General features: G+C 35.2%; 2 protein-coding genes and 1 non-coding gene across 5 annotated transcripts; all 3 read right to left on the reverse strand.

Moving 5' to 3' along the window:
- Positions 1 to 1719: 1719 nt before the first annotated feature.
- On the reverse strand, positions 1720 to 33758 carry KAT14 (lysine acetyltransferase 14). Of its 3 annotated transcripts, none has more exons than XM_074287781.1 (10): positions 33495 to 33758; positions 32053 to 32171; positions 27831 to 27952; positions 21589 to 21770; positions 20331 to 20747; positions 14204 to 14775; positions 12015 to 12151; positions 10227 to 10312; positions 6717 to 6907; positions 1720 to 2781 (listed from the first exon to the last, which is right to left on the reverse strand). In XM_074287781.1, exons 1-10 carry the CDS (start codon positions 33751 to 33753, stop codon positions 2608 to 2610), a joined length of 2259 nt encoding a protein of 752 aa, XP_074143882.1. In that variant the 5' UTR covers positions 33754 to 33758; the 3' UTR covers positions 1720 to 2607. The 3 variants fall into 3 exon arrangements, with proteins under 3 accessions (XP_074143882.1, XP_074143881.1, XP_074143883.1); XM_074287780.1 differs by lacking the exon at positions 10227 to 10312 and adding an exon at positions 11004 to 11179; XM_074287782.1 differs by lacking the exons at positions 1720 to 2781; positions 6717 to 6907 and adding an exon at positions 11004 to 11179.
- LOC141559266 (small nucleolar RNA SNORD17) lies at positions 30651 to 30893 on the reverse strand. Its single transcript, XR_012487328.1, has one exon. It is a non-coding gene; the product is annotated as a small nucleolar RNA SNORD17 (small nucleolar RNA).
- Positions 33759 to 34050: 292 nt separating the features above from the next.
- On the reverse strand, positions 34051 to 36025 carry PET117 (PET117 cytochrome c oxidase chaperone). Its single transcript, XM_074287783.1, has 2 exons — positions 35891 to 36025; positions 34051 to 34200 (listed from the first exon to the last, which is right to left on the reverse strand). The coding sequence occupies exons 1-2, from the start codon at positions 35984 to 35986 to the stop codon at positions 34051 to 34053; spliced, it is 246 nt and encodes an 81-aa protein (XP_074143884.1). The 5' UTR covers positions 35987 to 36025.
- Positions 36026 to 56628: the final 20603 nt, after the last annotated feature.

Raw genomic sequence — 56628 nt, forward strand, 5'->3', positions numbered from 1 at the left:
TCTCTTATCATTCAATCACCAAACATTTATTAAACTAATAATATTGCTGGGCACTTAGTTCTCTAAAACATAAAAAAAAAGCCCTTTAATTTTTTAATTTTTTTCAGACTTAAAAATTTTGTAAACAGAAAAGGTTCAGAAGTTGTAATTCAATATTTATTGAATGCCTAAATGCAAGGCACTGTTATAAAAATTTTTAACTGTCTCTCCTTGCTGAGAGCTTTTTTTTTAAACTTTTAACTTACAGGTAAACACATGCATCCATATATAACATATACATACATATACACAAAAACATAACCTCTATAAACCACCACACAACAGCTATAAAAATGGAGATTCAATTAAGGCAATGATTACTATCTTTTAGATACTCCTCTACACAAGAGAAGAAAGTTTCATCTATTCTTTGTATCAAACATGGGTATGATACATCATACATCGCAGATTTTCACATTTGGAAACCATGAAACCCTCAGTTATAATCAAATAGATCGAATTCCAATCTGTTAATTTAAAAGTTCTAGAAGTTGAAGGAATTAAAATAGAAATATTTTAAAGGAAGTGTTGTCCTTTTAAAAAAATCTGAACCTTTCTCCTTATAACCACTACAATTTTTTTCCAAACAAATTAAAATGCTGCCAGAACCTTAAAGTCCCATCGTAGCCCAGCCAGACTGTTACTATGTCATTTCATGGTCCAAACAGATTTGCATTTCCCTTCTAGGACAAAATATTTGAAGCTAAATTTCAGTTTGGCCTCCTCTCCTCACTGTGGTTTATCTAGGTAAGATTCAGCAGTAGTCACTAATATGAATGTTTAGTTGTGGGTCCTCCAGCATGAGCACTTTTTACTGAAATTTTAATGGCTTATAAAAGCCATTTTTATAAAAAAGATAGTGGATGAATTTGTATATTGAGTAGCAGAGTATAGTGGGAAGGGTACTACTACATTTAAGAGTGAGAAAACTGGATTCAAGCCCTTCTTCCTATCTGTTATTTTAAACAAATCATTTGAACTCTGGGTTTCAAGTTTTTTTGTCTATAAAATGGGAATATATGAGAATATGAAGAATGTGGTCAAGAACAATCAACTGGAAAGAAAACCAACTCTCTACTTATAATTCCTAGAAAATATACCAACTTAACTTTTGCATAAAACTATACATTTTGGGTAATAATTACAATAGCACTTTCAAGGTTTGCAAAGGACCTAACATATCATCTCGATTCTCAGGGTTCCAAACCCCTGCTGGCACTGAACCTGAACTTCAGTTACTGCGGGCTCTTCCCATTGCTAAATCTCTCCACTTTGTGAAGGGTGTCCAGGCTGGCTTGCCTTCATTTCCCTTCCAGACTTAGTCCTGTTTTCTCTGGACTTCAAAACCAAAGCCCACCCCTGCTTCCCTATTTCCTACTGCGGCTCCCAGAAACTCCTCAAGGCCAGGGGCTATCCTTCTTTGCTTATATCCCTTGTGTCTGGACAGTATGTTACCTGATATATAGTAAGCATTTAAAGTCTCCCAAAAAGCTAGTTTTCTTTTTTCCTTCTCTCTTATAGATAGATAAAAGTTTACAAAAGAGACTTATACAGCATCCCTCAGAAGATGTCCAGTTCTGAATCTGAACTCAAGCATTCCTGACTCCTTAAAACACCAGAGCTCTATAAAATGTATCACCAGATAGTCGAAGGAGTGAAAACAACCAAAGTTGGGGGAAATTTATCAGAATTCCACATGTACCCTTTATTCAAACATCATAATTTATTTTCTTAGACATTATTAGAAATACAGGACAATTTTTGGAGACAACTCCTTTATATTTTTACCTAATTTAAATTTTTAAACGCACTAAATTCTAGGTCAATAACTAGTCAAAATATTTTCCTTTTCATCCTAAGGCAAGCTGAGGAAAGGCCTAGAGAAGCCATGACATGATGACTAGTTGAAGGAACTGAGATTAGCATGGGTATAGGGTGTGTGTGTGTGTGTGTGTGTGTGTGTGTGTGTGTGTGTGTGTGTGTGTGTGTGTGTGTGTAAGAGAGATGATTGATGATTGTGTCTTCCACTTATTTAAAGGGGAAGATGAGGAAGAAAAATTAGATTCATTCAGCTTGAGCCCAGAGGTTACAACCAGTATTATAGATATTACAAATATACATTATGAGGACTTTAGTTCAACATGAATAACATATATGTATATATATATAAAGTTACAAGAGTCCAAAAATTTTTCCCATGGAGAATGTCCCATGAAACACTTACAAAAAACCTTGTATATCATGTAAAGCAGAGACAGTGCTCTCTGCAATGTCCAGTTTTGTATACCCATGTATTCCAAGGTGTTGGTCTAAAAGCTGCTCCAAAAAGCAGCTCAGAAAATTCAATTATTCTACCTCTCTCTACTCCATTCCCTTCAGCATCCCAGTTAGGGCCTCCGTCAAGATCATGATAAGCAGCACACCAAGCACCTCAACATGTGCTAATATTCAGACCAGGAACATCAATAACCAATGATTTTCTAGCTTAGTCATAAAAGGACCAAAGCAGAAAGTCTTGTAGTATTTCCATAGTTTCATACTTCATATTCCATCTGTATTCCATCTAACTCATCGACGCAACCTCAGAAAAAATGCATGTTTACATTCTTTACTCTCCAAGGGATAATATTTGTCATAAAAGTCCAAGACATATTCTTCAGTCTTGAATCCAAATTTTTGGTACAGTAGCATAGCGGAGTTGCTTGCCGAGACGTGAAGGGTTACATCCTTGCCCATGCAGGTCTGCCAAAAGACAGGGGGAAAAACAACACAAAAATGAAAAAGCCTCTAGGGAAAATGAGTAGGTTAAGAAACTCTTTTAAGTGTAGGTATTTAAATAGCTGTGAAACGTGAGAAACCAGAGACCTGAAACTGAGACATTACAACACATAGCAACAGCTGGAAGCAGAATGGAATGTTGCTGCTTATGCAAACACAGGACTCAGGTACCCTGCAGGTTTTGGGCCGAGTTGATTTATTTCCCCTGAAAGGAGAGACCAAGAGTGATAGTCAACTTTACAATCTAATTTACAATTCAATTATATTTAATTATTTCAGGAGACCCAACATCAAATACTTGTGAATAGCTTGGGAAAAAAAAAAAAAAGAAGAAGAAAATGAGGAGGTCTATTTTTATAGCTGAGTATTCTTTTGCCAAAAAAAAAAAAAAAAAAAAAAAAAAAAAAAAAAAAAATTTTTTTTTTAACCTGATAAAATGGGTTATTTAGACTCACCAGCAAGGGGCTGATAAGCAGCATCCATGGAGAGAACATATATAGAGTTTAGTTGGTAAATAAAAGAGTGAAGTATAAAAAAGCTGGATCAGAGTTCAAACCAGCCTTTCTCTAAGCCTCATTTTCCCCAAGAGTAAAATGAGACTGCCCCATTAGTATATGATTTTTAGCAGTTGTTTGGAAGACAAAGACAATGTTCTGTTCATCTTTCTGTGCCAGCTACTGTTACTGTTCAGTCCTTCTGTGTTCTTCAGAAAGCAGTGTTAAAATCCTACAATGACTAGATTATGAAATGCTAAAGTCCTGGAAATTTTAATTTAATTTCAAAAACTTTTAATAATTAGACACACCTAGTAGTACTATGGGATGAGCACTAGGTCTGGAGTCAGGAAGACCTGAGGTAAAATCTAGCCTCAAATCCTGACAAGCTCTTGGTAACCATGACAAGTGACTTCACCTGTCTGCCTCAGTTTCCTGGAAAATGAAATGGGGATGATAATAAATAATAGTATCTACTTGCCAGAGTTGTTGTGAGTACCAAATGAGATATTTGCACAACATAGTGCTTGGCACATGGCAGACACTTAACAAAATGTTTCCCTCTATGTAATAGTCTTCTCTAAAATGCATTATTTTCTTGTTGGGGTTTTCTTAGGGGTCTCTGGAGGCAGCCTTCCTTTCAGTTCAGTAATCACCAAGTGCAGCCAGGAGTTAAGTCCGAATCCTGTATTGTCTCCTTCACTTGGGGCTTAGCTAGTTTTTCTGGAGACCTTCTGGATCTTGTTTGCAGTGGATCAGCAAAGGAGGACAGCCTGCCACCATTTCTCTGGTCTTCCCATGTTCCGATTCTGGCTGAGCTTGTCCAAGATTATATCCTCTCTCATCATAGATGTGAGTCTTGTGGAACTACTAAGTACATGTACTGAACTAAAGAACTGTTAAGCACCCTGCTAAATTAGATAACTATTGTCTCTATCAATTCCACTGACTTAGCACCTTGTTTCAAGTTCTGGCCCATAACACTTCTAATCTTATAATTATTACATCCACGTGAAAAATTAAGACAAATTACAGATTAGTTTAAGACTCCCTTCTTTATGAGCAGTGTATACTCAAAAAACATAACCAGCAGACCAAACATACTTCTAGAGACCTGAATGATAATGCCCAAGGCTTTTTATTTAACTACTTTTTATATTTATTATTTATATTTAATTACTCTCTTAAATTGATACTTAATCCATCAACCTCCAGATTTTTCTAGTTAATGAACTACATTTTGTTTCAACAAACATATCATCACTGAACATTCTATAACCCAAATGAGATCTATACCAGAGATAAACCTAGAGAAGAAAATCTGTTTGATAAATTATAAATGGGCACTGATAATATAATAAAGAGTGTAACACTTAGTCCCTTTCCTTGAAAAGGCTTAGAACCTGGTGGGGGAAGAAGAGAACATAATATGTAAAAAGATAAATAAAACAAAATCCCAGTTATTTGTAAAGAACTGGTCAAAAGGCTAATTATGTACTAGAAGAAACTTAGCAGACTCCATCTCACCCTAACAAGATAGGGATCAAGCCATTTATAAAATTCTAGTACTAGTGCTGAGATAATTACAAATAAGACAAAAAATACTTGCCTGAACACGTATACCCTCCAGTTGAAAGAAAAGATGTAAATGACACAAGCAACATATTTACCAAGGAGATAAAGGTAATAGGGTATGGGGAAACATTAATAGCTAGGAAGACTTAGGAAAGGCCTCCTATGCAAAATGGGATCTGAGCTCTGTCTTGAAGGAAAGCAGGAACACTAGGGACACAGGGAGGAGCTTCAGTAAGAGGGTCAGAAACAAAAAATTTAGATAATGAATATTAACAATAAGAGGGGAAAAACCACTGTTCATACAGAAAGGCTTTTACTGCCGACATCTAGAAACTCCGGATATAATTATTATTATTTTTTAAATTAATAGTTTTTATTTACCAGATATATGTGTGGGTAATTTTACAACAATGACAACTGCCAAACCTTTTGTTCTAGTTCCCCCCCCCCATGGCAGGTTGACCAATACATGTTAAATATGTTAATGTACAAACAGTATGTATTTTTCTTCATAGTGTTGTGGCTGAAATATATCATTCTAACTATAATGTATTGCAGCCAGGAAGACCTGAATTTAAATGCCCATGACACACATGTTAGCTAGGTAACCAGCAACTCCACTTTAACCTCTCAAAACTCCCAAATAAAATTCTCTTAAGACTGAGTTTCAGAGACTGTGCTGATCTTCAAAAGGCAGGAGGTATCCTCTTCTAAAAATACCCATTACCAAAGAAATCACAAAGGTAGGCTTTATTATCCCTACCCCAATAACGTATAATCTCAATATGCCTTACCCTATTTATTAGTCACCAATTCATACATTCACAAAGCAATGACAGCAACTTTCAGACTAAAAATATGCTTAAATTGTCATTAAATCCTTCTCAGAAATGATGAAAAATCTCCTTCATACCCAATTGCAAATAAAAATTAAGATTTGAGCAAAGGAAATCCAATAGAACTGTAAAGGAATCCGAAATAATGAAGTGTACACACATAATATTAATTTTTCAATTACATGGGACTGTAAAATATTTTCCAGCTCCTCCATTTATCATATCAGTACCATATTGTTAATAACTCCAATAACAATGTCAGAAGGAAACATGAAAAAGGAATAAAAGGTGTATATTTTTCCCATTTTAATTTTATCTATTAAGCTTATTCACAAACTTGTTTCTTTCAAACCCAAGTCAGCAAAAGGGTTTTAAAGACATTCATGAATCTTTTCTAATTATTGATTGATTTTATTTTGAGTTGATTTAAGGGCCCCCGTTATTCTCCTAGAATATGACCAAAAAGGTCTAAAGAATAGATATATCAGTTATGACCCTCCTTTCCCTTACTCCAACATCTACTACCATCTGGCTTTCAATAGGTTCCTAAGAACCCAGAAAAAATATCCTATGGGGAGTCCTACTTCCTTTTCCCAGTTTTTAATATGCAATTCCCAGTTTTGTAGAAAGCTGAACTACTCTCCCCATCCCCACCCACCACGCTGACCTACTTCTTCCTGAAGACATTGCCCATAATATGCTCACACTACTGTGTTCAGTCAATGCTATGTCTTAAGAGTCACTAAATATTGCCATCTCTTGCCACTGCACTCTAAAGACACTTGGATTTCAAAATGCCCTGGCCTCTGTACCCTAAGAACCAAATGAACTTCCCTATATGTGTGCTTTTCTTTAATTAGGATATAAGCTCCTTGGGAGCAGACACTGTTTTGTTTGTTTTTAAAAAATTTATCTCTAGCACTTGGCACAGTTCTTTAACACATAAATAATTGCTTAATGGTGTTCCGTTCCATTATAAATGTGGATAAATTACCTGAATAAGATGATAAATCATAAAAGTCGCAATTCCTGCTCTCCTCCATTCAGGATGAACAAACAGAAATGAAATATAAGCTTCATTATACTTCACATCAGGAACCATGAAGCCAAAGGCAATTATGACTTTCTTATACAGAACAACAACACTGAAATCTGGATACTGAAGGCATTCTGACAAGTCAATACCTAAAAAATAGAAAACAAATAGAACTTAGGACATAGCAACTAACAGTCAATCTTACATCAAGAATTCAAAATATAATAATTTGAAAAATGCTACCTTGGATATGGCAAAAAGAAAGTAACATTCAAAACAAAAATTAACTCTAGAGATTTTTAAAGAATAAAGGATAAAAATATTCTATAGTCAAGTTGAACTAAAAAAAAAAAAAAAAAAAAAAAAAAAAAGCATTAGAGTTAGAAGGGACTTTAGAGATATTCTAAACTGACCACCTCATTTTAGGGATGAGAAAACTGAGGCCCAGAGAGGTGATGTCATTTGCCCACACTAAAAAGTTGCAGAGCTAGAACTAGAATCAAACTCCTGAGTTTCAGCCAGCCATATGCTAAACTTAGCAAAGTTTTGAATTCTATAGAAGTGAGAGTGGTAAACCAATAAAGCTACTATTTATTAATTAGCTCATATTTCAGTTGCTACCTCTGTAAGGATGACTCCCAAATCAATCAATCTATTTATCTATCTACTGCTCTAATATCTTCTGTGGTTTCCTCTTCTGTTTCCAGACACCAGCTATTCTTTTGTACTTAAATATCCTGCTGGCTTCTCAAATTCAGAAAACTGAATTTATTGTATTCACCCATTTCCCTAATTCTCCCCTCCTGAAACTTGTCTATTAAAAGTACTACCAGGTCCCATGTAACTCAAGTTTGAAATCTTAGAATTTTCCTTCAACTTCCACAACTGATTGGCTGACAAATTATAGGTTTTCTGTAACATTTATCTCTTCCATTTCTTTCTCTTCATTCATAATGCTATTGCTCTAGGCCAAGTCTTAACCACTCTTCAGAAAGTCCCCTATTTGGTCACCTCTCTATGTGTCTCCCCCTTTTCCAATATAGTCTAATGAGGGAGATAACATAGAAGCAATTATGTATAAGATATATAGTTCTGTGCATATAGATAGCCATATCTATATATATATATATATGTATACACATGCATACACATATGTCTAAGACATACACTGGGCAAACAGAAGGCAAACTCAAAGAGACTGGCAAAGAACAGGAAAGACTAACAGAAGGAAACCAACGACGCCAAGACCAGGAGAAGGGAGAGAAATGCAGGTCGGGGGGGAAGCCAGTGACAATGCAAGCCTGGGAGATGATGTGTGGTATTCGAGGAACATCCCAAGGGCCAGCATCACTGTGATGGAATACATTGTAATAGTGGGAAGTCAAGAAGGATTACTATTTTAAACGTGACCTTTAAAGGAACAGGAAGCAGCTGGAATTTAGCTAGTGGTATTGGGCGGAGGGGGGAAGGTACAGTTAGAATTGGAATGGCAGGAAGACCAGTTAGAAAGTAAAAATTTATCTCTAGCCCACAGGCCCCACAGGAAGTAATGAGGCTATGTGAATACAAAAGGAGATGTACACAGATGTTGTAAGAGTAGAAAGAACATGACTTAGCCACAAACTGAATATGTGGAATAAGTTCAAGTGAAGGGTTAAGAATTGCACTCAAACTGGAAACTGGGGAGAGCAGTAGCATGGTGGTGTCACTGACAGATACAGAAAAGTTCACGGTGGGAAGATAATGGGGAGAAGAGTATGAAGAGTAATAGTCAATAAACATTTATTAAGCACTACTACTTTCCTGGTACTGTGTGTTAAAAGGTGGGAATAGAAAAATAAGAAAAAGACAGCATCTGCCCTTAATAAGCTCATAATCTAATGGGGGAGAAAACAACAACAACAACCAAAAAAAAAACTGTTCAAATACAAACAGGAAATAATTAATGGGGAAATTAAAGACTAAATTAAGAAGGGTTGGGGAAAGTTTCCTGTAGAAAACAGAATTTTAGTTAGTTATTAAAGAAGTTAAAGGTGACAGTAGGCAGACATAAGGAAAAACATTCCAAAGAAAGGAGACAGCTGGAAAAATGCCTAGAATAAAAAATAGTGTTTTATTTGTGGAACAAGAGAATGGAGAAGTGTAAAGAGCACAAAGCTAGAAAAGGTAGAAAATGCTTTGAATGTCAAAGAGAGCATTTTGAATTTAATTCTAGAGACAATAAAAAGTCACTGGAATTTACAGAGTTAAGGGAATGAGATAATAACATTAAGAAACTGAAATGGTACGATATTTTGGGAAAATCACTTTAGAGAATGAATGGAAGGTGGACTAGAATGGAGAAGGAAGACCAAACAAAAAGCTATCGGGATAATAATTATAATTAGTGAAACGATGAGGGCTTGCACCAGAGTGGTAGCAGTTGTTAGAGGAGAGAAAAGTGGCTTTTTCAAGAAACTTTGCAAAAGTGAATTCTACAGGCCTCATCATCAGATTTGCTATGGGGAGAGAGAAATCAAGGATGGCACCTAGATTGCAAGCCTGACGGCCTGGAAAAAAGATGTCACCTTCAGGAGAAAAGGAGAGACATTAAGAGTTTAAGATGACTACAATCAGGAGAAAGGGGAGGGTTGCATAAATGTATCTGAGAAAAACATTAGGAACTCCACAATCTAACTTTTCTGGCATAATCTTATATCATTCACCTTAATGAACTCTACATTCTAGCTGAACTGAACTTGATATACCACCTCCAACTTCTGTGCATTTGTTCAGTCTGTTCTCCATGCCCTGAAATCATTTCCTTTAACCTCCATGTTTTATAATCCTAAAAGGCAGGATGGTACAACAGCAAGATCAATGGATTTGTCGAGAAAGACCTGACTTCAAATTATGGTTCTGCCACTTTTTATCTTGAGCTATCGAGTGCTTAATATGTGCCAGGTACTGTGTTAAATGCTGGAGAAATACATTCAAAAACTTTGTTCCTACCCTTGAAAACCATACATTTTAATGGGATATACCTCTCCAAGTCTCAATTTCTCATATGTAAAATGGGGATAGCATGCATGTAATACTTATTTTCTAAGTTTGCTATAAGAAAAGCACTTTGCAAATCTACAAGTGTTACATAAATGTGAATTATCATCCTCCTTCAGAATTTAGTTCCAGAGAATCAACACACTACGGATCCCTATTTTTCTTAGCTGAGTTTCTCTTCCTCTCCAAATATTCCTGTAGTACTTTTGTATGTTTTCTTTGCCCCCCCCCCCCCAATCACTCCTAATCAAGCATTAAAATGATCCTTGCTCATGTGTTCTAAGACCCGCTAATGGACAGTCAAATCACTAAGCATCATTTGGGAGGCAAAATGATCACTCAAAAGAATGCTAGGTTTAGAAGCAAAAGAACGCGGTCCACACCCGGCTCTGGACTCACTACCTTTGTGACCTAGGACAAGCCACTTACCCTGTCTGGGCCTCAGTTTCCTCATCTGTAAAGAGAGTTGGACTAGATGACATCTAAAGGTCCCTTCCAGCTCTAAATCTATGGTCCTATGAAGTAGAAAACAAAAAATGTCACAACTGATACAAATGAGCAATCTGCTGGTGCTGACAGTTTGTTATCTGACTGAGTAGACTTTGACCCAGATGAGTAAGAACAAGGATCAGGCAGAGGATAGAATAAGACCTCTGCAGGTTACCTCTAATTCCTCACAGCTGTGAAAACAGGACAAAACATATTCTGAGAGCAGAGACAAAGATCATGGGAACCAAACAAAGCTATCTCACTACTTTAAGTGAGTCTAAGCATGAAGAAGTATAATGCAGGGCTAAGGGTTCATAAAACTGAATTAAGTCTTAGCTCTTCTTTTTTATCTTTCTGAGTAGCAGCTCCTAATCTGAAGAGTTATTTTGGACTTAATGCCTAAGGTCCCTTTCAACTCTGACATTCTATGATTCTCATTAAAAAAAAAAAAAAAACAAAAAAACAATGATGCTAGAGTCATCAAGGTGGCAAGAAGTCAGGAGGACACAAGTTCAAATCTGGTCTCAGACCTTGGGCAAGTCACTTAACCCTAATTGCCTCAGAAAAAAAAACAAAAAAAAAAAAAACAACCAAACAACAACAACAACCAAAAAACAAAAACAATGATGCTACAAAATGTATCTATTAGATATCTAGAAAAATATTTGGTTTTGTGAAAAATAAAGACATGTAAAATGTAGGTCAAAGATACCTTACCAGGCCAGAAAAACTCATGACACATAGAGTTTATCGTTGGGATGTGATTCGGTCGAACATAACAGTAATCAATTGGTGCTTCAGGTTCTGGTTTCCAATTGGAGTCACTCTTATGTAGATAGGCCCGAATCTCAGCCAGAAGCTGAAGTTTAGGAGGTTTTGACTCGTAATCACGCCTCCCAGTATCAAAGGAAGAAAACAAATTAACAACATAAAATTAAAAAAAAAAAAAAAAAAAGCTATTTGATGATCATAAGACACATATCATATTGAAAACTCAAGGTAACCTGCTGTTTTTTGGTAGGACTGAGGTAGCCAAAAGGTTGACATTTAATTGAAAAGCAGCATAATACACTCAAACTGTCTTTTTAAAGAAATTTTGTCCCTTTAACTTAATGTTGATTAAGTCTGAATGATGACTCAAAGTAAAAATCATACAATCACAGAATTTAAATAGGGCACAAATAACATAGGCCCAAGTTTTTTTGTGGACTTTTTGTTCATTACAATGGGAGAATCCTATGGAAGGCTCTCAGAGGACTGGGCTGCCCTACCTTGCTGTATGATACCATTTCTGATCCGTGTGCCAGAGAGAGGACACTAACTAGAACTCGAAGATTCATACCTGGATAAGTGTTATAGTACAAAGTGTGACTGAAACTTGGCTGGGTGTTCAAACTCTCTCTCCCTCAAAAGTATGAAGAATGAAACCAGAGAGTAGATCAGAGGGAACTAACAAAATTAAAAATTGGAAGAGATCAGTAATGAAAGTTAAAGAAGATGACAATAGATGACAAAAGGAAAGAACAGATGAGAAAGAAATGGAGAACATTGGCCTTTTTAGGTAAATGGATAGGTGAAAGCCACCCTCATTTTTACTTAGAAACTTTCCCTCCCACCACACTACCCCTCTAGGTTCCACAATGAAAGCAAATAGACAAGGTGAAAAGGAAGGGAGACAAGGATCATTTTCAATGACAAACATGACATTAAACCTTTGCTGCCACATACCTGATGTAAGGTTTCAATACTCGAGAAGTATAAGGGCTGACAATACTATGATCTACTGCCATATCTTCTGATCCTACCAATCGGGACAAAAATTTAGTTGTCTGGTGGCGATATCCTTTTCTGGATGGCAAGGCTGTCTAAGATAAATAAGAACTGGTTATATTGGATTACAAAAGTATTCATCAACAATTTAAACTAAAATTTTTTTTCTGACCAGAAAACATAATTCCTTTTGTGCTCCCCATATGAAAACTTATGGCTCTTGCAGAATATTAAAAAAATCTATGGAAAAATAACTCCACTGAAAATATTTTAAAATAAAACATTCCAAAATTTAAAGTGGTACCTAAATGGAATTATTCTTTTAAATCCTCAACTACAGAATGGGGTGTGGGTGTGTTTTTACTATATTCTGTGCTTGATTATTTTCAAGCCTGACTCCAATGCCAACTTCCCTAACCAGTAAAATGGAAACTCCTTGAGAGCAGAGATATTTAATAAATACATGTTGATTAATTATGCTCTTTACTTTAAAAAAAAAAAATTGATATAAATTCATGTGTCTCAAATTCCTAATGTAGACTGCAGGTAAAAATTGCTATAAAGAGAGCACATACCAAACAGAAATTAAAAAGTCCTAAGAGATACAACTTTTGTTCTTTTAATAAAGTATTGTAACTAATCTTAACAGATTTCATATATTTTCTAAAGAATACAAATTAGAAACATTCTATTCTGAGTGTTACCACAATGCACTTTGAGTCATGGAGAGTTGACCTGTTATTGGTTTTATAATTAGTAATTTTCTAGGGTTATTTCCTAAAGCATGAGGGTAAAGCTTACCTGTAAGCGCTAAAAATAACTAATTTTACTGCAAATGTTTTCAAATAAAATATTCCAAAATTTTAAAGTGATTTTATTTGATATGCCTGAAAAAAGTTTTTTAAAAAATAAGCTAGGAATTATCATCTATTTCTACAAAGCAGCTATGTTCTTAGGATAGAAAACAGTAACCAGTTTGTGCTTTAATTACTAATTTTATTTTATAAAATTCTGTATCAGGGGTAGCTAGATGGTGCAGTGGAAAGAATATCAGCCCTAGAATCAGGAGGACCCAAGTTCAAATTCAGTCTCAGACACTTAACATTTACTAGCTGTGTAACCCTGGGCAGTCACTTAACCCCAATAGCCTCAAGGATAACAATAAAAATTCAATTATCAAAATTTTGCACCAAAGTCATCCAAATTATACATAATTTTTTCCCCAATTTTTAAAAGACTAATAAAAACCTCCATTACCTCTCCTCTGAAGTCCTAAAGGATTTATTGCTTGTATCATTGGCACTTATTATCTCGCTTCCTTTTCATATCTCCTAATTCCTCAAATACAGTCAAATTTACTCCATTCAAATATACCTCAAATACTGACAAGAATTAAGATTTCTTTTGATTCCCTGAAGCCTAACATATTTACTTAAACATTATAGAAGCTTAATAGTTTGACTGATGTATAGAATGTTCTCCTTATAAAGTAGGAGGCAAGAATAGCAATCCTTAGTAACTATTAGCTGCAATGAAGAATGCTGAGGGTATCTCCAAAATACAGAAGCAAATTTTTAATGCAGAAGAAAAAAGAATTATATGCAGGAAGTGGTGTGGTAGAGTGAATCTCAGAGTACTGATTTTCAGAAAGACCTATGCACAAATCCTGCTTCTGACAATCAGTTGTCACAATATTTAAGCACACACTGTTTGCCAGACACTACGCTGCATTAGGGACATAGTTCCTGATATTGAGTTGCTGAGTGAGTCTTAATGAGTACAACAGTTAAATAAACACAAGCAATTCATTTAGCCTCATTCAACTTTAGAAAATGTTTCTAAATTATAGTTTGTAATCTGTCCTGATGATCTGTGTAAAAAAAATGAAATGTATTATCAATCATAATATTAAAAAGCTTCATTTAACTATTTTCAGGAAATAGTGAGTTAAATGTTCAATTGTCAGAACATATCTGTTGTAGCAAAACAAAATGTAGCAATTAAAATGTTAGAAATTTCTTAAAAAAACAAAAAGTCCAGTCATTTAGAAGAAAATGTATTCTTTTCTACTGCAATCCTTTCAACACACAACCTCTAAATAATCCACAACTGCCCAGTAAAAGTTCTCTGCATCTGGTATCACTCACTTGATAACGGTCAAGGATTCTGAAGTCCTGACAGGTTGTTCTATATGTGGCATGTCCAGCTGGAATTCTTGATGCCACTCCGTCTTTGGCTCCATAGATACCATCAACCAAAAGAAGGGCAGCATTAACAACTTGGTCCAAGTCAAAAAGGGGTAATCCTCTCTCTCTCTTGGCTTGTCTGACAAGCAATTTTCGCTTTAGCCTCCTAGCTTCTGGAGTCACAAGCACAGCACTGGGGCAGGCCTCAAGTCTCCTCAGAAGGAGTTTTTCTTCATAAATGCTAATGGGTGTATATTTGGGACCTTTTGGTTTACTGTCTTTCTCTAGCTGAGGCTTCCTCTTTTCTCTTGTTCTTGTTTGTAAGGATGCACTTGAATCTTCAGTGTCTTCACTATCAGCTTCCATTCGTTCAGTTTTCTCCTCCTCACTCTCTACCTCCTGTTTGATTTGTTCAGGTGCTTTGACTTTCTTTCTTCCTCCCACCAGGATCCCAGAACTTGATGACGCAGTACATGGGGGAACATATTCTATTCCAGGATCTATAACACCATCTCCTTCCATCTCCTCATCATCTAGATAAAGCATATAAAAACAAAGAATTTATCTATTTTTTTTAAAAGCACCAAAGGAAAAAAAACTAAATGAACACTGTCTTGGCAACTGAATTTGGCATATATTAACTGCCAACAATATGAAAGTCCCAATCTTCAAAAGATTTATATTCTACTAGGCAAAATAAACATTGTTCTATAGAAATGAGAAAATAACTATAATGGTTTAATACAAAGAGAACAGACCTTAAACAAATTAAATTAAGACGTATTAAGCAGATTACAATAACAGAAGAGAAAAATGACAGAATTGTAAAAACATGGTAAAGTTCATTCATTGACAGCAGAAATACAAGCTAATAAGAATATTTTAAGAAATTAATTTCACAGTATTAAGTAAAAGCTACAAAAAATTGTCATATCTTTTTGAACAACCAGTTTCATCACTGGGAATAAAACTTAACAAAAACAACAAAAAGGGTTAACTGTTCAAAGATTTTCAGAGAAACATATATATTAGCAAAAAAAAACTAACTAAATCAACGTCCAATGACAGAATGGTTAAGTAATAGGAAAATTAATGGGGGGCAGCTACTAGGTGGTGAAGTTGGTAAGAGCACCAGTTCTCAAGTCAGGAGGACCCAAGTTCAAATTTGAACTCAGACACTTAACATTTCCTAACTATGTGGCCCTGGGCAAGTCACTTAATCCCAATTGCCTCAGCAAAAAAAAAAAAAAAAAAAAAAAAAAAAAAAAAAAAAACAACAACAACAAAGAACATTAATGTAATGGAGTATTTTGAAAAAAAACTGCCCTTCTTTGGGATTTCAGGATTTCAATGGCATAAGAACTCCCAATAGCAAAACTTCTTGCAATGACTTATATGTTGGCGATTCATGAGTAATTTTTAATGGACTTCAAAAACTGTTCAAAGAGAAGCTGAAATTATGTTACCATCTTAGGTAAAGATATTTTAAAATAGGCAAGAATTTATTTAGTGGCCATAATATGTACTTTATTTTGTCTCATGTTGTGTTTCTTGACAGCAACATTATTATAAAAGGAGCAAATTCACTTTGTGAATTTTCATATTCTTTGTCTTTTTGTTCTCTTTCATTTCCATTTCTGTCTTTTCACCCAAATAGAGTTCAAAAGTCAAAATGAATTCTGTCTCTTGTTGGTGCTTTTGTGTAAAAAAAAAAAAAGTCTGGAAGGTAAAGATGATAAAATTTTTAGTTTAAAAAAGGATTTGAATATCGGATATCTTGGACAAGAATGAAATCTAAGATATAAAGAAGATTAATAGAGATGTAAGACAAATTACAAACCATATCAGAGATTGCTTCAAATCACTAAATAGTATAAATTAAACATCTCTGGGATTTACTCCACACTCAGCAAATAGGCAAAAAATGAAAATATATATATATATATATATATAAATTATATTTAATAATATAATAAATGATTATATTTAATAATATAAATTAATGTTTGAAGGTCTACAAAAGACCAGTATGTGAAAATATTGTTGGTAGAACTAAATGTCCAGCCATTTTAGAAAAACAAAGTGGATTAATTCTAAAAAAGTGAGTTAAATGTCTCAATTTCTAAGCATATTAAAAAAAAAATAATAATAAGCAAAACATAGATTACACATACACTGAAATATTCATATTTGTACTTTTAATGGTAGCAAAAAACTCTACATCTATACCAAGTAGATGACCATTAGCTGGCAATTAGACAAATGTGTATGTGATCAAATATTGCCAAAGCATAAGCATAAAGAATTCAGAGAAACATGGGTAGATTTATGAACCAATGCAGAATGAAGTCAGCAGAAACATAATATACACAAATGCTATAATCTAAGTAGAAAAAAACACTCTCTTCCTACCTAGAATGTAATTCTAATAACCTATTTTACTCCTAAAAAATTAACAAAATGAATTCCTCCTAGTGACAATGTGGGTATGAAATATTGCCTTTATTCACAGACAATTGATACATGTTGATTGGTTTTACAGAACTTATTTCCTTTCTTTTTAATCTTTTAAAGTTTTCTTTTCAGCCAAACATATCCCTTTTCGACTGATGGATCTTTCTGGGGTCCTATATTTTAGAAATAAATCTAATCAGGTAAATCCTTGTCCAGCTTTGCCAACCAAGACTATAGTGAGGCACCTCTATCACTACATCACTCCCCATTTTTAGCTTCCCCTTGTAGTATTGAATTCCTCTGTTAGGATATAAGCTCTTTACAGAAACTATCTCGGGTTAGTATATAGTAATCGATGATCAACTATGATTGATTTACTTCATAAAACTATCTAAGACAATTACAAAAAACTCATGATATAAAGAAAAGTATTGAGAAGAGTTTGAATGAAGCTCACTATTTTTACTCTTTTGGAGTTTTTTTCCATGGTTTTTTTTTTTTTCCCCTTTTGTTATGTTCCTTCCTTCCATATGACTAATATGGAAATATATTTTACATGATTGCACATGTATAACTTACAAGAGACAGCTTGCTCTCTTAGAGAGGTTAGTAAAGGAGAAAAACTTGGAACTCAAAAAGCTTTAAAAAAATCTGTTGAAAACTATCTTTGCATGTAGTTTGAAAATCAATTTAACTTTAAAAAAAAATGCAAGCTCCTTATGGACAAGAACTGTCTTAGAACTGTTTTTTGTTTTACTTTTATTTGTATTTCATGTAACACATATTAAGTCCTCAATACTTGTTTGATGCATATCTAGAAAGTGGAAGTCATCAGGGAATCTAGGGGAAAGTATTCAGTGCCAAATATCCCACCCAAAATAGCAGCAAGGCAAAGAACCTGATTCTGTCACAAAACCTGAAAAGAATGAAAGCAGAAAAGATTAATAAATGCAAAATATTATTAAAAATTATTGCAAATCTAGAGATCCCCGAAAGAGAGAGCAACTCCATGACAACTGCAAGCAAAGATTCAAAGCGAAAAAAATGGATCTTCAAGAAAGACTGCATGATTATCAAGTTAAAAAAAGATAAAAAGGAAATAAAAACTCTTTAAGGAAAGAACTGGAAGGAAAATAAGTAATAACTTAGGGGAGAAATTGGTAAATCTTACTCAAGAAACAGAATAAGAATAGACCAAATAGAAAATCAAAGACTCCATGAAATAGCAAGAAATAAATAAAATCAAAACAACGAGGAAAAAAATATTAGATATTTGCACCAACCTAGAATACAAGTCAAGGAAATATCATTTAGGAACTACTGAACTCTCTGAAAACCATGTTTAAAAAACAAAGTCTGGCATTTTATCTCAAAAAATTCTAAGTAAAAACTATCCAGATCTTTTGTAAGCAAAAGGTAAAAATAGAACGAACCTCTCAAGTACCTATCTAAAGGGAACTTTCCAAGTCCTAGGAATACCAGAACCAAAATTCAGAGCTCCCAAGTTAAAAAAAACCAAACAAATTATAAAGATTGAAAACAAACAACAAAAAGTTCCAACTCAACCTGTTTAAACATCAAGGAACTAAAGTTAAGATCACATAACAGTAGAACAATTTCTACTATTGATCTGAGATACAGGAATACAATACTCCAAAGGCAATAGAAATCAACTTACAGTGAAAAATAAATTTCTCTGCAAAATGGAATAGAATTCTACTGGGGAAAATAGACCTTTCAAAGAAGAAGACTCAAGTATTTCAGTAACAATTGCCAACAGTGTCCCTTCAGAACTTGAATGTCTTCAAAGAATATTAAAGGAGTTAAAAAATAGGCTCTGAGAGTAGATCGGTTCTGAGGATTTGAAGAAAGCAAAAGACAATATACTAGCAAGAATATATATTAGTGTATAAAAGAGAAAAAAAGGGTGAGAAATTTGCTATTTCTCATAATTGTGATAAGAGGCAACATATGGGAAGCAGACATTCTTCTGAAATGAGTAAAAGGACACAGCATAAACAAAGAAACAGTTTAGTCAAGAAATATATCAAATTCAACAGGAACAGTGAATCTGGAAGTAATCAGTTAATAAAGGGAAATTATAAGAGAACAAAAAGAAAAACACTAGAATGTAAAGGAGTATTAGACAAACTGGAAATGGCCACACAAATTGAGATTAATAGATGTAAAGGGATATTATACTGGAAGAATTGAGGAAGGATGGGCTATCAACTGCCATGTTAAAATGCTTTAAATCCCTAATGATTAGAGAAATCCAAATAAATCTAACAACTTTTAAGGTATTATTTCATATCCATCAGACTGCCTAAGAAAATTTAAAAGAAAATGACATATGTTATAGGGCTATAAGCCAAAAGATTCACTAATGCACTGTTAGTCAAACTGTGAACTAATAAAACTATTCTGGAAAGCAATCTGGAATTATGCCCCAAAGAATTAAACTGAATATATCCGTTTTGACACTCCAATTCTTCTACTATATTTACAACCCAAAAAAAAGAACACATATACACAAAAATATATATGGCAGTTTTTGTGGTTGCAAATAACTGAAAAATAAGATGTCCATTAATTCGGGATCAGATGAACAAATTATGTTATACGAATGCAATGAAATACTATTGTGCTATAAGAAATGATGAAGGAAATGATTTAAAAAAACACTAGAAAGACTTGTATGAACTGATACAAAATCTTATACAATAACAATGTAAGATAATTAACTTTGTAAAACAGTATTCAGTACCTCTAATCACAAAATGACCAACCACAGTTCCAAAAAAACTCAGGGTGACACAATGTGTTATCTACACCCCAGATAGTGCAGTATATCTTCTTTTGGACATGGCTAACACAGGAATTGCAGTATGTGTATTTGCAATGGGTTTTATTTGTCTTGCCTTCTAAATGGGAGGGAGAGAAAAGAGAATTCGAAAACTGAATTTGATGTCTAAAAACACAAATAACGAAACAGGATTATTTCAGAGCATCCTGGGCAAGACAATTTACAGATAGAAATATTGTAAAGAAAAACAATTTTCAAAAACTTAAAACTAATATTCCAGAAAATCTAAGATGAAGTAGGTTACCCACCCACTTAACACAAGAGGTAATAAAACACAAAGGTCAAGGACAAACATTTTTGAGTATAGACACACTGTGGATTCATTTTGCTTTATTGATCATTTGTTTCAAGGGTTTTCTTTTTTCTTTTTTTTGTCTTCTGACTTAATAAATAAAAAACATTAGTAATAGTGATGTCAAAAAAGGGGCCACTAAAACTTTTTAAAGAATGGATAAAAGAGAAAAGTTCTGAAAGAAGCACAGACAATCAATTTTGAAAGTAATGTGTAGATTTTATTATGACTTTTTTAAAAAGCAAGGCAGCATTGATTGTTTCATATAGAGACCCTTTTTTGGTGTTCGACTGTGTAAATAGAATTGCTCTTATTTTGATATTTAAGTCAGAGTTGAATATCTGAAAACCATTTTTAGAGTTATATTTTGTCCAGTATATGATATTAAATAAATGTTAAAGATAAAACATTCAAGAAAATTCATCAATATGAAGAAGCTCTGTGAGAGGTTGCAGAACCCAATAGGTAATTCTTACCATGAAATAAGGCTTGTGGTGGCATTACATCTGGAATAAGATCGGCTTCTGAAAGCAGGCTAGGAGTTGCCGAATGGGAAGCTGGAGTTCCAGGTGCAGAAAAATCCAGAGAAGGAGAAGGAGATGGGCTTGTCAAAGGGGTTCTATCAGAGGAACTCAAGGATGAAAAGTCAATCACCTCTCCCTTCTCAAGAACCATGTCAGGCCTTCGGCCCCGGCTGATAAATTTTACAGGAGTAGAAGATGTGCTTCTATCTAAGAAACCAGCTGCTTCTTTCTGGGCCCTCCTAATATCTTTAGCTTCTTGAGTTCGTGATCTCTTCTCCTTTAGTTCCATGGCAGATTCCACAGGATTTCGACTCACTCTTTTCCTAAGCCCCTCTACGGTAATGATGGGATCCAAAGCTGGTTTTGAGGCTAAAGAAAAACAATAAATATCTAAACACTCATTTACTATTTATACACTTAAAACTCTTCATTGACAATCAGCAGTTCAGCTAGTTTTCAACTCTAGGCTTTCCAGAATTTCATTATCTTGGAGATAGGTTCAGCTATGATAATCCATACCTCCAGGCCATTCCCCAGAGATTAGAGGGCTGGAGGGCAGAAAAATAAACTCCTCCCAAGACTTCAGACAAAGGCTCAGATACTTTCAACAAAATTCATTTACTACAAGCTGCAGCTCAACTCTATTTGACTTTAATGAATCTCAAGTTCAGGAAAGAAGTACATTCTGGCACACACCCCTCCATTTTTCAGCTTCCTATTGTATGCTGATTTTCCCCTTTTCCAAAGCAAGGTCCTAGAAATCAGAATCTTTCTTTTAAAGATAGGTACCCCCATACAGATAAGCAAATTAGCACAGTTTAGCAAATGTTTATTGACTGACATTCAAACAAGCATTCAACTTTAAACCCTTTAGCTCTGTAAATACCTCTTTATACTAAAATAAGGCTTTCTTTTTTTTTTTTTTAACATTTCTAAAGTAGAAATTTAAAAAGCCAGTTATTTAGAAATCAGATTCTGAACAAGAAATTTCCAAATACTTGAAGCAAATTACGGAAGAGGAACTTTTATTTAATAAGAGAAAGACGCTAAATTATTTTTTTAAACACCACATAAAATTCTGACATACAGAACATACCAACACAGTAGCTTCCATGGACACAAAGTAGCTATTTCAGGTTTTAAAAATGTGTGCTATCTTTACATCTGTTTGAATTTGGCTAGCCTGGCACCTCTTTATTGTTCCAGGTACCTTTTACTTTCAGAGCAGAGGCAGACAGCTTCTCTCCTTCAGGTTTCATTGTTGGGGGCTTATTATGAACAAGTTTCCACCATCCCGGCTCTCCAAATTCCTGAGCACCTGAGCGGAAAAATACTGGGCTCCCCACACTAAGGCAACCTGCTACTGTGCTCCACCAGGTTGAAGTCTTTTTCCTAAAAGGACAAAGCATATTTAAAATCATGAATTATATAGGTTTCTCAAGTGACATTGTTTTTAGGGGGATATAAACCACATTCCCCATATATTTTAGCAAATATAACTTTCTAACAGTAAATAGCACTGCAGAGATGTTCAAGGAAACAAATTTTAATTCATATAAAGGTTTTTAAAAACATGTGCAAAAATGTTTGTAACAGCCCTTTTTGTAGTGGCAAGGAACTGGAACCTGAGTAGATGCCCATCAGTTGAGGAATGGCTGGGTGAGTGAAATCAGATAAAAGATTTCTTTCTCAGTCTGAGATGGAGTGGGTCTTTGACCTAAGTTTCAGGAAGTTGCATGATCCCTATTCTCAGAGGGCCGTAGGGCAGAAAAGATTAGACCTTAAGTCCAAGCTTCAGAAGTTAAGGTCCCCACAACAAGTAAACAGTATTGTTTACTTCTTTTTTACTTATGTTTTTATATATTTTACTTATCCAAGTCTTTTATGATTTCCTGTTTCTGGACTCACCCCTACATCTCATGCAATTGGGAGTACTTGGACCTCTTCTTGCAAGGGTCCAATAAATGCTTCCTATTTTTATCTAAAATTGCCTCTAAGTCAATTTGGGTAACAAAAATTTTTAGAGCCCAATCCTACATGTAGGTATGTTGTAGAATATTCTTGTTCTTTTAAGAAACAATCAGAAGGATGATTTCAGAAGGGTAGAGAGATTTACATGAACTGATTAAGTGAAATGAGTAGAACCAAGAGGTCATTGTATACAGCAACAAGATTATGTGATGATCAACTGTAATAGACTTGGTTCTTTTCAACAATGAGGTGATTCAGGCCAGTTCCAATGGACTTTTTTTGGAGAGAGCACCCAGAAAAATTATGTGGACTGTTTTTGTTGTTTGCTCCCCCCTTTAATTTTTCCCTTTTGAACCGCAGAATTGTAAAAATATGTATAGAAGAACCGCACAAGTTTAACATATATTGGATTGCTTGCTACTAGGCGAGAGAAAAATTTGGAACACAGTTTTGTAAGGATGAATGTTTAAAACTATCTTTGCATGTATTTGGAAAATTAAAGAGCCATTATTAAAAAAGATATTGATGCTAAGAAATTAAACAATTGTAATTCTACTTCCCCAAAGTGGCTCAGAAAATTATTTAACCACAGTGGCAGAGTTCATTTTGTCTGGGGGCTTGCTGCATCTTTGAAAGATCCATTATAGGTATTCAAGTAGCAATGCAGAACTAGAACTGCAAGGCATGTACCACAAGCTCTGGGAATTTAAGCTTCAGGGGAATAATTGGCTTTGAACTTCCAATTTTATGAGAAATTTTTAAATTGTAAAGCATGATTTAAATAAAAAAAAAAGGCCCAGGACTCCTAAAATGTCAACTTGTTTAATAGGGCTAAAAATAATCTTTCAAAGTGTACTTTGAAAATATTATAAAAGAAACTATTAAAAGAATTATTTTATATTTTGTTAAAAATAATTTCAATATTAAAGGCAATGGTCTGCTCTCTGGAGACTAAATTACATATTAGAAAACCCTCATTTCAGAGAGGCCTGAAGAGACTTACATGAACTGATGCTAAATGAAATGAGCAGAACCAAGAGATTATATAACAACAAAACTGTATGTGATAAATTCTGATGGACGTTACTCTTTTCAACAATGAAAAGATTGAGGCCAGTTCCAATGATCTTTGTGATGAAGAGAGCCACTTTCACTATTTTTGTTGTTTACTTGCATTTTATTTTCATTCTCGTTTTTCCTTTTTGATCTGATTTTTCTTGTGCAGCAAGACAATTGTATAATTATGTATGTGTGTATATATATATATATATATTAGATTTAACACATATATCGGATTACTTGCTGTCCAGAGGAGGGGAAAATCTGGAACACAAGGGATTGCAAGGGTCAACGCTGAAAAATTATCCATTCAGATGTTTTGAAAACGAAAAGCTTTAATTAATTAGCTAAACAAATAAATAAAAGAGAATCCTCAAGGAAATTATCTCCCATGATAACTATTCCACTAGATAGATATTTTACCAAAGTAAGCAAAAGAAAGGGGGCAGCAAAGAGGGGTATAGAGATTAAGTTATTTAGGAACATTAGAACTAATGAGAAAATACAAAAAGATTACTTTTCTACATGGGTATGTAAGAAAAAATATCTCACCAACAACTCCACTGACTCATTGATGAATCAGGAAAAATATTTTTTACTTTCTACTAAGAGTGGATGACAAGGTATGATTTTTGGAACTGAAAAGGTAATGTTTTATTTCCTACTCTGAAGGACAAGTCCTTTCCCATTCTCCATTAATATAGAAATTATAATATGTGAATCTCCACTTCTCATTAGTCAGTCCTTATTTTTTTTTTTAAGGGGGAAGATAACCAAGAAGAGTAAAGGAGAGGGCAAAGTCTAAAAGATTCTTTTTCAACTCTCAGGAAGACATCTCAAATTCCAAAAGCCAGTCCCTGTTCCCAAGGAACTTAAATACTTGGGGGAGGGAGACAACCAGAGGAGGCAAAGTTCAGAGCTCCTAATTCAAAACTAAAACCTTCACTCCTGTTTACATTCTTTTGTGTGTTTTAATTTGTTTCATTTCTCTAATTTAATTTTCATAAAACTAAGAAGTTAAATTCCCACCCATTTTCCACAGGTAATTATTTGAGATAAGAAATAATAGTCTAATTCTAACTTTTAAAAGTCATTTTACAAGAGCTTTAGATGTAAAGGTTAGAAAAGACTCGTAAATTCTCAGATTTGCACCTCAATATTTCAAAATAACAGATTAGGAAGTATCTGGTGAATTTATCTTTATTTCTTATAACATTCATGTGTCCAGATACAGACTGAATTGTTAAGAAATATGGGAAAACAATGCCCTATTTTTTTTTTAGTTTCTACCATGAAGCATGGAAGCTCACTTTACTTCTCTGAGGAAAAGGCAGGCCCCCCCAAAAGAACATAACATGAAACTGTTTCTGAAACTAGAATTTGAAAACACCCATAGCGCTAAAAAACAATTAGCAAATTCACTAATTTTTCTATATTTGTATCTTTCCATATCTATATATATATATATATCTCCACCTTTTGTGGTAATCAAAGCAGTTTCTCTCTATATGCATCATAGCACACAATATTTTACTGAACCCAACTCCCTGGCATACACAAATTTAAATATACTTTCCATACTAGGAACATTAGCCAGCTTGTGACGTTTTGCCATGAATTTCTTCTTAATTCACATAAATCCCAAGAGATTTGAGGGGGAAAAAAAAGGATCCACTCAAAGAAAAAATTTTATGGAATCTCTTTTCTGGTGACAAAGAATTGGAAACTGAGGGGATGATCATCAATTAGGCTGAATAAATAGCAGTGATTATGATGGAATATTATTGTCCTATAAGAAACGAGCAGGATATACTCAGAAAAACCTGCAAAGACTTCCATGAACTGATGCAAAGTAAAAGATATTATGTATAAAGGAATATTGTAAGATGATCAGTTGCATATGACTTTGCTATTCTAAAAAATAAAAAGATTCAAGACAAGTCTGAAGGACTTATGATGAAAAGTGCTATTTATAACCTAGAGAAAGAACTCATTGCCTCTGAATAGTTAAGCATTCTTTTTTCCCCCTATTTTTGAGGAGTTTTTTGGGGGATGGATGATGTTCTGCTTTTTTTTTCTTTCACAACATGACTTAACAGAAATGTTTTTCAAAACTTATGTGTCTTTTGATGAGGGGGAGGGTAAGGAAGAAAATATAGAACCCAAAAGTTTTAAAAACAAATGAAAATTTATTTTAAACCTAGGAAAAAATAAAATATTAAGTGAGAAACATTAAAAGACATATACAATGTATCTATATATTCTTTGTAATTAAAAAATGTACTTTTTAGAAACAGCAGTCTTCAAAGTGTTCTTTAGTCATCAATAGCACCTTAAAATTTTAAACCTAGAACAAATGTAACTTAAAAAAAGAGAAAAAATTATTTCATGTCATAAAATATAATGTGTATGTGTAATGTGTATATACACACACACATACACACAAAAAATTTATTTACTTACTTGTGAACATTTAGACAACTAAATTGTTAGTATGAGGCTACTAGTCAAGCTTTCATTATTTTCTATATAGTCTGTATACAATCTAACAAAATCAGTCTAATCTAGTCAAAAAAAGAAACAATATTTAAGCCTGGAGAGAAATGTCTCACTACACTATACAATGTTCCTAAGTGTACTTTCAAATTTTAATTACTTAGGTTCTAAGTATGCTATAGACAATTCATAAATTTCATTTACAAGCAACTTAAAACTTCAGATCCAATGACAAAAAAATTACTCCCAAAAGGTATGCACTATCATGTAGATACAAAAAATTACAATGCATTTCAGCTATGAGAAGTAAATTTAATTTGCCTCTGTAAGACATTTTCAATTTTAATCTCACCTAAAATCTCAATTATTAAAACTTTTAAATTGCACAAGAATTTTATATCATTTATAATGAGTGACATATTTCAAAATAAAGTCAACAAATACATAGTAAATTACTACATACACTAAGCACTGAAGCTACAAATACAAAAAGTGGTTTCTGTTGTCAAAAATTCAGTCTAATGGGGAATATGTAAATATATACAAAAAAGACACATATACAGAGATGGAGATGGTATCAAAGGGAAGACCTTAAGATTAAAGGGAAATTCTTCATGCAGAAGGTGGAATTTTAGGAGACCTGAAAGTAGCCAGGGCAAAGAAAAAGTAGCTAGAATATTAGATTCGATGGCAAAAAACAAAACAAAACACACAGCCCTCAGCAGATGATTCTCCAAACAAACCTCAACAAAGATAAATACAAACTCCAGGACTCAGAGTTAAAAAGGACAAACAAATGAGCAAACTCCATCAAATCAGATATTTTTTGGCAAGACATATTTCTTACAAAAAAGATAATTGTTAAAAAAAAACTCAAAAAACCTACAGAAACATTTCAAAGTTATAATTTCATTTTTTTTCTTTCTTGTCATCCAGCAAAGATACATTAAAACAAATTCTATAGATGTCAAGTTATTATACTAAGGGAACAGACCACCTTTTTAATGAACAGAACCCTCTTGTATCATCAACTCCTTTAACACCAATAATTTGGGAGCAAGAATGACCACTATCATATATCTCTAATTTAGCAATTCTTTTCACTAAAAGGTCTTAATAAGGTATAAGATCACACACTACTGATAATTCACTCCAACTTAGCAACATTTAAAACCTAAGGCTATTTTTACTAAATTTATTTCACTGCTTTGGAGAAAACACACAAGGGACAACACTAAACAGCATAAGTTAATAAAAATCCTATTTTGATTTGTGCAAAATTTATTCATCTTATCCAAGATACATCATTTAATGAATTCAAAAGTTTGAACAAAATTCCAAAAAAGATAAGTAAATGGGTTCCATAAATTCAATGATTGGAAAAAGAAAATTATCAAGTTCAGTGGTAGTGACATTGTTAATATGGAGGGGAAAAAACCCAATGAAATAAATATTTAATTGCCTAGAATTTGCCCAACAGGGAATATAAAGAGGCATAAAGATTGCCTTTAAGTTACTAAGAATCTAATTTATCTAATATAAGTTTATTAGTTATCCAAAACATCATCTAATGTCAAAAGAATGCTTACAATTAAACTGCTTTAAAAGTTTAAAGTGAGAGTATAATAGGACTCAACCTGGGAAAAAGTACCTTTAATTTCTAGCAATGACCACCCTTTTCCTATCCAGAAATTTGCTACGTTCCTTTAACGGTTCCCCTAAAAAAAGATCCCCACTTTAAATTCATTTTTCTGGATCAATAGATGCTGCCAACAGAACTTTGGGACCTGGAAAAATCAGCTTAAAAACACAAACATAATTGTGATTCCTACATTAAGGACTATATCTCATCTGAGTGAATTAAGTTACACAAATAAATCTAGTATGGTTTACTGCTTACAACTTGCAAATTTCAAACACTTTTACCTGTTTCCTAGTAAAAAGGTCCAATGTTTCTCAATAAAAGCACAAATATCTTCTTTCCATCTGAAATAGCCTTGACGTCCAGTTCCTTCCAGAGACAAATTATACATTGCTAACATGACAACCTGGCACACAAATGGGGGGAAGAGTGAGAAACAACATAAGCATTTAGAACTGGCAAAGGACCTGAGATTTCATATAAATCAATGCTCTTTTAAAGGGAAGAAAATGAATTCCATGGAAATTAAATGATTTGACAAAAGTCATAAAACAGTTCCGGGATCTAAATTCTAGTCTCATCTCCCCTCAACCCAGAGCTCTTTTGCACTATGCAACACTGTCTCCTTTGAAAGAAAGTTCCTTCTATAAAGGTTATTTAGAAAATAAGGGGTTGAATGTAAAGAGCTGAAACTCTTAAAAAAGGTATGCTTGAATAGACTTGGGAGCACTTAAGGCTAACTACCTAATCCATATAAGAGGATGACTATTAGCATGTTTGGAGAAAATGGTGACAATGGTGCTGGCTCAATGTTTGGGGCTAAAATAATGGAAGGATTGGGGGGGGGGGGGTGACAGAGGCCAAAGATTCACTTGGCAGCAAGACTAGGAGGAGAAAAAAGGTGGAGATTCTGGACTCCAGAATCAAGGAGAGATCTTTGGCAAAACTCCTGGCAGTTCTCCTGCTTCTCCCCCTAAAAGACCAAGGATTTTTACTTATCCTGACTCTGGCTGATCCTGAGGTCTCCAGGGAGCTAGCCCGGACTTTATAGTTGACTATATCACAATTAACCAACAAATTAACCAACCACTGAATAACCTTCCTTTGATAGATGAGTAAATGGGGTGAGACCAAGTGACCTGCCCAGGAGCACAGATAGAACTCAGATTTCCCTGATTCTGAGTCCAGCCTTCTCTCTAATGGGCCACCTAGCTGCCTAATCCAAAATTTTGTCTGCTACAGTAAGCTATCAACCCTTATGCTATTCCACAAAAATGTTGCAAGACAAATATTTTATTTCTTCGATATATTCAGGATATAATCTAGCACACTATTATGCACCTATGTAACAACTATTCAATAAGCTATTTTAAAGCAACTAAATGTATTCTTCCTGTCATTACTCAAGGATGTCTTCATTCTACTCTCTTCAATCCCACTGCCTTTATGTACGCTATTTTCCATGTTTCAATGAACTCCCTTTTCCCAACTCTTGGATTCTTCATCCACTTTAGCCCTTCAGACTTTTAATAATTATGCCAGGTTTGACTTTCTTGCCACCATAACCACAGCTTCCAACACTCTCAAAAATAACTTGTCTTCAAATTTTTCGTGACACACTGTGTGATCCTTTCCTTTGCCTGACAATATTTATATGCTACCTTAATAATTATTAGCATCTACTATATGAGGCACCATGCTTAGCAAATATTAACTCATTGGATCCTCATACAACTCTGAGGGATAGCTGTTATTATGATCCCCATTTTCAGCTGGAGAAACTGAGGCAAACAGTATATGACTTTCCCAGGTTCACATAAAGATAAGTGAATTTAAATTTATTGTTTCCTGACTTTAGGACCAGACCTCCAACCATTGTGCCACCTAGCTTAACTTATATTATAGTCATTTATGTCCATTAGAATGTGAATTGCTTAAGAATAGTATCTGTAGTGCTATATGTTCCTAGCTATATGTTTAACCCCATTGCCTAAACAGAAAAACCCAAGAGCAGTATCTGTACTCATGAGAATACTAGTACTTTAGAGTTTTTTGTTTAACTACATTATCTATAGTGTGCAGGATAGTGTCCTAAAAGCTGAAAGAAATCCCAAATTAAATACTATAGAACTTTAAAAAATAACACAAAACCTATATTTGAAGAAATAGAAGCAAAGTGAAAAGACTGAAGGAGATGAAGAATCAAGTGGCTACTCCAACCAGTTAATTTTTTTTAAGAATGAAGAAAAATTGACATTTATACAGCTCTTTCCTAAAGAGCTTTATTTAATTTGATTCTCACAACAATCCTTTGGAGCAGATAAAATTATCAGTATCACAACCAGATATAACCGGAATAGCAACCAGAGCCTTGTCCCCCAAATTGGTCTGTATTTTGTTTATACTTTTATGTCTTCTATCTTTCTCCTTTAGAATATAAGCTCCTTGGGGGCAAAGACTGTTACATTTATGTCAATGCATTCCCAGTGTCTTGGCACAATACTAGACCCTTTATAAATGCTTATAATTTGATTAACTGACTACAGAAAAGACAACTTAATTTCAAGTACTAGAATTAAAGCAATTTGAATTATCATATAGTGAGATTAGAAAATCTTTGTAGACTAAATTCAGCACTCTTTCCATTATATCATCATGCCTCTATTTTTAATAAAGAATAACTTATCAAAATCAATTTAGTTCTACTTAGATACTGCATCTGAAGGCAAATCTGATGGGAAATTTTTTTAATGCCTTTTTGTAATTTGTTTTTCTTTTCAAGTATGACATCATAGGATAGCTGTTAGAAATTATCTAGATCAAGCTAAGGTCTTCAAAGAACTTGCATTAGGATTCAGGCCTTCTTTTGTATTCTAGCATTCTTTATATCATAGCTAACAATCAAACTTTCTGCTTATTCCTTACCTACTTGTATCTTAAACTGGTTAACAGCATATAAAAGCATAGGCCTGATGTTAGCACAGATAATTAAGAAAAGGTTTCTCATCTTTATATAAGAACAGTGAAGAAAGAACTTCTGAAAGACTCAACCCAGATGTAGGTTCATTATCAAAGAAATACTTTAAAGGCTAGGCTTGCAACATGTGATCAGACACCAGTCATTCGTCTTGGCAAGATGGAACCCTAAATAGAAAAGGTTCCACCTCTGCTGACACCATCCCTTCCTGCCAGTATGGCCATCAAACACCTGCCATGTACAGTAGAACACTGCAAGCCTGGAGGGCATCTGAAGGTCACATAACCCAGTTCCTAGAACAGGAGCTGAGAACTGCAGGAAGAGTAGAGCAGCACACTCAGAGAATGGATAAACTTCATCATCATTTCACATATGCTGCAAGCCAAGTAAAGTGGAAAGAACAATCCAAAGACAAAATAGATGTCTCGAACCACTTCAAAATCTATACAATCAGCTTCTAGATAAATCAAACATCAAAGGGGCACTTGCTTTGATATGGAGAAAAAATTCCCACTATGACTTTCAGCTAGTTATACTGGGTAAAATGCCCCCAGAATACACAATTTAACAGTTAAGTTTTAGCTCAAGATCTTCTCCAAATCCAAAGTTCTTTCTCCTATACCACTGTCTCTCTGTGCTATTATATCAAGCTAGAGCAAAAGAACATGTAAGGTGTTCAAACAGTTAGTTGTTATTTTAGTTTCCTTAAAAAGTACAAGTCTAGCTGAGGGAGACATTAATGGTGTTTATTTTGCCTATAATACTTTGGGCAAGTCACTCAACCTTTCTCAAGAGTTTTTGAACCAGTAAAAGGTAAAGATGAACTAGATCTTAAAGACTGCTTCCAGCTCGACATTTTAAAGTATTACAAATATAGAAGTCTCTTAGGAAAGTCCTTTTGATGTCTGATTTATCTAAAAGCTGATTTAAAAAAATTAGTTTAAGACATAGAGGTATCAGAGGGGGCAATCTGTTGAAGACAATATGAAATAGAATCACTTGAACATGTAGAAAGGTTAGCCCTAGTAAAGACTAAGATGATCTTAACATATAAGACAGGGGTAAAGGAGAAAACAGTAGCAAAAGGAACATGAATAATTTGCAAAAAGAAAAAGGGGAGAAAGAAAAAATCCATGATGAATGTTTTCAAATCCTTCCCCTCCCCCCAGTAAAATGAGGCAAGGAGAAGGGGAGGAGAGAGAAGCCATGAGAGGTTGAGATGAAAAAAAGTTCTGGTAGAGCCATTGTGGAGAGAGTAGGATAGGGAATATAATTCTTTTCAAGGCAAGTATCATAGCAGTTAAAAGTGACAGGAACTTTAGAGGTGAACTAGTTCAACTCTTTAGTTTTCTATTAAAATATAGGACCTGAACTGTTGATATGCATGCCTTATCGTTTTTTTAATAACACAATTCCTTAAGTGAATTTCCTCAATTACCTAAAATTGTTTTAATGCTATAACTCCCATAAAATACACCAAATATTCATGGGTTACTACAGTCATTCTTCTATAATAGATTTTTACTCACTTGTTGCCATGTCAATCTCAGCCGCTCAAATTGCTCTTTACCATCCTCTGAACAATCTGAACAAGTAAATCTAAAAAAGTTGTCCCCTTTGAGGTAACTGAGTTGTTCCCTCAGCTGACCTAAAATAAAATAAAAGACAATCTTATTTTAATTTTTCAACATACATGCAGTCAAAAAAGTAGTCATACTTTTTTCTCAGTTCATTTCTTTACTTAGTTCCTTTGATCTTATCTAAACCTCTCAGTGATAGAAGGGATTCCTATGATGCCAACTTTTCATCTTGAAACTTTTTCATCATTGTACACAAGGAAAAAATTGTGGTTAAGAGAAAAGAAATGACAAAGATGCATATCTTCTCTCCCTTGAAACATGTCATTGCAGTAGTCTTACCTTCAAAACAAACTTCTACAGTTTTTACTAATCTATCCATAACACTTTAACAGACCAGAGGGAAGAGATAAAGGAGAAAAGATGGCAAATTAAGGCAAGTTTTCAGGACAAAATGTTTGAAGTTACTTGCACGCGCGCGCACACACACACACACACACAAATAAAATTTACCTTATCAAATATATCTGATACTACAGGAATAAACTGCTTTAATATCCCAGCTATTTGTACACACACACACACAAATAAGATCCATTCAATCAAATGTCATTATGTCTAATCTTACAAGAATAAACTGTTTTAATATTCCAGCAGAAGAGCCACTGTACTTAAAAAAAAAAAAGAAATTCTATTAAATGAAAAAATCTAGTATAAGAATTTTTTAGTTTTCTTTGTGCAGGAAACCACTGTTCTATTGATACCAACCTTTTGTGTTGCAACTATTTCTATTCAACATAAAACATTCCTAAATTTTTTTTGCTGAAGATTGTATGGATGCTTTCCCCTAGATTTGAGAGAGGAATATACAATTTGATTTTCATAGGACCTAGAGAAATGACAGTAACAAGATTAAGATTACAGTAACCAATTAAGGGGGAAATGAGTGTGGAAAAGGCCAAAATAGGATTAGTGTTGGCAAAACATAGAACTCCCCTTTCCAATGTGAAGCTACAAGCAATGAATATTTCAGACATTGATTTTTAAGTTATTACAATAATTTTTGTCCCATTTGAGACAATACTATTCTAGAATCCAGCAGAGCAATCTCTTTCATTTTAGTACACATAGGTAATTACTTAATAACATGTGATGTTTGATTTGTAAAACTGTTACCAAAAAATTCACTAACAATAGATTTAACTATTTTAGCAACAAGAAAAAGTAACACTAAGATATTACTTGAACCTATTAATATAAAAGTCTCCTTGAAAATTTTAAGTTCTGTTTAGTCAATGAAGTTAATGTTAAGGTATTTTCATTTCATTTTTAAAGAAAAAAAAAAAAAACCACTAAGCTTTAGAAAAGAAAATGAAAGAATAAAAGGTTCTTACTGGCTGATATCCATTTTTGGCATTTATCACAGAAATAAGATAGCTGTTCTTCCATCCAGGACACATCCCCTTCATCACTATTCAGTGAATCTCCACTTTGATCATGAGATAAATCTACTGAGCCTTGATCCTCAGATTCAACAATCAGGAGGGTTTCACCTTCCACTTCACCTTCCTCCAGACCTTCAGAGGTGGATGTTCTAGTAGCGTCATCATCATGACGACTCATCAGGCCACTAATGTGGACATTATTATCCATCCTTGCTTGCCAGGAAAATTAATTTTTTTTTCAATAACTCAGTTAATAATGTTCATAAGATAAAAAGGGACTGTCTTTAAAAAGTATCTAATCACAATTAAAATCACTTCAATGGAAGGAATTGTTAAAGCAGTTTTAAAACAAGTGATAAACCACTGTTATTTTATTTGAATGTTTAAAGAGCAGAAAAAATTATACTGGTGGAAGCCATCATTTAACTTTTGCCACAACATAGCTAAACAAAAAAATTCCAAAATTATCTAAACCGGTTTCATGAAATTTCATTCACTTCAAAACTCATGTTTTCTGAGACCCCTTTGCCAATAATATCTTCTTTCTCTCTGCTTCCAGATGTTCAGTCAAAATAATTTGTTCTTCCAAAAGACGAACATTTTCTCTTTTCCGATTTTGCCTCTCTATATCTCTGAGCACTCCGTCTCGAAGCCTCTAAAACACAAGGAACAAACTTAAGTAACACCCTGAACACGTGATTCTATAATACTAATAGATCATCATCTACTAGCATAATACTATCACTGTAATAACAGTATTATTATAGTAGTAGATGACGATCTACTAGTATTACAAGAATAATTCTTTTTCTTAAAAAAGGAACAAAAGTCATCTTGGGGAGGAAGGAAGGAAAAAGGAAAATTTGGAACTTAAATCTTAAAAAATAAAATATTACTAAGTTCATTAAAGAATAAAAGTATCATGAAGATGCATTTCACACTTTTAAATTCCCAAGTACAAATTCAAATTCACCTAACTACAAATAAGGGCATTTTATACAGCTGTACATATTCTAACAAAACATTTTCTTAATATTCTTGGAAAACTTCTGAAGGCTTAAGAATTGCAAATGAAGAAAGCTACCCTAGGATATTTTTCAAATTTTATTCTGCAAAGCAGAATAAGAGCTAACAATTTAGGAAGAACACTTTTAAAATTACAATAACTGAATACACCAAAAATTCAGTTATCATAAATTACTCTTGCTCAAACAAAAATTGGGGGAAAGAACACTTCTATTTAATGCAAGAAATCAAGTATAAAAAAATCCACTTTGGATGAAATTGTTAAAACAATGGAAGTTGTAAAAATTATCTAAGAAATAAAGGATACCAAGAATAAACTCCTCTCCAAAGGTGGCTTACTGCATTTAGAGAAAGGACAGCACTGAATCATAAAATTCCTCACTGATAATCTCTCTAGAAACATCAAATGTATGTTTAAAAAAGTGTATTATTTTACACATACATATATACACATATACATAAAGTAAACAAATAGAGTAGTGGAGAATTAGTAAAAATATGCTCTTAGCATTCCTTGAATCATTTCCTCATCAAGCTGGTACTGAGAAATTTCTAGATGTTTCAAGTTATCTCATATATACATTTTAAATACTAATTTCCGCTCCCCCAACATTAACTCCTTTCAGGCAAAGCTTGGTTTACATTGTCTTGCTGTCCTCTAGGACTAATTTGGTCTTAAACATAATAACGCGTCCACGATTAATAACAGCAAACACTTTTGCATTTATCCCATTTTACAGATTTAGAAACTGAGGGAGGCCGAAATTGACCCGCACGCCTATTAAGTGTGAGACTGAATTTGAAATTCGGTCTTCCAGACTCCAAATCTGAGGCTCTACCCATGGGAACATTCCGCATCTAAGGATCGGACAGCCTAGAGAAGACAAGACAAACACGTGTAACGAGACTCACGTTTATACACCGTTGGGAAGCTTACAGGCCCATTCCTCATACTAATCCCCCGGAGAGGTAATACTAAAACTCGCCCCATTTTGTAGGTGGGTAGACGGAGGATCGGCGAACAAACCAATTGCTGTTATCAATTAAGATGACGGCGGTAAAAGCTCACGCTGCAAACACGCTTTCTGTGGACAAGAGCGCGAAAGAAGGTCTGCGGGAGCGCGGAGACCACGAGGACCACGAGAAAAGGAAAAGGAAGTAAAAGTGGCGGGTCCCAGCGAGGTCAAGCCGGGAGGCGGAGCCTAGGGGCGTGCAGTGCGCAGCCGCAGCTCCCAGGGTCCGCGGGCCGCAAGCGGAGAACGTCCGGAGACACAGGAGGAGGGGGAGGGGAAAGCAGGGCTCTATCACGTGGTCCTGACCTGTTGGTCTTGCTTCTGCCGAAGATGCACCCCGACAACCGTGCCCACCGTGAGCACCACAGAGAGGCCCAGCACCACCTTGGAGCTCCTCGACATCCCTCCAGGGCAGCTGGCCGCGGAGAAGCGACGAAAGCAGCCGTCTCCCACTACAGCAAAGCGCCAAACGACTAGAAGGCGGGGAGCTGGACTGCGGCGACGGACGTGCACGGCGGTGGCGAGCCCCTTCCGGCGTGCGCGTCCCCGGACCTCCTTCAGCTCTGTCCCGCGAACGCAGAACGTTCCCTTCGCATCACGTGTGCAGGCGCAAGCAATAGTGAGTGGAGAAATCGAGCGCGCCTGCGCTCTCCTCTTGGTTTAATTGCCTGCGTTCTGATTCCCTCTGGCCACGTGGTTGCAGCAGCCTAGGACGCCGAATCTCTTTCTTTTTTCATACCGCCCCCCCCACCCCCGCTTTCCTCCACATAACTGTGTCTAAAACTTCTCTGCTGAGAAACTTGGAGGAAATGGAGGTTATGGGGGTGGAAATTATACAAACGCTTAAAATTGTACACAAAACATGCAGTTTTACTGGGCGCCAGATTAAGCACGTGTCCTGAAAGGTCAGCTCTTTCTAGTTTTTCTAAGACGGGTTAATGGAAGATAGCTGGTGATTGTTAACGCAGAGGAAGTCCTGGTTTAACTTTGTCCCTGGAGAAGCTGGGTTCCACGTTCAGGATTTTTCTGGAACGCTTAAAGCACAGGCTTTCCTTCCTTTTTCTCACTCACCATTGGCTGAGGGGCTCCATTCCTCTTTAATAAAGTAATGAACTTCTGTGCCAAGCCCTGTGCTCACTGTGGGACCATAGAAACTGCCGCTGAAAACTGCTTCCGGGAAACTCTCTAAATAAAATTGACAACTAAACCGGAGGTGATTCAGAAGGTCACAGAGTAAGAGGACCCCCATGGATGCGCCTTTTTCAGTAGCAATAACAGTATTGATCTGATTATTGCTCCAGAACTAGGAAAGGGTTGAGCGTTAGGAGGCAGGAAGGGAGGAATAAAAGGGCAAGTGCTTTCTTCAAGATCCCAAAATGTTGGATAACATAACCAAAACGGACTGTTTCAAAAAAGAGATTTTTAAAAAAATTTTTAGATCTTAGAAAGCAGCCTATCCATAGATAAGGAAACTGGGGTCCAAAGAGGTTCCTCATTACCCCAGGTCAGAGAGCCTAATAATGGCGAACCCAAACATGAACCTTCTTAAACCAAATCCTATACAAATTGGAATAGAGCATTGTTCAGAAAGTATTTCTTCCCTTCATCTCACAGTCCATGGGCAAGGGCTGCTTCTGTGCGGTGAGGGCTATTTCCGGAACTGCCGTGGGGGAGGGGAGGAGGGTCTAAATTTCCGTCCTCTTCTTATCCTCATTGAGAAATTTGACTCTGAATCTCCTGGAGCTTCCTTGAAGTTCTCCTGAAGTCCTGAGAGCTTCTCGCTTGTATGTCCCACACTGAGTACACACCAATCATTACATCACTAGGAAACCATTATTTGTTGTAGGATTAAATCAATGCTAAACTAGATTAAACCATTGTCTCCTCAGTTCCACTCAGTACCTTGTTTCAAGTTCTGGCCCATAACATCTCCTTGTAGGATCAGATCAGTCATACTGAACCATGCTAAATTAGATAATTATTGTCTCTATTCATTCCAGTGACTTACCACCTTGTAAGAATCCTAACACTCTCCCTTTCCAATAAAATATTTAAAAACTAGTCTCTATCTTGCCTCAGTTTCTCGGGCATTACAATGTCCAAATCCTGTATGCATTTTGAGCTTATTTTAATGTAAGATGTGGGATGTTGGTCTATATGTTGTTTTCTGCCAGACTACTTCTAATTTTCCCAACAGTTTTTGCTGGAGTGATTTCTTGCCCCAATATCTGGGATACTTGCATTTATCAGCACTAGATTACAATTTCCATTTGCTTTTGCATAACCTGTACCTAATCTGTTCCACTGATCAAACTCTCTAGTTCTGTTGTTATCATTCAGTCATGTTCAACTCTTTGTGACCTCATCTGGGGTTTTCTTGGTAAAGATCCTAGAATGGCTTGCCATTTCCTTCTCTAGCTCATTTTATAGATGAGGAAACTAAAGAAAAACAAGATTAAGTGACTTGCCCAAAGTCACATAGCTAGTTAAGTGTCTGAGGCCAGATTTGAATATGAATCTTCCAGACTCCAGATTGGGTACTCTATCCACTATGCTACCTACTTGCTGCTTCTTGCCTAGTATCAAATTGTTGTAAAGACTACAATTTTGAAGTATAGTTTATGATGTTACTAATAGATCCCCATCTTTCTCATTTTTTTCATTAACTTCCATGATATTCTTGATTTTTTGTTCCTTTGGATGAATTTTGTTATTTTTTCCTCTAGGTCTATTAAGCAGTTCTTTGGTAGTTTAAGTACTATGGCACTGAACAAGTAAATTAACTTTAATATTATAAATTTTATTATTTTGACTCAATCTGCCATGAGCAATGAATATTTCTCCAATTATTTAAATGTCTTTATTTTTGTTAAAAATTTTTCTTATAATTGTGTTTATATAGTCTTCTACCTTTTAGAAAAATATAATTTTCCTTTTCATCTCTTTTAATTAATTATATTTTTATTTTTGTTTTCTCTAAGATTATAATTGCTACTCCTGCCCATTTTTTAAACTTCAGCAGAAATATAATGGATTCTACTCCAGACCCTTATTTTAACACTATGTATCTTTTTATTTCAAGTGCAGTTTTTTTTTAATAAACATCATATTGTTAGATTCTAGCTTCTAATCTATTCTGCAATACTTTTCCATTTTGTAGGTGAGTCATCCCATTTATATTTAAAGTTATGACCTAATTCTATTTACTTCAGTCTTATTCTCTTATATTTTTCCTTCTCTTTCTTTCCCTGGGTCCTTTTAAAGAATCTGTTTGGCTTCTAACTGCTGTCTCCCTTAATTTATGTTCCCTCTCATCCCCCTATTTTCTTACTGTTAAACCATTTCCCTCCTACTTCTGTGGGTAAGAATTTCTGTGTGTGTGTGTGTGTGTGTATTCTCCCCTCCTTTAATCAGTTAATATGAAATTAAAATTTAATCTTAAGCTTCTATAAACCTCTATCATATTACTTGCCTTCTCAATTAGGGATAAGGGGAGAAAGGAAGGGAAAAATTCAGAACATAGAATTTTAAAAAACAAATTAAAAATTTGTTTCTATATGTTGGTGGGGGCAGAAATAAAATATTTTTTATTAATTTTATAATTATAACATTTTTTGACAGTACATATGCATAGATAATTATCCCTTGTACTCCCTTCTGTTCCGAATTTTTCCCCTCCTTCCCTCCACAGCCTCCACTATATTAAATATGTTATAGTATATCCTAGGTTCAATATATATGTGCAGAACCGAATTTTGTTGTTGCAAAGGAAGAATTGGATTCGGAAGGTAAAAATAATCTGGGGGAAAAAACAAAAAATGCTAACGGTTTACACTCATTTCCCAGTGTTCCTTTTCTGGGTGTAGCTGATTCTGTCCATCATTGATCAATTGGAATTGGATTAACTCTTCTCTATATTGAAGATATCCACTTCCATCCGAATACATCCTCATACAGTATCATTGTTGAAGTGTATAATGATCTCCTAGTTCTGCTCGTTTCACTCAGCATCTGTTGATGTAAGTTTCTCCAAGCCTCTCTGTATTCATCCTGTTGGTCATTTCTTATAGAACAATAATATTCCATAACATTCATATACCATAATTTACCCAACCATTCTCCAATTGATGGGCATCCATTCATTTCCAGTTTCTACCCACTACAAAAAGGGCTGCCACAAACATTTTGGCACATACAGGTCTCTTTCCCTTGGGATATAAGCCCAGTAGTAGCACTGCTAGATCAAAGTGTATGCACAGTTTGATAACTTTTGGGGCATAATTCCAGATTGCTCTCCAGAATGGTTGGATTTTTTCACAACTCCACCAACAATACATCAGTGTCCCAGTTTTCCCACATCCCCTCCAACATTCATCATTATATGTTCCTGTCATCTTAGCCAATCTGACAGGTGTGTAGTGGTATCTCAGAGTTGTCTTAATTTGCATTTCTCTGATCAATAGTGATTTGGAACACTCTTTCATATGAGTGGAAATAGTTTCAATTTCATGATCTGAAAATTGTCTGTTCATATCCTTTGACAATTTATCAATTGGAGAATGGCTTGATTTCTTATAAATTAAAGTCAATTCTCTTTATATTTTGGAGATGAGGCCTTTATCAGAACCTTTAACTGTAAAAATGTTCTCCCAATTTGTTACTTCCCTTCTAATCTTGTTTGCATTAGTTTTGTTTGTACAAAAGCTTTTTAATTTGATATAATCAAAATTTTCTATTTTGTGATCAATAATGATCTCTAGTTCTCCTCTGGTCACAAACTCCTTCCTCCTCCACAAGTCTGAGAGGTAAACTATCTTATGTTCCTCTAATTTATTTATGATCTCGTTTTTTATGCCTAAATCATGGACCCATTTTGATCTTATCTTATTATGTGGTGTTAAGTGTGGGTCCATGCCTAGTTTCTGCCATACTAATTTCCAGTTTCCCCAGCAGTTTTTGTCAAATAATGAATTCTTATCCCAAAAGTTGGGATCTTTGGGTTTGTCAAACACTAGATTGCTATTTTTATTCACTATCTTGCCCTGTGAACCTAACCTATTCCACTGATCAACTAGTCTATTTCTTAGCCAATACCAAATGGTTTTGGTGACTACTATTTTATAATATAGTTCTAGATCAGATACAGCTAGGCCACCTTCATTTGATTTTTTTTTTTTCATTACTTCCCTTGAAATTCTTGACCTTTTGTTCTTCCATATGAATTTTGTTGTTATTTTTTTCTAGGTCATTAAAATAGTTTCTTGGGAGTCTGATTGGTATGGCACTAAATAAATAGATTAGTTTAGGGAGTATTGTCATCTTTATTATATTTGCCTGGCCTATCCAAGAGCACTGAATGTCTTTCCAATTATTTAAATCTGACTTTATTTTTGTGGCAAGTGTTTTGTCATTTTGCTTATATAATTCCTGACTTTCCTTTAGTAGATATATTCCCAAATATTTTATACTATTGACCGTTATTTTGAATGGAATTTCTCTTTATATCTCTTGCTGTTGGGTTGTGTTGGTAATGTATAAAAATGCTGAGGATTTATGTGGATTTATTTTGTATCCTGCAACTTTGCTAAAATTCTGAATTATTTCTAATAGCTTTTTAGCAGAGTCTTTGGGGTTCTCTAAGTACACCATCATGTCATCTGCAAAGAGTGATAGTTTGATTTCCTCATTACCTACTCTAATTCCTTGAATCTCTTTCTCTGCTCTTATTGCTGAGGCTAGCGTTTCTAGTACAATATTGAATAGTAATGGTGATAGTGGGCAATCTTATTTCACTTCTGATCTTACTGGGAAAGGTTCCAGTTTATCACGATTACATATGATGTTTACTGACGGTTTTAAATATATGCTCCTTATTGTTTTAGGGAATAGTCCATTTATTCCTATACTCTCAAGTGTTTTTAGTAGGAATGGATGTTGGATTTTATCAAATGCTTTTTCTGCATCTATTGAGATGATCATATGGTTTTTGTTAATTTGGTTATTGATATAGTCGATTATGCTAATAGTTTTCCTAATATTGAACCAGCCCTGCATTCCTGGTATAAATCCCACTTGGTCATAGTGTATTATCCTGGGGATGATTTTCTGTAGTCTTTTTGCTAATATTTTATTTAAGATTTTAGCATCAATATTCATTAGGGAGATTGGTCTATAATTTTCTTTCTCTGTTTTCAGCCTACCTGGTTTAGGTATCAGTGCCATGTCTGTGTCATAAAAGGAATTTGGTAGGACGCCTTCAATCCCTATTTTTTCAAATAGTTTATATAGCATTGGAGTTAGTTCTTTAAATGTTTGGTAGAATTCACATGTAAATTCTTCTGGTCCTGGGGATTTTTTCTTAAGGAGTTGGTTAATAGCTTGTTCTATTTCTTTTTCTGAAATGGGATAAAGAAATAAAATATTAAATAAATGTATTCCTCATAGTTGAGCTTTAGTAGATTACTGCTGGACTCAACGCACTAGGAGGAAGGTGCAAAATTCAGAATCACTGAATTTCTGGCCCCTCTTTGGTCTGGGACTCCTGCACTGCTTATGTTATTTTATTTTTTTTAGGCCAAGCTAAAGGTTAAGACGGAGATTGTTCTTTGGGTTCAGAATTACCTTGCTACATTTTCAGAGCTTGTTCCTTGTTCAGTAATCAGCCAGGGCCCCTCTTGCTCATGACCATTCCTCTCTGCCCTGGATTTGTGAGCCAGAACTGGGTAATAAGTGACAGAGCTGCCTGGTGACATCTTGTTTCTGATCTTGGGGCTAGTCCCAGGATCTCTTTCTGCTCTGATGCTTCCAGTGCTGCTGTACAGTCTTGAATCCCTTTCCATCTCCGGGCACTCTTCCTTTGTTACCGGGCTGCATATTCCTGGCCAGCTTTCCTCCCCACTCCCCAAGTGTCCACAGACCTCTCCACCTTTTTAATCTCCTTAAATTTCCCTGGAAAAATGACTTACTGTAACTTCTTAACTTTTCCGATCAGAATTCAGTCTGACATATTCTATAGGCAAATGGTCACACAATGGATGCATTGGGCCTGGAATCAGGAAAGCGTAAATTCAAATATGACCTCACATACTTACTAACTATTGTGACCCTGGGCAACTCACTTAGGCTATAGTTTGCCCTTATTGCTTTAGCTTTCTGAACTGTAAAATAAGGATAATAACTAAATTGTTCAAGGGTTGTTGTGAAGATTGAAGACATAACATTTGTTTAAAAAAAAAAAAAAAGAAAGAAAAATGTTTAGCACAGGGCCTGGCCCATAGTAAGCACTATATAAATGCTTATTCTTGGCTTCTTTTCCCTCCTTGTTGTGGAAGGAGACATGCTGAGTGAGCTAGATAAAATTGCTTCCTCTCACTAGGCCATCTTGCCTCCACCCTCTGATACCTGTTATTTTCATTAGGATAGAATGTTATTGGAGTAAGGAGGTTCTGGATTCAAATATAGCCTCCAATAAGTATTAGCTGTGTAATAATAGATATACCACTTAATCTTGTCAAACTTCAGTTGCTTCATCTATAAAATGGTGGTAATAAATATCTATACATCTACCTCACAGGATGATCCTAACTCTTAATCCAACTCTCTCCCTTGTTTCCCTTTAATTATGGGCATGTTTTAACTCACCCAGTGTAAAGCGTGTCTTGGGTACAACAGCCTTCAGGAAGGGGTGAGGGGATCAATGAACCTGCAAGAAGCTGTTTCCTGGTTGGCTACCTTGATTACCATAAGCTCTCATCATTCCTGATTGACTTTCTAAACGTCTAGGGCTAGGCCCTATCCTCCACAGCCCAGCTGTTTAGTAATGCAGATGAGGACCAGGGATTTTATTTTACTGTCACAAGCAGGCAAGTGCCAGGAGATGGCTACACAGTGAAGTAAAAGAATGCAGCTGGAAGTTTTTAGCTTGGAAGAGTCCAGAAAAGATGAGATTAAGCTGAAGAAAGAGGCTTGTCTAAAGCAGAGGCTGCTTTTCAACTTAAGTAGCAATCCCGGTTAATGGATCTCAAGCCTACAAAACGATAACTTTTTTTTAGGTGAGGAATCTTGCATCCAGATCATAGCTACTCATAGACAAGAGATTCTCTATTCTTTGAAGTAAGCACAGTACTTTATGCATCCAAAGCTCTAAGGCATCTAAGCCTCTGGTTTTACAGGTATAACCAAGGTTTCCAGTAAAATTTAGGGCATTTTGCCTGAGATTCTCCTGATATGACACTGCCTAGATGAAGAAAGGAGTTTGAACAAAGTTTTGGGGAGGAAAGATATTGTTTTTAATAATTATGTGTAGTAGAAGACTCTTTCAGGACCAACTCTGGACATATAGAGAGACAGACACAGAAAAAAGGGAGAAGAAATAAGGGGGAAGAAAGAAGAATGAGAGGGAGGGAGCGAGAAAAGGAGAAAGACAGATTTTGAAAACTGCAGACTTGTATGGGAAACTGGCTCTTCTGCCTGGTTTGTTGCCCTAGAAACTTCAGGGAATTTCTCCAAGCATGAGATTAGGACTTAAAGAAGCCCAAGGGGCTGAGATCTCATCTCACCTTATCTAAAGAGATCATTTATTTTCTGTTTTCTGCTATATTCTAATCTGTAGAAGTGATCCAAGTTCTGTTTACTTTTTGCTTGGATAAATGGCTTAATTCTCTCTTCACTATTTGTGGTGGTCTTTTGTGGGGTTAGCTTTTGGTAAGGAATTATACCCATGGATGTAAACTAGTTGTTGAGTTGGTCAATTGTGCCTGAATCTTTGTGACCCCATGGATAGTCCATGGGGTTTTCTTGGCAAAGATTCTTGAGTGGTTTGCCATTTCCTTCTCCCCTGTGTCCCCATTTTACAAATGAGGTAAAGAGACCCAAGGTCATACTGGAATCGGTGTCTGAGGCCGAATTTGAACCTAGGTTTTCCTGATTTCAGGCCCTGTGCTATCTCCCTTCCTTAACTAATGTGGAAGTTAATTTATTTTTCATTGTATTTCTTAAATGAAGTTCTGTTTGCTGTTCTTAAATTTAAAAGCAGAAGATTAAAACTTTATATTAATCTAAGCAAAACATTAATTTTTTTTTTTTTACTAATATGTCTTTGGGTTGATTTTTCTTTTTTAATGGATTCTCAATAGAAAATAGTTTCCCCAGAACAGAGAGCAGATCATGCAGTTATAGATACTTTTTCAACTTTTCACTCTGGAGCTCCATTATCCTCTAAAAAAAAAAAAATATTTTAACCATTAATAATTTAAGAAAAAATGAGTCACCTATCCTAGTTTTTATTTTCTTGAATTATATTGTTTCTTTTAATTTAACATTTTCTAATCCTAAAATGTTATCATACAGCTAAATGATAGAAGACTTTGTGGTCTTGAGAAGCATCTGTTGATTATTTTCCCATTAATTTAATTCAGCTGTAATGAAAGTTTTTTTGGGTGTTTTTTTTTTTGTTTGTTTGTTTTTGTTTTTTTGTTTTTTTAATATTGAAGAGGTGACTAATTTGAACATAGGCTAGGAAACTGAAAGGGAGGGGAAGGTGATCAGCAAACACATGGCAAGTTTCCATTTACTTGAAGTTTCTCTAAACAAGGAAAGAAAAACTTTGGAGGAGGGGACAATAAGGGAAGGGAAGTGCCCTGGCAAAATATTCTTAAGGGCCTCAAATTCTTCTCTTCCATTGGCTTATGTCAATCACAGAGGCATAATTTCTTTCCTATTCTACTACCATCTTGTTGCAGTTTTCCCCCAAGAACTAATTCTTCCCCAAAACCAGATTGTGGAATCTATTGCTGCTGTACATTATCACAGTATTTTGGGATAGGCTAAGACTTGGCTCTTTCTCTTTGCTTTTTTTCCCCTCAAGCGGTTATTTTTCTGGTTCTCCATTCCTTTAACTCCCAACCCACCAGGGAAGGCAGAAGAAAGGCATTGGGATTTTATTTTTGTTGTTTAACTCTAACCTTCTCCCTGATCATCCAGAATCTTCAATGAGATGTGTGTGCCACCAAGAGAATTATTCTATGTAGTTTTATAGAGAGGTTTGGAATTTTATTTCTCTTGAAGATTATTATACCAAAATCAAAGGATTCACAGAGGGAGAAAAAATGTAATGCTGTTGGTTGAAATTTGGCTGAGAGTATCTGTTTTTTTGGTGATTTTTTTTTTTAAGGTGGTAAAATGAAAAAATTACACCACCAACAATTAAGAGCCCTACACCAGGTACTTAGGGGAGAGCCAGAAGCCCCTGCTCCTTTGAAACTTGCAGTATAGTGGAAACTCTAACTTATTACTTATCTTTATTTTGGCTCCTGGTATTTCTACTGTACTTTTCTTCATCATGGTTCTGCAAGCACCCAGTTTGCTTCATGAACTCAACAACACTCAGCTGACAATGTGTTTCAATTGGTTGCCATAATCCAGAGCCACTCCCCCAAAAGGACATTTTTATTTTCACTAATCTTTGGTTTTCTTTGTCATCCTATGTATTTTATGCATTTTGTACATGTTTAGCCTATATTGGATTACTTGCTATCTAGGGGAGAAGGGAGATGGAGAGGGAAGGGAATACATGGTTTTGCAAGGGTGAATATTAAAAACTATTTTTGCATGTATTTGAAAAAAAAAAAAAAAAAGGCTCTCATTATTATTATTTTTGCTGAGGCAGTTGTGTTTAAGTGACTTGCCCAGGGTCACACAGCTAGGAAGTGCTAAGTATCAGAGACTAGATTTGAACTCAGGTCCTCCTGACTTCAGGCTTGGTGCTCTACCTACTGCATCATCTAGCTGCCCCTATTATTATATATATATATATACATATATATATATATATATGTATATATATATATATATATATATATATATTTTTTTTTTTTTTTAAAGAAATGTCATTCCATTTAAAGTAACTGTTGATGGGAATCTATCTGCCAAGAGAAAGTCAGAAACTATATGAACAAAACTACAAAACACTTTCCACACAAATAAAGTCAGATCTAAACAATTGGAAAAATATCAAGTGATCTTGGATAGGTCAAAGGAATATAATAAAGATGACAATACTACCTAAACTAATCTACTTATTTAATGCTATATCAATCAAATGCCTAATAAACTATTTTACTGACCTAGAAAAAATTACAACAAAATTCATCTGGAAGAACAAAAGGTCAAGAATTTCAAGGGAATTAATAAAAAAAAAAAGCAAATGAAGGTGGCCTAGATGTACCAGATCTAAAAGATATATTATAAAGCAGCGATCATCAAAACTATTTGTCATTGGCTAAGAAATAGACTAGATGATCAGTAAAGTAGGTTAGGTTTACAGAACAAAATAGTCAATGACTATAGCAATCTAGTGTTTGACAAACCCAAAGACCTGCTGGGAAAATTTGAAACTAGTATGGCAAAAAGTAGGCATAGACCCACACATTCATGATCTAGACATAAAGAGTGATATTATAAGCAAATTAGAAGAACATAGGATAGTTTACCTCTCACCTCTGTGGAGGAAGGAATTTGTGACCAAAGAAGAACTATAAATCATTATTGATCACAAAATAGGTAATTGTGATTATATTAAGTTAGAAACTTTTTGTACAAACAAAAACTAATGCAGACAAGATTAGAAGGGAAGCAATAAACTGGAAAAACATTTTTACATTTAAAGGTTCTGATAAAGACCTGATTTCTAAAATGTATAGAGAATTGGCTCAACTTTATAAGAATTCAAACCATTCTCCAATTGATAAATGGTCAAAGGAGATGAACAGACAATTTTCAGATGAAGAAATTGAAACTATTTGTAGCCACATGAAAAGGTGTTCCAAATCACTATTGATCAGAGAAATGCAAATTAAGACAACTCTGAGATACCACTACACACCTGTCAGAATGACTAAAATGACAGGAAAAGATAATGACAAATGTTAGAGGGGATGTGGGAAAATAGGGGCACTGATACATTGTTAATGGAATTGTGAATGGATCCAACTATTCTGGAGAGCAATTTGGAACTATGCTCAAAAAGTTATCAAACTCTGCATGCCTTTTGATCTAGCAGTGTTTCTACTGGGCTTATATCACAAGAAGATCTTAAAGGAGGGAAAGAGACCTGTATGTGCAAAAATGTTTGTGGCAACCCTCTTTGTTGTGGCAAGAAACTAGAAACTGAATGGGTGCTCATCAATTGGAGAATGGCTAAATAAGTTATAGTATATGAATGTTATGGAATATTACTTTTCTGTAAGAAACTACCAGCAGGATGATTTCAGAAAAACTGGGACATACATGAACTGATGCTGAGTGAAATGAGAAGAACCAGGAGATTATACATGACTATATGATGATCAGTTCTGATGGATGTGGCTCTCCTCAACAATAAGATGATTCAAACCAGCTCCAATTCAGTGAGGAAGAGAGCCATCTAGACCCAGAGAGAGGCCTGTGGGAACAACATAACATTCTCATTCTGTTGTTGTTTGCTTGCATTTTGGGTTCCCCCCCCCCAGGTTTTTTTCCTTATTGATTCGATTTTTCTTGTTCAGCAAGATAACTGTATAAATATATTGGGTTTAACATATATTTAAACATACTTAACATATATTATACTACCTGCCATCTAGGGAAGGGAGTGGGGGGAAGGAGGGGATTTGGAATAAAAGGCTTTGAATATGTTTTGTAAATAAAAAGCTTTAATTAAAAAAAAGAAATTTCATTTCAAAAGAACTCCATATGCTTCATTATACTGTCAAAGTAGTCAAAGGTTAAGAACTCCGGGAGAGAGTGGAGACAGGAAGACCTGAAAGGATATTGCTGCTGATATATATATATATATATATATATATATATATGGGCAGCTAGGTTCTCAGTGGATAATGTTACACCTGAAATCAGACTCAACTTCCTGAGTTTAAATCTGGCTTCAGATGCTTACCAGCTGTTGTATGACCTTGGATACATCTCTTTTCTTCAGCTTCCTCATCTATAAATTGAAGAATTTATGGAGAAGAAAATAGTAAACCACTCCAGTATATTTGCCATGAAAATACCCAAATGGTGTCTTGAAAAGTTGGACATGATTGAAAAGGACTGAATAATTCTTGCAGCAGTACAACTTGGCAGTTAAGAGTTCTAGGGTATTCAGATTTAGGATTGATGCTGACTGCCTGTGCATGTCTGAGGCTCTCAAAAGATGGATGAGAATGTGTCCTGTAAAGGACAGGAAGAAAAGAAGCAATCATTACAGAAGACCAAGACAGCAGCTTTAGAGAAACAGGAGAGAACCCAAGAGGTTTTGATAACTTTGAAGTCAAATAAGAGAGTACTTGATAGAAACAGAATGATAAAGAATGTTAAATGATTAGAAGAGATTTTTTTAAAAAATCATTATCCTTTCCCAAAAAATCTACCTACCGAAATTCCCTATTTCTGTTGAAGCCACCACAATTCTTTCAATAACCAGGAGGCTTACAACCCAAGAGTCATCCTTGATCATTCTCTTATTTCTTCCATTCTCCCATATCCAATTACTTGCTAAGCCTTGTCATCTCTATCTAGTAAACCTACCCCATTCTCCTTACTAACTGAACTACTACCTTATTTCAATCCTTTTTCACCCAAACTGTTGCAATTGATTTCTATGCTACTGTTTCCTTTATATCTTTCACTCCTACTAACAAAATAATTCTTTTAAAACATAGGTCTGTGACCCTTGGCAAGTCACTTAACCCCAATTGCCTCAGCAGCAAAAACAAACAAACAAAACAACCATAGGTCTGACTATGGCTCATCTACTCAAAAATTTTCATTAACTATTACCTTTAGGATAAAATACATATTTCTCAGTTTGACATTTAAAGCCCTTCAGAGTCTGACTTCAGTCAATCTCTCTAGTTTACCTCCTATTTCTAAGATTGCGCAGGTTCCTAAGTCTGGAGTGCATTCCCCCATTACTTATACCCAAGGTTGTGCTGGTAATGTTTAATAACCAGCTTGGAGTGGAGGTAAAGGGAGTATACAATACACTTTTAAATGTAATCTGCTAACAGATTTTTATTTGACAATTTTCCAAGCCTTTCTTAAATATACAAAATCAACTAAACAATTAAGCCCTGATTTGTAGCCTGTTAGGGTGTAAATACACACACTAAAAATCTAACAATGGGCTTGACCTGGTTCAGACTGGTTGCAGCACACTCCTCTTTCCTTGAAGCTCAAGCTTCAAGGCTCAACTGAAGTGTAACCTCCCATGAGAAGCTTCTCCTGATATCCTTAGTACTCTAGTACTTAGTATTCTTGGTACTCTCTTCTTTCTTTCTCAGCTTGTTTTGTATTTGTTTGGCTGTATTAAATATTGCATAATAGATAACTAGATGGGACAATGCATAGAGATCTAGAGTCAGAAAGTATAGGAATAAGGAAAATCTGAGTTCAAATTTAGCCGTAGTCATTTATAAACTATATGACCCTAGACAAATCACTTAACTTTGTCTGCCTCAGTTTCTTTATCTGTAAAAAGAGCATTTACCTGCTAGAGTTGTTCTGAGGGTAAAACAAGATAATATTTGTAAAGTGCTTTGCAAACCTTAAAGTTTCATATTATTATGACTATTATTATTGTTGTTCCTTTAGAAAAATATAAGCTTTTATGATTTATTATATAAGAGTTTATTTTTCATCCCTAAATGCTAATAGAGTGTCTTGCATATAACAAACACTTGATAATTGCATGTGGGGGCAGCTAGGTGGCGCAGTGGATAGAGCACCAGCCCTCAATTCAGGAGGATCCAGTTCAAATCTGCTCTCAGACACTTAACACTTCCTAGCTGTGTGACCCTGGGCAAGTCACTTAACCCCAGCCTCAGGAAAAAAAAAATGAATGAATGAATAAAAAAAAGACCACTGGATTTGATTATTATCTGTGACTTTTGAGTAACGAGTTTTATACTGCTATGGCGATGATGAGACCTGATTGCAAAGTTATTTATATTATTTGAACAGTAAGGATTTCAATAATATATTAACTAATTTGAATATCAATAAAGACATGAAGAACCCCATGGTCTTGACAATAGGATTAATCTGGGGTTTACTACTTGTGACCATGATCCTGTTTTCTCATCTGCAAAATGAGAGGGTTGGGATAACTTGATTATCACTGAGATCCAATACAGTTTTAGAACTATAATCCAATGAAGCACTTTAGATGTAGAATATTAAAAAGTATGCCTTGTGATCTTTGAAAGCATATTTTCATGAAGGGAGAAAGGGAAGGATCATTAGTGAATATCAACTGAGAATCTCTGGATTACTCTATTGGTTTTTCATTTTTCATTTTTTTATTTTGCTGGAATAACCTAAAATGACTAATGGGGTAGGAAGTATGGAGGAGATGGGATAAACCCATAATTCCTAATTTAAAAGCATTCCACATATGCTTTGCAAACCTTCCTCTCTAAATGCTATTCCATATACATATTCTCCTGGAGTAACACACAATTTCCTATTTCAACCTTCAAGAGAGAAACTTAAGTAGGAAGGACAAAAGAGAGGAGAGAAGGAAGTAGAAAAGAAAGGCAGTTTAGGCTCTGAAGTGTTAGTGAACTACTCCTTTCAGAAAATTATTACCCATCAGTGACCTTTGAGCTCTTCAATCATTCTTTTCTTTTAAAATTGTAGAAGATTCCCTACGAAAGTGATAGTAATGATAACTTATCAGCAGTAAAATTATTCTCTACCTGAAACTGCCATGGTCAGAGTAAAGTTACCTAAAAGAATCAGATGCAATCCAGCCCAGACTGGAGATTAGCTACCCTAAGCAAGAACCCAAGCAAACTGGGTTATTGGTTCTCTCCAACTAACTACGGGTTAGACTTGGGGCAAATCATTTAATCTTTTTGAGTTTCCATTTGCCCATTTGTACTCTCAGGAGAGTAATAACTTCTATGCTTACACCTCTTGGTTCTTATGAGAATAAAGTAATAGATGTGAAAGTGCCTTGAAAATTTAATAGAAGGGGAGGGAGGAGTGAAGGAGAGAATTTATAATTAAAATTTCTTTTTAAATGAATACTTAAAATTGTCTTTACATTTAATTGTACAAAATAAAATACTATTTAAAATAGGAAAAAATAATTTAATAACACTATATTAATATGAGATATTATGCATCATTAGTATGGTGTAGTGATGAGAGCTGACTGCGAGAAAAGATGGGTTTTGAGTTCTGGCCATGCCCCTTATTTTGGCATGTAACCTCTCAATCTTAGCAAGTATGCTCTGGCCTTTTTCCTTCAGAGAAAAGCCTATTTTATATTTTCCTCAGAGTTCTAGAGAGGATTTCCCATTCTTGTGTTTCTCACTCCTTATACCTAGGTTCATTTAACTATTTCACTTTGCTTTACTGAACTTTGCAGATATTGGGTTTTTGTTTTTGTTTTTTTTACAAATGGAGGATTAGTGCCAACCCTGTGAAAAACAAGTCCATTGGCACCACAGCATATGTTCGTATTGTGTCTCTGTGTCACATTTTGGTGATTCTTACGTTTCAGACTTTGTCATTATTATTCTACTTATTGTGGTGACCAAGGTTAAACGTTTTTGATGTTACTAGAATAATTGTTTTTGGATACCACAAACCCTTCTCATACACAAGGTGTGTGTTCTGAACAGTTCATGTTCAAAGTTGCACTCCCTCTCCTCCAGCCTCCCTATTTTCTGAGACACAGTACTGAAATTAGGCCAGTTAGAAATCCCACAATGACCTATAAGTCTTGAAGAGAAGAGTCAGTATGTCAAGTTTTATTGTGGCCTTATTTTAAGAAATTGCCATAGCCACCCCAACCTTCAGCAACTATCACCCCATCAATCAGCAGCCATCAGTATCAAGGCATAACCACTTCCAGCAAAAAGATTACAAGTAGCTGAAAGCTCAGAGGATGGTTTGTGGGTTTTTTGTTTTGTTTTGTTTTGTTTCTTAGCAATTTTAACTTTAAAATAATTTAAAATTTGTGATGAGGTCTTCAATGTTAGGTGTGATTAGAAAGGAATTGACTAAAATTAATCCCTGAGGCAAGCAGGTAGAAGGCACAGATAGAGATCAGTTTAGCCCCATGGTCCCACACCCTGTGGGGTCTCCAGCAGTCTCACCTTGCCATGCCCTGTCAGGAATCCTAGTCATGTCCTTGAGGCTAAATTTTCTCTATAAAATCTATTTTATGGGCCATCCCATGGCTGCTGTCTTCCTTTGGGTCAGTTTGTCACAGCACTCTGCCCCATGGTGTCTTTCCCCTTTCCCTTTCCCATGCCACGTGGTATCTCCCTTAATTCCACTCCACTTCTCCTCCATACAACCAACTAAGTCTTTTAGGGTGGTAAGTCACTTTCAGCATTTGCCTTCCAGATAAGGACATGCTCCAACCTTATGGAATTCCCTTTTCCCTGTAGTAATAATGAGTTTCACTGAAGAACTTGTGTTTCATAAGCTCTCCTACTCTATTCCATATTTACCATTTCTGGTGTCTATGAATCCCTTCCTTATGTCTGTGACCTATTCCCATAAATCTACCTTTTGCCAAAGAGAATGGTGAATCTTCATATGACCAAACCTTAACTTTTGGTGCCTACCATCTTCTGGTGTCTATATCACCCATATCAGTATTTACATTGGTTTTTTTTTGTTTGTTTTGTTTTGTTTTTTAGATATTATTAGACTACAGAATAGTGTAAACATAATTTTCATAAGCACTGCGAAACAAAAAAAAAAAATTCATGTGACATAGATATTTACTTTGTTATAGTGATCAGGAACTGAAATCACAATATCTCCAAAGTATGCCTGAATTACTTTTTCTTCCTTCTTTCCTTCCTTCCTTTCTTTCTTCCTTCCTTCCTTCCTTCCTTTCTTCCTTCCTTCCCTTCCTTCCTTCCTTCCTTCCCTTCCTTCTTTCTTTCCCTCTTTCTCCCATATTCTCTCCCATACTCTCCATCTTTCTTTTTTTATTTTCTTTTGTTCCTTCCTTCTTCCTTCCTTTCTTCCTTCCTTCCTTCTTTCCCTCTCTTTTCCCTTTCTCTCTCTCCCCTTCCTTTCTCTCTTTCTCTTTTTACCTTCTTTCTTCTTTCCTCCTTCTTTCCTCCTTCCTTCCTTCTTTCTTTTCTTTTTTTTTCATATGTTTTAATTATTAAGTAATAGCAAGGAAGTTAAATGTATTGGTTTTTACAAAGGGGCATTTATTTGGAAGATATAGAAAAAAGAACAAAACAAATATCTACTTCTCCATCAACACCTCAGGGTATTCTGAACTTTTTGTTCTTGCACCATTCTGGCACCTGTATAATACCAGCCTGAGTCTCAAAGAAGCGAACATACACACTTCTCAACATTTAACCTCTGTTCTTAAGCCCTCTCTGGTTCTGTTGTTTCTGACTCTTTGTAACCCCATTTGGGATTTTCTTGGTAAAGAGCTTGGCACAGTTTGCCATTTCCTTCTTTGGTTCATCTTACAGATGAGGAAACTGAGGCAAACAGGGTTAAGTGACTTGCCCAGCATCACACAGCTAGTAAGAATCTGAAGTCAAATTTGAACTCAGGAGGATGAGTCTTCTTGAGTCCATTCCCCGCTTTCTCTCCACTATGTTACCTAATTCCTCTTCTGTTTGCGTTCAGATGCCAGAGCTCAGGGCATGGCTGATATTCTTCCCTACCTTCTTCTGGCTATCCTAAACCATCTATGTCTAAGCCACATCAACTTCACGACATGCCTTCCTTCTGCATGTGTTAAAAGTTAACCCACCCATTCAGAGCTCTTCACTGTGTCAAAGGACACAGGAAGGCTTGTTCACAGCCCTCTGGGAGATGTGGATCCCAGTATCACAGGGGTACCTATCTGTGGCCAGACATGCCCTCTTACATGTCAGATAGGGAGGATGATACTTTCACTCCACACCAAGTAAGGTTGTTGTCCAGGTGATTGCTTTGTAAACAGTAAAGTGATAAAAATTATTGCCATATGTAACATAATCTGTTCTTCTGGCAGCCTCACTTTCTCAAGAAATTCATCTCAGCCTTTATCCCAGAGCCTCTTTATCCTAAAGTCTGATCAGTTTCCACCCATCTCAACCTGTTTCTATGGATCAAGTTGTGCCTGAAGCTACCGCTACCTCCCTCTCTCTGAAAAACAAACTCAGCACATAGTGTACCTGATCAACCTCATCTCCCCTTTGTATTTGTCCTTTCTTCTGGAAGGTTATCAAAAGGCTGTAGAGTTTGGAGGCAAAAAGGCCAAGTGGTTTGCATTCAATATATTGAAATTTAGCATTAGTTGGATCAGCCAGTAGAGTCAGAATTTTCAGAAGTTTCAGATGATTTTTAGCTTAGACATGTAATAAGCACTAAGCTCTTTAACAGAAATTAAGAAATCTCTTGCAAGCTTTGTCATGTAAAACATGAAAGTAAAGTACTATTGTAGTAAGGAGTAGAAATCCCTCCCTATCCCCTCCACTCTCATACCCCCAATCCCGAAATCTCTATCTTCCCAGACACAGTTCTGGTGATCTCTCTTATATCAACCCTCACCTGATCCACTGGTCAGTCCCTCCATCTTCCCCTCACTAGTTTTCTCTCCCTCTTAAAACCAATTTGTATTTACTTTTCTATAGGTTTTTATCCACCATGAAGAATATAAGCTCATTGAAGATAGGGACTGTTTACTATTTCATTTTTATCTTTGTCTCTAGCTCCAACACCTAACACTATCCTGTGAAGAAATGTTTAATAAATATTTGTGAATAGAACTTAATTTTTTTTCCTATTTCTCTGCCATAATATTACCCTCCAGTTTATGTCTGAAACAAACATTTATTACCATTTTAAGCAGTTATCTTCACCATTTTCTCATACTACTTAAATCAGCAGCCCCATTTCTCTGTCATATGAATCCCAAACCCCCAAACTTCAAATTCTGTCTCAAGTATTCTTTATCTTTCTGTGTTATTAAAGAAAGGGTCAGTATCATTCTACTTTTACTAGTTTTTTTCAGTCATATCTGATTCTTTGTGACCTCTTTTGGGTTTTTTTGTGTTGCCTTTTTTCCCCCTACAGGAATACTACAGTGATATATCATTAATAATATTAATGATATCTGTGACAATAATAATAATAATAACTTAATAATACTGAATTTTTAAAAGGAAGGGAGGACATGGAGAGTTAACTTGAGAAGAAAATCTTATTCATGAAAGGAGGGAAGAGTGAGAAAAATGAAAACCAAGTGAGTCTACCCTATTACCTTTTGAATGTTAAATCAAGAGTGTCACAGCAAGATTGTGGGCTTTGTCTAGCCTCATTTGTAGGAGGACAAGGCTTTAAAAAAAAAAAAAAGAGAGGGGAAAAAAAAAAGGTAGCCACCACTGACTGATATAATTGGCTCTGTGACTTGGGGCTTGAGTTAGGACCAGGTCTTCAGGCCCCATCTTGCTTTCCATATTCTGAGACAGCCACAAAAAAAAAAAAAAAAAAAAAAAAGCAGCCATTGTCATAAATTAATTATACTTATCATAGGAACTAGGCTATAGGTAATGCAGGTAATAAGTGATAGGAATAGACTGTGGAACCTGAAGTCAGGAAGCTTCATTTTCCTGAGTTCAAATGTGGCCTCAGACATTTATTAGCTATGTGACTCTGAATAAGTCACTTAACTCTGTTTGACTCAATTTCCTAATCTGTACCATGAGCTGGAGAAGAAAATCGTAAACCACTATGGTATTCCTGTGGGGGGAAAAAAGGCAACACAAAAAAACCCAAAAGAGGTCACAAAGAATCAGATGTGACTGAAAAAAACTCTGAATAACAACAATGCAGGATAAAGAGAATAAAGTCAATTCAATTCACTGGAAACTAGAGGTTTTTCAATAAAGTTTTGTTGCATTAATCAATTAATTAATAATGGAAAATGAAAGCAATGTGGAGTAATAAAAGAAGAATGCGATTCAGAGTCTAAAACCTGAGTTCAAATCTGACTATGCTACTTACTGTCTGTGTGATCTCAGCCA

Source organism: Sminthopsis crassicaudata, chromosome 2, assembly GCF_048593235.1.
Source record: "Sminthopsis crassicaudata isolate SCR6 chromosome 2, ASM4859323v1, whole genome shotgun sequence".
In the NCBI taxonomy this organism is placed as follows: domain Eukaryota; kingdom Metazoa; phylum Chordata; class Mammalia; order Dasyuromorphia; family Dasyuridae; genus Sminthopsis; species Sminthopsis crassicaudata.

Excerpts from the sequence above, each read along its gene's own strand:
- KAT14 (XM_074287780.1), bottom strand. The coding sequence starts at position 33,753 with ATGGATAATAATGTCCACATTAGTGGCCTGATGAGTCGTCATGATGAT. Across the intron at positions 27,953-32,052 it reads TGAGATTGACATGGCAACAA|GTTGTCATGTTAGCAATGTA; the intron begins GTGAGTAAAAAT and ends TTTGTGTGCCAG. Across the intron at positions 12,152-14,203 it reads GAATCCTTGACCGTTATCAA|ACAGCCTTGCCATCCAGAAA; the intron begins GTGAGTGATACC and ends TATTTATCTTAG.
- PET117 (XM_074287783.1), bottom strand. The coding sequence starts at position 35,986 with ATGTCGAGGAGCTCCAAGGTGGTGCTGGGCCTCTCTGTGGTGCTCACG. Across the intron at positions 34,201-35,890 it reads GGCAGAAGCAAGACCAACAG|AGGCTTCGAGACGGAGTGCT; the intron begins GTCAGGACCACG and ends CTTGTGTTTTAG.